Source organism: Elephas maximus, chromosome 17, assembly GCF_024166365.1.
Source record: "Elephas maximus indicus isolate mEleMax1 chromosome 17, mEleMax1 primary haplotype, whole genome shotgun sequence".
Taxonomy (NCBI): domain Eukaryota; kingdom Metazoa; phylum Chordata; class Mammalia; order Proboscidea; family Elephantidae; genus Elephas; species Elephas maximus.
In genome coordinates, this window is record NC_064835.1 from 11,348,675 (window position 1) to 11,418,302 (window position 69,628).

Sequence of the window (69,628 nt, forward strand, 5' to 3'; positions counted from 1 at the left end):
CTCATAACAAATTATAGATAACATTGCAAAGAATGGAAATTCCAGAACATTCAATTGTGCTCAAGAGGAATCTGTACGTGGGCCAAGAGGGGTTCAAATAGAACAAGGGGATACTGTGTGGTTTAAAATCAGGAGAAGTGTGTGTCAGGGTTATATCCTCTCACCATACTATATCCTCATCTATGTGCTGAGCAAATAATCCGAGAAGCTGAATTATATGAAGAAGAATATGGCATCAGGATTGGAGGGAGAATCATTAGCAACCTGCCATATGCAGATGACACAACCCTGCTTGCTGAAAGCAAAGAGGACTTGAAGCACTCAACGATGAAGATCAAAGACTACAGCCTTCAGTATGGATTACACCTCAACATAAAGAAAACAAAAATCCTCACAACTAGACCAACAAGCAACATCATGATAAAAGGAGAAAAGATTGAGGTTGTCAAGGATTTCATTTCACTTGGATCCACAATCAACACCCACGGAAGCAGCAGTCAAGCAATCGAACAACGTGTTGCATTGGCAAATCTGCTGCAAAAGGCCTCTTTAAGATGTTAAAAAGCAAAGAGGTCACTTTGAGGACTAAGATGCGCCTGACCGAAGCCATGGTATTTTCAAGTGCTTTGTACACATACGAAAAACGAGCAATGAATAAGGAAGACCAAGGAAGAGTTGATGCCTATGAACTATGGTGCTGGCGAAGAATATTGAATGTACCATGGGCTGCCAGAAAAACAAACAGGTCTATCTTGGAAGAAGTACAACCAGAATGCTCCTTAAAAGCGAGGACGGTGAGACTTCATCTCACGTACTTTGGACGTGTTATCAGGAGGGACCAGTCGCTGGAGAAGGACATCATGCTTTGTAAAGCAGGGGGTCAGAGAAAGAGAGGAAGACCCTCGACGAGATCGACTGACACCGCAACGATGGGCTCAAGCATAGCAACAATTGTGAGGTTGGTGCAGGACCGGGCACTGTTCTGTTCTGTTTGTTGTACGTAGGGTTGCTATGAGTCGGAAATGACTCTATGGCACCTAACAGCACAACAACAACATTGAGACATGGGCCTTGAAAGGAGCAAGCTTCTCACCCCTGGTGATGTTTGTCCAAAACTCGGTGACCATCTGATGAGGCTGCAGTGACAAGAGTCTTGCATTTTTGAGGGGCGGGGAGGGGTATGTGATGAGGATGGATTAGCTTGCCTTTGAAAGTCCCTTGAAATTTTACATAATTCTATATGCTACCTTCTTTCCTGCTCACTGTAGTCCCTTGCAATTCTACATAATTCTGTATACTACATTCTTTCCTGAAGCTAAATTGAATATGGCAATGAATTGGTGGCAACAGTGGGGGAGGGTATTAGAAGAGGGTTGTGAGGGTAGGCAGTTCACAGAAAGCTTGGGATTCAGGAAACCTTGGGGCAGCTTCCTCCCAGAGGTGTCAGGACTGGAAGTGCTGGAGAGGAACTCTGAGCATATGTCCTGGGATTCTTCTTCCTTGAAAGCAGTTCCTGAAGGTATCTTAATTTCTTTGTGCTGTTATAAGAAAAATACCACAAGCGAGTGGCTTTAACAAACAGGAATTTATTTTGTTACAGTTTAAGAGGCTAGAAGTTTGAATTCAGTGCTTTAGCTCTAAGGGAAGGCCTTCTCTGTCTGCTCTGGGAGAAAAATCCTTGTCTCTTTCCTTGGTTCCTCGGTGATCTCCACGTGGCATCAATTTTGCTCCATTTGTGCTTGCTTCTGTGCCTAAATTGCTCCTTTCATATCTCATAATTAATGGGCTATGGGTAGGATCCTAGAAGATGACTAGAAGGGGTAAGCTCCTAGAGAATGGCATTGTTTTGCTAAAAGGGGAGGGTGATAACAATGACTGGGGGATGGGGCAAAGAAACGACATGTCTTGTGTGGATGCCTCTGTCTTTACATTGTCTTTACACGATTGTGGGCCAAGAGAGGAAATGCCCTCTCCTTTTCGTGACACTGGCTACTACCACTGGCCACCCAGGTCCCAGACAGGGCTCTAGAAGAAACGCATAAAGAAGAGAGTTGGAGGTAAAATTGATCAATGTCTGAGAAAGAGCTTCTTAAAGGAAGCTCAGACAGGGCAGGGTTGAAGGAAAGGAAAGGGAATATGTGAGTCTGTAAGAGTGGTAGCCTGGTGCAGTAAAGAAAACACTGAACACGAGTTAGGAAGCCAGGGGTTAAGTCCCAGCTCTGCCACCGGTAGCTGTGGGATCCTGGGATCCTGTTACTGTCCCTCTCTGGGCTCAGGGTTCAGGGTTCTCCTGCATAAAAATCAGAGGTTGGACTTCATTGTCTCTAAAGTCCCCTCTAGCTGGGTAGTCCCTGATGTTAATAATCTACATGCCAACCAAGTTAATTTATATCTAGGACATCATTATTTTTGAGTCAGAAAATGATTCTGCGACTATGTTCATGTTTTTGTGCTTTCCTTGGGTAATGTCGCCTTTGCCTTCCGGTAATGTTTTAGTGTCGTTCCTTTGTAAAACCCAACCTATCGCTTCTGAACTTGAACTGGAAAGGGAAGGGATTTTGCCTCCGCATGGGCAAAAGGAAGGTGGCAAGTAGGGTGGCCAGTAGGGTGGCCAACCATTCTGGTTTGACGTCTGTAGGTCTTGAGGTGGCTTGGAGGCAAGGTCCCTGAAAGGGCTCTTCTGCTCCCTTTGCACCTGGAGTTCCCCCCGTGACCCTGCTGACTTGTGTGGTGGTTTTCTATCACAAGATGTGAGTCCCTTATTGGCAGGTTGGTGGGGGGATATGGGAGAGAAGTGAGGGGCAGCCTTTAAACTAGTCATAAGCCCCAATTGAGACAACTGTTGCCAGGAAAGAAGCTGAAATGCTTGACTAGCACTGATACTGTGGGGATTTTCCCTTTTTCTTCAAAAAAAAAAAACAGAAAAGACCCAGTGGAAAAAAAAAAGTGATGAGCTGTGAGGCAGGCGGCTGCCCTACCCCACACCAGGAGACAAGGCGCCACTCATTTGTTTAAATTTGCAGTTGGCGGCTGTCACCTCTCTATAGGCACCAGGCGGACAGCCTCTCACATCAGACAGTGACCAGTCTGGTGATGCACAGCTGCAGCCATGAACTACGCCCTAACCCTGGACATGGACCTCACAAACTACAATCTGGACGATGTGGTGAGTAGGGACAAGCAGCTCCTTGTCACCCAGCCCCTGCTTGGAATTCTAAATACCCTATGCCCAGGGCCCAAGGGAGAGGGGACAGCCTTGGAGTCCCCATTCCCTGTGGATCTGTAGAGTCTAGACAGGCCCACTGGCACCTGACTTTTAGGACCTTATTTCCCATTCCATGGAGGAAGCAGGTAGGTAGAGATGTTGCCCCTAATAGACATCCTTTAGAGGGGATTAGAAGATAAGTTTCCTATATCCTCCACTGACTTGCTGTGTGACCTGAATCAAGCCACTTTACCTCTCCATTCTTCAGTAGCGGATCCTCTTCTTATCTCTTAGGGTTAGAATAAGGGACTAGACAGGAAAGTACTTTGGAGGTTTTCTTACTCTCAGGAGGCTAGCATTGATAATAGATCAATCAGTATATATTTATTCACCTGTTTATGATTATATCATCAGGGCATTACATTCTGTGTTGGATGGAGAAGCTGAGGACTTGCCTTCAAAAAGCTCATAGTTTAGCCAAGAAGAGAAAAATATCACTCACTGGAAGCTGTTACACAATGGTTATATGCTAAATTGAAGAGCTGTGAGGCCAGGTAGCCAGCAAAGGGAGGACTCCAGAGGGCTAGAGTAGGGAGAGGGGAGTTCCAGGTTTGTGAGAGAACCTCTGACTCTGTATTAATTCTAAAAACGTCCTAGAGCATGTTGTGGCCTTATTCAATGGGCGGAAATCTCTGGAGATAAGGCCTTCTTAGAGGAGTTTGCTTGGGTGGGTTAAGAATATGGTCCCTCGCACCACTTTCTAGCATCCACCCAAGTTTCTCCAATGAAGCATGGCAGTTAGTTTGGCAGTTAGTTGCCACTGCCTTCCCAAAGGATGTGTGTAGATACAGGTCAACCATCGACTCCCAGGGCTCCTTAGGTGCGGACAGCGAAGGACTAGTTGGAAGGGTCTTTTGTAAAACTTCCTCATGGTCCTTTCTCCTGTTCCCCCCTTGCCAAGAGCACTTCTGGGAAAAGGAAGTCTCTCCGCGCTGTATTCTGGGCTAGATCATGAAGGACCCACCGTCATCTCTCCTGTACCCACCAGCTCTGCTGACCCTAAGCTTACCCTGAGATGTTCTCCGATCCCTTCAGCTCTTCTGCTAGAGTCTAATATTGTAACTCTACCAGCTGTGCTCCCAGACTTCCTTGGGAAAGCCTGCCTCCCAGGTCTCAAGGCTTGGAAGTTTAAGTAGAACATGAGGAGGAGGTAAGAAGAAGGGCTAATTACCCCCCAGTCTGATCTCTCAAATCCAACCTCCAGTTAAAGCAGAGCCAGAACCATGAGTCTAATCAGGATTGGCTACGAAATTTGAGGGATCCAATGCAAAATGAAAATCCAAGGGTCCCTCGTTCAAGAATTATTAAGAATCTCAAGACGATAGTGGTAGGGAACTAAACCCCATGGGGCCTTTCTAAGCTCAGGGCCCCGGGTGACTGCGTAGGCCCCACACCTGTGAATCCAGCCCTGAGTCTAATTACAGAGTCTGAGCAATACCCCAAATCAGACTGAAACCCCACTGTCCCAACAAAGCAGCACGTTCCGAACCTGACCTCCAAGTCTTGGCCCCTAGCCTCACCTGATTAGGTTACTGGGTGTCTTCCTGCGTCCACAGCTTTAAGGTGACCACGAACCCTGACCCAGTTGGATATCACAAGAACCAGCTTGAGATCTAGCCGGTCCTGGCTTCTGAGAAACCTCAAGGATTTCCCCTACTGCCCATCTCACTCCACTGGGTGACCTACTGGGGACCGGTGCAGGGCGGGGGGGTAGGGGGACAGCAAGCAGAACATACCCCACATCATAAAGAAAATCTACAGCCCAGGCAAGAGCCCTCGGGCTTACTTCACATCATACCTCAGATAGGTGGTCCTTAGTTGAGTATCCACGCATGCCTGGACACCTCAATCATGGTCTAGCCAGGAACCCAGGAGTCCTAGGGCCATCCGGACTCTGGAGGTCTTCGACCAGCTCCCAGTGCCTCCTCCTGCCTCTACCTGCTTCCTCCATGGTTGTTACCCCTCAGAAGCACAGATATTGTTCCTCCACTCCATCCCACTCACATCGGGGTCAGGCTCCCCCACAGTGTCTTACAGCACAGAGGCCCTGGGATGGTCTGGCTCATGAATGGCAGAGTAGGCAGAAGAGCCTTGTACATAGTAGCTTCTCAGTAAGTGTTAACTGACTTGTTATACCTTAAAGGCCTTACCTCACCATTTCTTTCTGAAGTTCTTCTAGCTTTTTCCATTCCTTTTATTTCCAGTTCCTCTCTCTATCCTTGTCCAAAACAAGTACTAGTTCATTTTTCTAGAGCACTGGGATTTACGCTCCAATGTTGGATTAAGAAATGGGAGCTCTTGGCCATAAGTCAAACATTGGTCATCCTATCTTCTCTTCCTTCTTTTGAAATCTAAGATCAACTCTAGCTGCTTTAAGGGTCCATTTTCTTTTTTTTTACATAAACTCTTTTTTTAATAATTTTTTTTGTGCTTTAAGTAAAAGTTTACAAATCAAGTCAGTCTCTCACACAAAAATAAGTGTCCATTTTCTTAAAGTGGACTGCTAAATCCCACAAATGGAGGACCCAAACACAAAAAATCTTGTACCAAGAACAAGAAAGACCCAGGTCCCTGAGGTTGGCATCCCAGGGACGCACCCTGCTGGGAGAGCAGGTCTAGGCAGACCTAGGGAGCCCCTGTCTACAGGAACCTTGAGTGGGGGTATGGAGCCTCTTCCCAGCAGAACCTGGCTGGGGCACCTACAGAAACCAGTCATAATCGACACCTCCAGCCCAACCCTGCACAACAGCCAGGAGGAAAAACTGCCCTAGGGGAAGACAAAGGCCTGGCTGCCTGGTCCAAGCCTCAGGGTACACTGGCTTCCCCTGACCTCTCCCCATTGATAATCACCACGAACCACAACTTAAGTGTGTCCAGAGCATCACAGGCTCCAATGCCTGTTCACATGCACTGTCTCATTTCATAGGGTGGTAGGGAGAAGAGGAACTAAAACCAGTTCAGGCTGGCTCTGGGCTTTACCTTGGGGTGTGGGAGGATCCCCATTACCACCACTAGGTCAAAAGTCCCAGAGGAACCCCAGTGGAGGAGGCCCCAACTGCAAGTGGTTGGCGGGGTCAGAGATGAGGGAGAGGTCCAGGGCCATCTTGGGGAGGTGCCAGTGTTGGGGCGAATCTGAGCTCAGGCACACAACTGCAGAATCTCCACAGAACTCTCACCTTCTCTGAGGATGCGAACTGCGGCTAATCCCGCTCCTTGGGCAGAGTAATATAAAGTGACCACGGGTTTGGAACTGAGAGTCAGCGTACAAGCACGAGTGTTTTCTCGGGAATGATGGGATATAATATTGAAATTAGTAGTACCTCAAGCAGTTGGCTTCAAGTGGTTGCTGTATATACCTAGGGGGTATGTCTACCTGTCCCTAGGACTGTGTGGCCCTGTCCCCAAAGTGCAAATAGATTTTAGGGTGCCAGGTGGGGAGCCCCTTAAACCTAAAGATTCAGTGCAGAGATGGGGGTAGCTTAAAGCTCCCCACTCCCCCATGCCAGAATCACATCCAGAGGAGTAGAAAAGGAAGAGGTGTCTGGAAGGTTAATTCCTGAAGGGTGGGGGTGGTGGAAGGAGGAAGAGGTGATTAATGGCAAGTGAGACTCTCAGGTGGTCTTTAGGTGTGTGGGCCCTCTGAGGGAAGCGTGGGGTAAGGGATATAGGTCTACATCCTCCCCCTTAGCCTGGTCTCATTCCTCCAACCCCCGTATCCCTCAAGCCACTGAAAGCTGGGAAGAGGGATGCCCTGGTCTGCTCTACTCACAGCGCCTGACTATTGGCTGGAAATACCCCGACAGGGGCATAAAAGGAGATGGAGCCTGTGTGCCCCCCATCATTAGAGTTGTGGCTGCATCTGTGTGCAGATGCCTCCTGCAGCCAGCATGACTCCGGCCCCTGGAGTCCTGGAGTTCAGCCTGGATGAGCCATGCTCTCAGCAAGTAGCCCTGCCTCGCTCCTCAGGGCTGAGGAGCAAGGTCAGTCTGGAGCATTCACTGGCTGTAGGACTGGCTAGAGAAGCAATTGGCTCCTGGGTGCTCAGCTAGGTGAAGATCATGCTGAGAACCAGCTCAGCCCTGGGCAGGGCGTGCCAGACAGGGAATCAGCATCTGGGAGGCTCTGAGGAAGGGGCATTTGAGGGCAGGGATCTCTTCCTACACACCTGGGCTCGAACATTCCCCTTCCTCCCAAGGTCCCAATCCCATTGTTGGACAGTTCTGCCTGTTAGAAAGTTCTCTCCTTTCACTGGAACACCCCCAACACCCAACTTGCACCCATCGCTCCTGGTCTGTCCTCTGGAAGTTCACACAATATGTCCGTTTTCTGCCCTCTTGTCCATGGAGGCTCTTTCCAATCCTTGAAAGAAGCTCTTGTAGACTAAAGCCTTCTCTTCTCAAGACTCTACACCTCCAGTAGCTGAAAACTTCCTCCTAAGGCAGGGTTTTTCAGACTCTTCAGCAAACCGGTCACCCTTACCCAGGCCATCCAAACTGGGCTGGTGCCCAGTTGCCCACCTATAGCTTTCCATTCACCTAGTATAAGGTAACATTAGCCCTTCTGGCAGCCACATCACACTGTGGACTTACCTTAAACTTGCAGTCAAAAACTCCTGGGTCTTCTTCTCATGAACTGTTGTTAAGCTAGGTCTTCCCTAACTTGTTCCTGGACAGCTGATGTTTGAAACCTGAGTTCAGGTCTCGATATTTTCCCCATGCAGTTCCACCAGGTTATTTTGGGCCCATAGCTCCAGCCTGTGGAGAATGCTGCATTTTCTGAAAGTGTGCTCAGACCTCAACCACGTCCTCGGCCAAGACAGGGCTATGAGTGCAAAGAGGAGCGGATCCAGGACAGGTTCCTGACAAATGCTCCAGAACCAACACCCCCTCCACACATACACCTGCTGACATAGAATCCCAGTCAGCAAATGTTTCCCAGCTTTGCGTGGCCCGTGCAGGGCAGTGAGGCAACATCGATATTTGGAGAAGTCAGGAGAGCTTGGAGATCTTAATTATCCAGGGAGGGACCTGGGTCCGAAAGTGGCTCCCGAGGAAAGAAAGAAGGGAGAGTCTGAGGGGGAAAGAAGACTAACATGTGTGGATCCCACCACTTAGTATCTCTTCACCATCCTCCCCATCCTGGCACCTCAATACCAGGGCACTGTGCCAGCCCCTTCTCCTGCCCCCATCCCCAGTGCTCACACAATTTCCTAACTAGGCTCCTGACTCTGTGCTCAGCTTCATTCTGGTCATTGGGTTTTCTTGCCTTCTTTGGGGCAGGTATTCTGGTTTTATTGTCCACTGGGTGCCACGTGCTGGCATTGGCCCATTTAGCACAAGTCTGCGTCTACACAGGGTGCATGTTGCTGTCAGGGTGTATATGTGTCACTCATCCCAATTGCCCGCACTGTGCTCCCCTGGGTGTGAGTCTTGGAAAGTTCCCTTTCGCACCACAGGAGTCCCTATCCGCCAATTTCCTGCCAGGTCAGAACCAACCTTGCTCTTTCCATGGTTTGGGATAGGGTGGGGGTGCCTGATCCCCTGTGTATGGGAAGTGGCTTTAACACATGCCACCCCCAAGCCCCCAAAACTTCTGTTTGACACCTCCTGCTAAGATGTGCCGCTGACTTTCAAAACCCCACCAACCAGCTTCCTGCCATCTTCCCCTCTCTACCTAAACACTTAACCAAACAAATACCTCTTGGCAAGGAGGAAGGGGCAGTAAGCTGTCCCCCCCAAACCCTCCTCTGGGTTCTCAGGAGATGGGGGCTCTAGAGCCCTAGGGAGATGTCACACCCTGCTGACTTTAAATAAGCAACAAACCAATCAGCCAGGATGCTTTGGAGGACAAGGACTTGAGGGGTTCTCACAAAGGGCCTTCTGGGCCAGCCAGGTTGGCAGGACCTAAGCCCTCCATTGGGCAGTGGGACCACCTGCTGAGGAAGGTGGAATCCAGCCCTGCTAACGGCCCCATGGCCTACATCTGTCTTCCCTCAGCCTGAATTGAGTCAGAATCAACTCAATGGCAATGGGTTTTTTAATGGGTCTTAGAGACTGCTAATCTCACTGTTTTCCCCCCTTTAACCCTTCTGAGTTCCAAGATGAGACAATATTGGGAATAGATTCCAGTATCAAGAGAGACCCCAAGGGTAGGTTCCAGGCAGTCAAGGGTATGGGAAGGAAGCAGGAATTGAAGAAGGACACGCAGGAGTGTCTGAGTCCCTCTGAGGTACAGAAAGAGTTCCAGAATATAGAGGTCCCTGGCCCTCTCACGGAAGCTCCTTCCAGAGCAGTTCCGTAAATGTGTGTTGCATGTCTGTTGTGTATAAAACACATGGTCTTGTGAGGGAGACACAAAAGGCCTGAGTCCAGGAGCTTGCCATCTAGTGAGGAAATGGGCGTTCTGGCCCTGAGTGCGGTCATAAAGGCACATTTAATATTTTGAGATGAGAGAATACCATTCCAAGTAGGAAGGGCTAGGAAGCATGTAGGAAGGCGGCATGGAGTTGGGCCTTGAGGGAAGGGTAGGGACTAGATAGGCAAACTTGGGAATAAAGGCTTGCCAGGAAAAAGGAAGAGTTTGAGCAAAGTTTTGGAGCCAGGAATGGTGGGGCGCTAGGGTTGGTAGCCGGTAGAATTATACACCTGGAGGGTAGGGTGCCTAAAGCAATTAAGTGCAAGGCTCCATTGCAGGGTTTAGACCTCACCCTGCAGGCCCATGATTTTCAAAAAATTTTTTGAGATGTAGTACCATTTTCTCAAAAGCTTATGTGTGAAACAACACATGAGACAAAAGCAGAGAGTTCTGGTTTCAAGGCAGGAGGGGTGCCTGGAGCCTCAGGCACTCTTTAAAGTCAGCGAGACCATGCTGTCTGCGATCCTCTGCAATTGGTTCCGAAATTTAGCGATATGTTTTTAACATTTTTCCCTAAGAGAACATGTCGATAAACCCTGTTTCTTTCAGAGCACTGCGTTGTATTCTGGTGCGTGAATGCACTGAGTTAGGCTTATTCCAATCTTGTGTTGATGAACTTTTATGACAAACGTGACTTTTTCCTATAATTGACTAGACAGTTAAATGTGAAATTGACTAAAATAAAATAAAAAGAAAGCCACTGTTTATGGGTGGCAGGGAGCCAGTGAAGGACTTTCAGTAGGACACTGATGGGATGAGACCTGTGTGTGGGAAAACTCACCCCGTCCTCCACATAAGAGATGGATAGAAGTGGAACAAAGTTGGCAGGAATGGAGCCCGTGGAAAGAGCATATGGAGAGTCCTGAGCATTAGGGTGAAGAAGGCAGAGGGATGCTGGGCTAGGGGAGCAGCCATTGCACGAATGGCCCCCATATACTCTTCTCACAGAGCTGCCTGCCCCAGGTACCAGAAAGGAAAAGTCCAGGTTGGGACAGGTGTGTCTTCTGGAGGGAGAACAGCGTGAGACCACCCAGAGCCAGATGGGAAAGGGTACCCCATCCCCTCCTCTGCCTCTCTGGGACTCATCATTTACAGAATGGCCTTTTTGAACCCACATCATTTGGCTAGATAATTGGTTTTGAATTGCTGTGGGGAGGGGGCTGGTTAGGGAGGAGCGGGAAGGATAGAGCTAGGGAGGAGCAGGAACAGGTGCAACGGGACAGCTGTGAGTGAAAGGTATGAAAACAACCACCATGTCTTCCTTTGTGGTTAGCTTGGTAAACAACCTGAGTGCTGGGGGGGCGGGTGCCAAGGGGACAGAGGGGGACTTCCGGAGACATAGTGGCACACCCCCTCCACTCGGAACAGGCTCCATCCTTCAGCCCTGTGCCTGGGTCTCCCTGTGTCCCCTCATTTCCTGCTGCCTTTCTCTGCCTCCCGGCTTTCTGAAGCTTTCCTTGCTGTGGGCTGAGAGCAGGAAGGGGCTTAATTAGTGATGGCAGGTAGCAGGGAGCAGTTTATCTATTGCTGTTCCCAGTAGCACAAGGGAGAAGTCAAAGTAGGGCTTCGCAGTGAGGGAAATATTGGCTCTGGAGATAGACAAATGTGGGTTCCGACAAACATGAAATTTACCAGCTCTGTGCTCTTGTGCTCCGTAAGACAGGAATAATATTACATGTCTTGAGCCTGATTTGCAGATTCAATGAAATGAGGCCCAAAAAGCACCTAGCAGGATGACTGGTGTCCTCAATACATAGGAGGGGCTATTACCACAATTGCAGTTGTAATGAACACATTCAGGAATAGGGGACAGGTCAAGAGGAAACCAGCAGGTCCCATTAGTCTCACCCCCGTAGAACCCAGGCTTCAGTGCCCACTGTACTGTTCTCTTCAGAATTAGAACAGATGGCTCCTCATCCCACCCAGATCCTTCACCAAAATCGAAGCCCTGATTCTAGACCCTAGGCCTGCAGCCTCCCGTAAACACATAAAATGACTTAGAGGTACACAGCATTTCAGAGTCTACAAAGTGCATCCACACCATGCATATATCTCCTTTCATCTTAGCATTACCTGGTGAAGAATTAGCCCCTTTTACCAATAAGAAGGAATCCCAGAGTGGTATAAACGCACTTGGCCGCTAACCGTAAGGTTGGAGGTTCGAGTCCACCCAGAGGTGCCTTGGAAGAAAGGCCTGGTGATCTACTTCTGAAAAATCAGCCATTGAAAACCCAGTGGAGCACAGTTCTACTCTGACACACATGGGCTCGCCATGAGTCGAAGTTGACTTAACAGAAACTGGTTTACCGATGAGAAAACTAAAGTTGGAAAAAGCAAAGTGATTTGTCCAAAGGCACACAAAGGAAAATTGGGATTTGGTCAGTGGCACAAATGAGGAGTGAAGGGACAAAAGCAGTTATCCTGGCAGGGGGGCGGGGAGGAGAGAGAGGAAAAAGCAATAAGGCAGTCAGGGTTCCCCTTGGAGACCAGGTCCTCAGTTCCCCGCCCTCCTGTCTCTCTTGTCCTTGCAGTACAAGGAATTCAGCAACTACAGTGACAGCACGGTGTCCCCGAAGGAAAGCTACTTCTGCTCTACAACAGAGGGGCCCCTACTGGCTTCCTTCAAGGCCACATTCATGCCCGTGGCTTACGGCCTCATCTTTCTCCTGGGCATGATGGGCAACATCCTGGTGCTGGTGATCCTGGAACGTCACCGGCAGACACGCAGCTCCACGGAGACCTTCCTATTTCACCTGGCGGTGGCCGACCTCCTCCTAGTCTTCATCCTGCCCTTTGCTGTGGCTGAGGGCTCTGTGGGCTGGGTCCTGGGCACCTTCCTCTGCAAAACTGTGATAGCTTTGCACAAGATCAACTTCTACTGCAGCAGCCTGCTCCTGGCCTGCATTGCTGTGGACCGCTACCTGGCCATCGTCCATGCTGTCCATGCCTACCGCCACCGCCGCCTCCTCTCCATCCACATCACCTGTGCCACCATCTGGCTGGCGGGCTTCCTCTTCGCCTTGCCAGAGCTTCTCTTCGCCAAGGTCAGCCAAAACCATCACAACGACTCCCTGCCACGCTGCATCTTCTCCCAAGAAAACCAAGCAGAAAGCAATGCCTGGTTCATCTCCCGCTTCCTCTACCATGTTGGTGGGTTCCTGCTGCCCATGCTGGTGATGGGTTGGTGCTACGTGGGGGTGGTGCACAGGCTGTGCCAGGCCCAGCGGCGCCCTCAACGGCAGAAGGCGGTCAGGGTGGCCATTTTGGTGACAAGTGTCTTCTTTCTCTGCTGGTCTCCCTACCACGTCATCATCTTCCTGGACACCTTGGTGAGGCTGAAGGCCATGGGCAATAGGTGTGAACTAAACAGCTATCTCTCCGTGGCCATCACGATGAGTGAGTTCCTGGGCCTGGCCCACTGCTGCCTCAACCCCGTGCTCTACACTTTCGCTGGGGTGAAGTTCCGTAGTGACCTGTCTCGGCTTCTCACCAAGCTGGGCTGTGCTGGCCCCGCCGCCCTTTGCCAGCTCTTCCCGAGTTGGCGCAAGAGCAGTCTCTCTGAGTCGGAGAATGCCACCTCCCTCACCACCTTCTAAGTCCCAGCATCCCCTTTTGTTTCTGCTTTCCTTGCATGGATACAGTGACCCTGGAACCCCTTTCAACAAGAGTTGGGTTCCTAGGAGTTCATCTTGGCCAACATCTTCATATGGGGGAGCTGGATGAGTCAACCCCTTTCTAGGTCATCCCTGCCAGCTCTTCTCTCAGCCCCATGGCTAGGCTGGAGGCCAGGGGAGGGGAAGTAGCCCAAAGGCAAAGCATAGCCTACCTATGCCCACTGCATCACTTTGGGCTGAGAGGCCACCACAAACTTGCTCTCATCCTAACCATCCCAAGCTCAGGAAACAACTTTTACATCTACCCCTGCCAATAGGGAAAGTCAATCCCCTTCCAGGACACACTATCATTTTGTGGGCCTCTGACCTCCATAGCTACCCACCACTGTTCCCATCCCACCAGCTGAATGAAGCCAAGAGAAGTTGAGCACCAGGGAATGGGTGGAGGTTGGGGCTAAGGCCAGCTGACAGTGGAGTGTAGTCTTGACACATCTCAATCCCTGATGAATACAGATATTCTGCCAGGCCCCCAGCCCTGCAGCTGTTTGACAAAGCAGGAAGCTCAGGCTGACTCCGTTCAGGTAGCGACCCCTGGCTCTGACCACACCAGTGCTAGGCCAGACTCTGGGTGACTGGCAGGACTACAGGCAGAGGTACAGATTCCAGGTGCTGTCAGCAACACAGCTGGTATTGGTGGAAGAACCAAGGTCGAGCCAGCAAGGGAGAGGCCCAATATGGGAAAGAAAAGATTTCCCTTTCCCAGCCCCAAAGAGAGACAAGGGTAGAGGGAACCTGGCTGTTTCTTCTGCCCAGAATGGAAGTGGAGGTGGAGCAGAGAGCTCCCAGGGAAGGCTGGATCCAGAAAGCTGGTGGGTTCTGGGCAGACTCGTCCTTCCCAACCGCTCCACACAAGCTAGAGAGGAAGAGGGAACTCCTAGAGCAGCAGAGGGGTCTCAGGCTACAACAGAGGGAGTACGTGGCCAAGAGGCAGAATGGGGTTGTAGACCCCTGAGGTGACAGGAGTCGAAAGAGCCAGGGGCTGGAGGGGGCCTCTGGAAGTCACCCCAGTGCCCCTGTCTGCAGGCCAAGCCCAGAGCTTGGTCCCTCTAGGCCTCACCTTAGACAGGGCAGTGTGAATGAAGATCTGGGCAGGGAAGTCCCCAGGCCCCTAAGGAAGCCCTGCCCTGAGAGGATACTACTCAGATGGAACCAGAGGAAGCTGCTCCTCGCTGTCAGGCAGTTCTGGGCAATCCCTCCCTCCTCCTCAGCGTCAGATGTAGGGTGGAGAGGGGAGTCAGGGACACATCTGGGTTGCCAAGTCCCACTCAAGCCAATCGGCCAAGACCCCTGGGAGACCCCCACTGAGGAACTCAGAGCTGGAGTCCCTGGGGCTGTGCCGTCGTGGCAGATCACTGGGAAGCCCTGGGGTCCCCCTTTCTCCTCCCAGCATCCAATACCAAGCTGGCCTGGAGGAGTTAGACACAGAAGCAAAAAGGCGAGAGGTTGGATTTTGGATTTTCTTTTTAATAAAAAGGCACCTATAAAACAGGTCAATACAGTACAGGCAGCACAGAGACCCCCGGAACAAGCCTAAAAATTGTTTCAAAATAAAAACCAGGAAGATGTCTTCACATATCGTATTTATATATTTATATTTATATATATATTTATATAATGGTACAAAATGGCTGGGGGTATGGCCGTGAATGGAGGGAGTAGGCTGGCCTGTGGAGTTCGCCTTGGAAAGCTAATCCAGTGGTGGAGGTGGTAGGAGAGGAGGGTGGGGAGGGCATGGGCCCTTGCAGTCTGACTCTTCTCCTCAGGACAGGAAACACTTAAGAGTCAGACATTTTGGGGTGTCCTGGGTCAGGAGTGGGAGGGGGCTCCTGGGCACAAGGCCCAGGCTGAGGAAGGGCGGGCAAAACGCCTGGCAGGATGAGGGCTGGTGGCCCCCAGATACAGAATGCCCAGCCCTGGGCCCCTGGGAGGTGCTGGGGAAGGCAGGAACCAGCTGACGTGGATTGAGGACAGCACCAGGCATGGGAGAAGTGGGGCAAATTCCCTTTGTGTTACAGCTGCCAGTGCGAGACCAGGCCCTGTGTGCCAAAGATGGAGGCCATAGCAGAAAACACCCTGTCTAGAAATGGCCCATGGCCCTGGAGGCGGGACGCTAGAGGCCTTAGCCAAGGAACTGCCCTGCCACCTTGCAAGGCAGGAAAGGAAGTGAGAAAAGGAGAAGTCTTTTTCTCCTGGGGCCAAAACACTCAAGTTGTGTATGTATGGCTTCAGCTCTGACCAGAAGCGGGGGAACTCTCCTGGGAAGAAAGGGGGCTGAGGGGAAGGCAGTGGCTGAGCCTGGGTGGGCAGGCAGACCCAGTATGCGCCCTGAGCCCTGGGCACAGGGACTTTGACAGGCAGAGGGATGCAGTGGAAGCTCCCCTCCCCCCCGCCAACACTTCCCCGATTCCATCCTCAGGGGTGGAGGCTGGGGGGAGAAGACTGACTCAGTCAAACCCTTTTCCTTCCTCCTTTTGTAAGAAGTAGGTGGCAGCCTCTGGCAGAGCCAGGGCCCTGGAGGTTACCTGGCCCAGGGCTACTACAGCAGGCACAAGGCCATCTTGGCCACCAGAGGCTTAGTGGCACCATGGCACCCCGTCCATGGCTCCACTCAGTGGGCCACACAGCTACTTCCTCTTCCTCCTTCCTTACATCCCAGACTGGGGACAAAAGACTTCATCTTACTGGCTAAGATGCAGCAACAGCAGGGGACACCCAGAGGCCCCCAGCTGGGAAGCCAGGGCTCCACGTCACCACGTGGGGCACACGTGTGCTCCCTGAATCATGGCTCAGCAGCAGACAGGCTGCCACCCTGGGGTCTCAGCCCTGCTGGGCTCATCCGCTGGAAGCCTAGGTGGTCTGATCTCAACTTTGGTGCAGGGCATCGATGTCATTTTACCATTTGGGCAGGGACAGGAATGGTATCCTTTACTAACCCAGAGACACTGCAAACAGTGGGTGGGTATGTAAGACAGCATGTCCCTGGGTCCAGGGGAATGGAAGGGGCTGTAGTTTGAAGACGGGGAGGGGTTGGGGAGAGGGTTTCTCTTATTCTTCTTTTTTTTTTTTTGCGACCTCTATCAAAACACAGAAATACAGCACACACACAAACCGGCACAAAAGCGCAGCGCTCTATTTACAGCTCCGGCTGGCACCTGCCCACCTGGCCAGCCGCCTGCAGGGAGGGGTGGGAGAGAGGGTCAGCCACATCAGCAGGGAGAGGAAATGAGGCAGGAAAAGACAGAAGGTAAAGCAGGTGGGGGCGGAGAAGCAAGAGGAGGAGGGAAGCGGAGCTCTAGAGCTGGAGAGAGGAGGAAGAAGAGATGGAGAGCACTCCTCTCCTCCCCTTCCTAAAGGCTGCAGGACTCTGAAAGCCTAGCTGAGGGCGGGCGGGTGCAGAAGCAGAGAGAGAAAGAGGGGAATAGAGACTCCATAGGAACTGGGATGAGTGGGAGAAGGGGCAGTCCTGGTGGCCAAAATGGAACACAACCCCAATCCAAAACCTGCCACCCCTCCCCCACCCTACTCTACCACTTCCCCTTAAGCTGCCAGCACGTCTGGTTTCCACAAATGCCACTCCCCACACAAGCCCCCTCCCACCCCCTCCACCCCACCCCTCGACCCAGGCCATCCCAACACTGGAGGAGAAGAAACTTTGTTAAGGTTCTCATATTTGCAATATTGCCCCAGCTGCAGCCTCTCGCAGGGACTGCTAGAAGGGCAGGTTGGCCATGCTGCCCGGAGCCGGGAGGTAGCCCATCTGGCTGTCCAGAGACACACTGCGCTGCCGCAGGGGGTGGGATACCATGAGGTTCTGCTGGGGTGGGGGGCCCATGAGGGAGCCCTGTGGGGAGAGCACATGAGGGGGCTGGCTGTAGACCTCACCCCCCACACCACGCTGCTTCATCAGCATGAAATTCTGCTGGGTCATGAGGCCTTGTGGTGGGGACATGACCCCCTGGTGCAGGCCATGGGGCACCATGCCCTGCTGTGGGGGCACACCTGTCCTGCCCAGCAAGGACATCTGTCCGGGGTGGCACATGGACATGTTGAGCCCCCGCTGGATGCCCTGTTGGCCTGGGAGGTTGGGGGGCCGTGAGGGGGTCTGCTCCGCCATCATGTTCTGCAAGTTCATGAGATGCAGATTGGGGGGCTGGGCCTTGGGGGGCTGGTTCTCACTCTTGGGGAAGTACTGGAGGGTGCTGCTTGGTTTCTCAGAGGGAATGATCCTCGACAAGTCGAACTCGGGGATTCCCGTCGGGGTGGGCCGGATCACCTCGCTCAGCTCTGGGTCGTTCAGCACTGACGCCACGCCGGGAAGCACGCCCGGTGGGTATGCCTCGCCCATGCGCCCAGCCATGCCTTTGCCCATCAGGTGCTGCTGAGGGGGCATGGGGCCTGGCGGCTGACTAGGCAGGTCCTCAGGGGGCAGGGGCATGCCTGAAGGGTAGTGTTGCTGCAGGCCAGGCCCCCCGCCCCCACCTCCACTGGGGGCCATGGCTCCATGAGGCTGCTGCAGCCGAGGCGGGAAGGGCAGCATCTGGGAGGAGCTCGGCACAGGGCCACAGGGAGCATTCAGGGAGTCTGGGCCCCCCGGAGCCATGATCATCGAGTTTTGGGGGGGGCCTCCTGTCCCCTGTGCATTGGGGTGCAGTGGAATGTTGGAGCCCAGAGGGGTAGGGGAGGGCAACATGGTGGGCGGGGGCTCATGGGACAAGGGCTGCTGGCCTGGCAAGTTCATGCCCATGGGGCTCTGGGCAGCAGCTGAGTTCAGGTGCATCTGATTGGGCTGGTTGTTGCTGATGCCTGTGGGGAAAGAGGAAATGAGGGTCAGGAACAGCGCATGCCCAGCTTGGGGAGGGTGCAGAACTCAGTCACAGATGTCACACCCCCACTCCTGGGGCCCTCAGAAAGTGCACAAAACCCAGCATGACCACAGGGGGCGACTACTGACCACACCCAGCTCCTCCCACTCCCAGCACCACATCAACTGGTCTCCCTGGGGCCCCCTTCCTGGCCTCGCACCTGGCCCGGAGCCCTGCGGTGGTGGTGGTGGGGGCAGCAGGGGCCGGTCAGGCAGCAGCTCGTCGTCTGAGGTGGCGATGGTCTTGATGGCATTGTGGTAGAGCGGGGTAGAGCTTGGCATGGCATATTTGGACATCTGGGACATCATCAGTGACAGGGGGTTCTGGGAAGGCGTGGGGTCTGGGGAGGAAGTGAATGGTAGGCTGGGGTTCATGAGGCCGCTGGGAGGGTTGGCGGGAGGCGCGGAAGAGCTGTTCCGGGGGCCGCTAGGCGGGAGAGCACCTACAGAAGCAGGGAGACAGAAATAGAGCTGGGGTGACTAGGGGTGGGGGGGAGATGAATTTGGCTGCTCACAGTGGGGGATTCAGGAAGAGGGCAGCTCCTCATACCTCCAGCTGACCCCTCCAGGCACACTCTATCCAGATGTCCCACTGAACACAGGCCACCCCATTATCACTATAGCCCACCCATCTTCAAGCAATCTCTGCAGCCTCGGGGCCCTGGGAAATGATCCCCTCAAATGTCTGAGAGATGGTGCTCCCTGAGAACACCCACACACAACTGCCAACAGCTGCCCCTCAGGCAGAGTCAGCCAGCTCTGACCCTGGCACAGATGGCTAAACTCACCATCCAGCCTCAGCAGGAACATACCCACCTCAGAGGTTCCCAATACCACAGAGTCCAACGCCCACTTGGCCGGCCCAGTTGACTCACCCTGTTCCATGTTGCCCAGGGTGGTAGAAGAGTTCATGTTGAGAGGCGGCTGCTTGTTCTGGGGGACCCCAGGGCTGGGCATGGCTGTCTTGGGTGAGGCAACCCAGCCTGGAGAAGGCACCGCCATGGAGGGAGACTTGAGCCTGCTGGGCGAGCCAGTGGGTGAACGGACGCTGAGGGAAGAGCTGAGGACCTGGGGTGACTTGAGAGGCCCCGGTGGGTTGGCAGAAGGCAAGGGCACCATCTGTGAGGGAGTCTGGGGTGACTTGAGGTTTGCGGAGGGTGAGGTGACCAGAGGCGAGTGCACCTGGCTAAGGGTGGGCGACTTCAGATGCCCCATGCCCGGCGAGCCCATCTGATTAATACTGATGGTGAGGTCTGAAGGCCGCCTGCCCAGCCCTCGGTTGGGGGCTGAGTGCATGGACCCAGGAGCAGGATTGGATGCAGGGGGCAGAGGCATGTGGCTGAGCCGGGTGGTGCCCACATTGCCTATGGACATTGAGCTCTGGTCAGGGCTGAACATGTCTTGGGTATTGCCCATGTCCTGGGGCATGGCTTGGTAGGGTCCCTGGCTCCCAGAGAATCCCTGCTGGCCCTGGTTGGGAAACTGCGAAGGCATAAGCATCTTCTGGGGCCCTCCCAACATGCCACTGCCATTCTGGGCCCGGACTCGGGCCATCTCCTCAGGACTGAGGCCCTGGGGCCCCATCATGTCCCCAGGACCCCGCATCTTCTGCGACATTAGCATCTGCTGCTGCGGGGTCATCTGCACATTCAGGTTCATGTTCATGTTCATATTCACATTCATGTTCATGTTGAGGTTGCCTGGCCCCATAGGGGGGTCCACTTCCCTCAGCCCAGACTGTCCCATGGGGGGACTCAGGAGGCTCCGGCCTCCACCAAACTCCATGCCCATGGGCGCGCCTGCCAGACCCTCACCACCAGCCATCTGCCCGGGGAACATGGCTGGATCCATCTGCCGGTGTGCTTGCATCATCCGTTCCATTTCCATGCCCTGCCCTATGCCACCCCCGGCCATGCCCAGGGGCCGCTGCATGCCCATCGACCGCTTCTCCAGCAGCTGGTGCCTCAGCAGCTCCTCACGAACCCGCGGTGTCATGAATCGCTCCGCGTCACCCTGCCCACCAGGGTAGGGAACGGTGTTCTGGGCAAAATTGCCAGGCCCCCCCATGGGGGGCAGGTCTTCGGTCCAGCCCATGCCTGGCCTCACAGGCCTCTGCATGGCATTCATAGGTACCTCCATGGGCATACTCTGCATGCCCCCAAACCCAGGCACCCGCTGCATCTGGTTGCCTGGGAAACGGGGGCCAGGGAAGGGATGTCCACCCCGGAGCTGCAGGGGATCTTGGACATCCATGGGCCCCCGCAGTTGTGTGCCCATTCCAGGCGGCCACTGCTCCCCAGGCTTGCTGTGGTAGGGAGGGGGTGGCCCTCTCACCATCATGCCTCCCATGCTCATCACGTCCTGCAGGGGGCGGCCTCCATGCAGCCCAATCTGCTCCTCCTTCCGCCGCTTCTCCTCATAGTACTCCTCCTGCAGCTTGCGCCAGGCCACCTGCTCAGGTGTCAGGCTGTCCTGGCCCAGCCTCTGCATCATCATGTTCATCTGCTGCCCCATGTCCCCGCCCGGGGAGTGCCCAGGCACTTCATGCTCCAGCGGGGGGCCCCCCAAGTTCTGGGTCTGTGAAATCATGGACTGCAAGGGCTCCTCATACTTCTTCAGCCCGCTGGGAGGGGCCGTGGGTGGCTGCTGGGAGGCAGGGGGAGCTTGTGCTGGTGTCCCGCCCTCGCCTGCACCTCCTGGGGGCCCCTTGAGGAAGGGCTCAGCCTCCCCGCTGCGGAGCAACAGCCGCTCAATGTCTCGCAGGGTCTGGAGGGAACGTTCTCGGTGCTCCAGCTGCTCCTTGGACAGGCCCTCAGAGCCCGCCAGGCTTCGCTGCCCAGTTCCTGTGGGGGTGGCCTCGCCCAGCAGGGCAGGGCCGGGGGCACTGCTGGGCTCTCCTCCAGGAGGCACGGGGTTGTTGGCAGTGGCAGCCGTGGGGGTGTTAGGGTGGGTGCCCCCAGTCCCACCACCGGTGCTGGCAGCTCCCACCGAGTTGGGTGTCAGGTCCTGAGTGGTGTCCTCAGGGGGTCCTTCCTGGGGCAGAGATGGGGGAGCACTGCCAGGGGGTGGTGGTGGCGGCGGCAGTGGAGGTGGCTGGGACTGTGGGGTGCCTGCTGACGGTGTGCTCAGGGGTAGTGGTTCTGGGGTGGGTGGCACCTTGGGGGCCTGTGGAAAGACAAAGGCAGAGCATGAGACAGGAAGGGGATGCGCCAGCCAATCTCGTGTTCACGGAGGCTCTGTGCTGTGCCTGCTAGGGCACCAGACCAGACAGCTCACTCACCTGGTCAAGCTTGGCCCGGGGCACATTCTGCTGGTGGTAAGCGAGGATAGAGTCCGCCCGGCCCTGGAGCACCGCCTCTGCGGCCCTGCACCAAACAGTTGGGGCACACAGCTCAGAGAGGTGGGCAGGAGGGAGCCCTGCCTCACTCAACCCTGTCCCCTGCATGCGCCCCAGGAGAGGGGTTGTGCTCACTCCTGGACCCCTGGAGGAGCCTAAAGGCTGGGGAGACGGGAGCAGACTTGGCCTCCCTGAGGCACTTACGTGTTGGCCAGGTGCGTGGTGAAGACATACACGAACTGTGAAGGCGGTTTTCCAGGGACACCCCCACCCCCGCCCCCAGAGGCATCAGGCCGAAGTCCTGGCGGGGGGCCGTGAGGGGGGCCTGGTGCGCTGCTCTCACTGAGGGGAAGTTGGGGGGCTTGGCTGGGACCCAGCTGTGGGGCCGCCATGGCTGGGTCTGCTACATTACAATCTGCGTGAAAAGAGAGGAGAGAGCAAGGTGGTAAGCAGCCAGATTCAGAAAGAACCAGCTGGGAGCCCTCGCCCCATCCCTCTGAAGGGGTACCCACTGTTTGTTAGCTGATGTTCTCAGGCTCAACTGTAGCCACATCTTGTGTTTTTATCAGTCTAACTTCCACACTTACTTGCCCTAGACTAGCCTTTTTTTTTTTAGTTCTCTAAGTTTTATTTATTTTGTTGTTGTTGTTAATACACAGAGCAAAATATACACCAATTCAGCGGTTTCTACAGGTACAATTTTGTGACACTGATGACATTCTTTGAGTTGTACAACCCTTCTCATCCTCCTTTTCTGAGTTGTTCCTCCTCCATTAACATAAACTCACTGCCCCCTGAGATTCCTATCTAATCTGTTCAGTTGCTGTTGTCAGTTTGATCCCATATAATTCTTAAAAAAGCATAATGCCCAAGGCAGACCTTTTTTACTAGTTAAGCTAAACTATTGCTCAGTTTTAAGATGACTTCGGGGGATATTTTTGGTTTACGGTTTAAAGATTATCTCAAGGCAATAGTTTCAGGAGTTCATCCAGCCTCCATGGCTCCAGAAATTCTGGAGTTCACAAGAATTTCAAATTCTGTTCTGCATTTTCCCCTTTTGATCAGGGTTCTTCTATGGACTCTTTGATCAAAATGTTCAGTAATGGTAGCCGGGCACCATCCAGTTCTTCTGGTCTCATGGCAGAGGAGGCAGTTGTACATGGGAGCAATTAGCTACACATTACATATCTTCCTCTGATTCCTGACTCTCTGTCTTCCTTTGTTGTTCCAGGTGAATAGCGACCAATTGTTGTGCCTTGGATGGCCGGCCTCAGACTGGACTTTGACTAGTGTCTTAGTTAGTGCTGCTATAACAGAAATACTGCAAGTGAATGGCTTTAACAAAGAGAAATTTATTCTCTCACAGTCTAGGCAGCTAGAAGTCCAAATTCCAGGTGCCAGCTCCAGGGGAAGGCTTTCTCTCTCTGTTGGCTCTGAGGGAAGGTCCTTACGATCAATCCTCCTCTGGACTAGAAGCTTCTCAGGACAGGAACCCCAAGTCCAAAGGATGCAATCTGCTCCCAGCACTGCTTTCTTGGTGGCATGAGGTTCCCTTGTCTCTCTGCTTGCTTCTTTTATATCCCAAAAGAGATTGACTTAAGACACAACCTAATCTTGTAGACCAAGTCTTCCCTCATTAACATCATAGAAGTAGGATTTACAACACACAGGAAAATCATAACAGAAGACAAGATGGTGGACAATCACACAATACTGAGAATCACGGCCTAGCCAAGTTGACACACATTTTTGGGGGACACGATTCAATCCATAACATTTCACCCTTTGGCCCCCCCAAAATTCATGTTCTTGCCATCATATCATAGCAAAAGTCTTAATTCAACTTCAAGTTCAAAACCCAAAAATTCCTCTTCATCTGTGAAATCTAGAATACAAGTTATTTGCTTCCAAAGTACAATTGTAGAACAGGCACAAACTAGAAATTTCCATTACAAATGAGAGGAATTGGAGGGAAAGAAGGGATAACAGGTACCAAGTAAGTTTGCAGAACACATCATATTAGCTCTCAAGGCTTGAAAATAATCCTCTGCTCTCTGAGATCATTTAGACAATGGCCCTGCCCTCCAAACTATAGGTATTGGCCACTCTCTCCAGATTTTGTATGGAGGCCCCTTGGTCCTGGGCTTGAGCTCCACCTTCCAGGCCTACTGGAACAGCAACTTCGCTCCCTCGAATCTGGGTGGCCCCATTCTCCTAGTCCATCTGAGTGGTGACTCCACCCTTTGAGACCCCAGAGGTCCTGGCCCTACCCTTTGAGACTGAAGCAGCTCTGCTTCCTGTGTTCCTCGTTTCTTCAGCCTCTGCTTCCTGGTTCCTTGACCTTCAGCCCCTCAGGCCTGGTTGCCCACCTCTGCCCTGCTGAGGCGAGTATTCCAAACCTCTGCAGGTCCACCAATAAGTACCTAGGGGTACCCCACTCTGCCAGTTAACTTCGGCCGGAAGGCACTCAACTCTCGCTCTGTAGGTGGATAAGCCTAGCTCACCGATAAGTTCTTGAAAGCACCCAACTCTGCCAGGAAGCCTGCTGCCAAAGGCACTCTCCCCTCTCGCTCTGTGGGTCGGCTCCAGTGTTGTCTCATGCTGGTCTCCTGGTTCTGCTGCTGCCATTTTTCTGCTGCTATTTCTTGCCGTCTGCGCCATCTCCAGTTTAACAGCTCTCTTCACTTCCGAGTTCTCACCAGAACTGTCTTTGACATCCATGATTCCACCAACAGTCTAGGCTTTATTAGGTCCTTTAAAACTCATCCAGCCTCTATCCATTCAGTTTCAAAACCGCTTCCACATTTTAGGTATCTGTTAGAGCAGCACCCCACTCTCTCGGTACCAAATTCTGTCTTAATTATCTAGTGCTGCTATAACAGAAATACCACAAGTGGATAGCTTTAACAAAGAGAAATTTATTCTCTCACAGTCTAAGAGGCTAGAAGTCTGAATTCAGGGTGCTGGCTCCAGGAAAAGGCTCTCTCTCTCTGTCAGCTCTGAGGGAAGGTCCTTGTCATCAATCTTCCCCTCGACTAGGAGCTTCTCAGTGCAGGAGCCCCAGGTCCAAAAGATGCACTCTGCTCCCAATGCTGCTTTCTTGGTGGCATGAGGTTCCCCTGTCTCTCTGCTTCCTTCTCTCTTTTATATCTCAAAGAGACTGACTTAAGACACAACCTAATCTTGTAGATTGAGTCTGCCTCATTAACATCATAGAGATAGGGTCTACAACACACAAGACAATTGCATCAGATGACAAAATGGTGGACAATCATACAATACTGGGAATCATGGCCTAGCAAAGTTGTTACACATTTTGGGAGGACATAATTCAATCCATAACTACCAGGATGGAAATAGTGATGATCATGTCTGTCAGTTTGCCATATTGTGGTGACTTGCCTGTTGCTATGATGCTAGAAGCTATGCCACCAGTGTTTCAAATACTAGTAGTGTCACCCATGATAGACAGATTTCAGCGAACCTTCCAGACTAAGACAGATTAGAAAGAAAGGCCTGGAGATCTATTCCAAAAATTAATCAAAGAAAACCCTATGCATCAGAACAGAACACTCTCCAATACAATGCTAGAAGATGAGCCCCCTAGGTTGGAAGGCAATCAGAATACATAGTGGCCGCAATACTCAAGCATACCAGAGATCATGAAGATGGCACAGGACTGGGCAATATTGTAGATGGGGTCACCATGAGTCAAAGCCAACTTGATGGCAGCTAACAACAACAACACGTGGAAAAGAGGGAAAGGGACAGCATGACCCTTAGTAGTAGGCTCCCATGTGCTTAGAACTCTACTGGGTACTTACATGGGTGATTTCATCTAATCAACACATCCCTGGGAAGAACAATCATAAACTCCACTTCACAGAGAAGGAAACTGAGACTCAAAGGGCTAAAGTGCCTCACCCGAGGTTATACAGCTAGTTAGTAAGGTGTCAGAATGTGAGCCCACGTGAAGACTCCAGAGCCCTGCCGAGTCTTAGACCTCATGCCCCAGTCTGTGTATGTGAGTGAACTTACACTCTCCAGTGACCAAGGTGAGGGGACAAGGAAGAGGTTGTACAAACTGAACATTCACATGAGGAATGGCTTTTAATTCTAGCCTCACTACTTACTTACTTTGTGGCCTATAACTAAGACGCCTCATCCTCTGAGCCTCAGTTTCTTCGTCTATAAAATGGAAACCCTACCCTACTCCCCGCACAGGAGCAGATCAAAGAAACATATCCTTACAGCAAGTTCAGAGCTATGTCACAAACTACAAAATCATTTGGAAAACTGAGAGTTAGAAAAGGCTGCCATACTGGGTTCAGTCCCAGGGTAGACCGGTCAGCCTCGGCACCATGAAAAATTTTGTCCCATGGCTACAAACTTTCTTCTAAGTCCTTGCCTAGAAAATACTACTCAATGGGTCTAGCTGAACGGACAGACCCATTCCCATTCCAGGAAAAACAAGTCCAAGTGCCAAGCCTGAGGACAGTAACGGCACTTTCAGTTAAGATAAAATAATGAACTGCCAGAAGTTGCCTCCCTTAAGCCAGGGCAGTGGCCACCTTCCCACAGGCCCAACATTAGGCTCCCTTCCTTGGATTAACCTCTGACAGTCCCATCCCACAGAGGCCCTGCCTCGTTCTGCACCCTGTCTCTCCAATCTTATACCAGGGAACAAACAGGGCCAAAAGTTCAAGGAAACTTGAGAGCAGACCTCACTCTGTGAAGGGGTGCCCTGAAGGACTAGGATCCTAGGTACAACTTAGAGGGGGCCAGGGGAGGCAGGTTTGATTTCAATAAGGAGCTTTCTAGTACAACAACAACAATGGAGTCCCTGGGTAGTGTAAATAGTTATCACACTTGGCTGCTAACCAAAAGGCTGGAGGTTCAAGTCTACCCTGAGGTGCCTCAGAAAAAAGGCCTGGTGATCTACCTCTGAAAAATCAGCCATTGAAAACCCTATGGAGCACAATCCTACTCTGATATATATGGGGTTGCCATGAGTCGGAATGAATTCAACAGCAACTGCTTTTCTTTTTTTTAATTGTGGTGAAAATACACACAAGAAAAGACACCAATTCAACAGACTCTACAGGCAGCTGCTTTTTAATAACAAGAAAAGCAAACACTGTTCTACCATGTTATCTCTCTTGACTCGTTTGATCCTCATCCCAACCCCATGAGATAATTGTTATTTTTATAGATGAGGAAACTGAGGCCCTCTCCCAAATGTACGCAAAGTGGAGGAGCTGAGATGTAAATGGAGGCAGCCTGACTACAAAGCCTGGGCTTCAACTTCTGCATCGCTCTGCCTTTGTATTAAGACTTCAAGAATTTGATGGCGGCACAACCTAAAATAGCAGCCGTGGTTGGCTGGGTATTGGGTATTGGGTACGAATGTTAGCAATCTCTTTTTTGTACTTCCCTGTGTCTTCCAATGCTTCTACAATGGTGCATTCAGATATTACAAAATGTGGATTGGGGGAAGTGAGTCTTTCCTGGGAGGAAGTGACCACTCCCATTTACCACCCGAGTGTGAGGGTTCAGATCAGCACATGCCTGGCGGGACTGGGCTCAGAGGGCCTCTAATGCCCCAGGTAGCTGCAGAGGCTTTGGTATTTTGATCCTGTGCACCACCTCTATAGACATGGTCCATCAATTACTTATCCACTCATTCCACCAAAGTTTGCTTAGTCTGTTTCCTCCTCCTAAGGGCATGATAATAACACCTACCTCACAGGGACTAAATAAGACAAAATAGCCAGCATACTTTTTTCTTCCTTCTCTCTATGGTCCCTGACCTCAAGAAGTCCATAACTCAACATCTTCTGGCTAGTTTCATATGCATCAGGGGCTCCCCAAGGACAGGGGCTGTGCCTGCTTCTCCCCCATCATTTGAGGAAGCTCCAAATACACACTTCGTCAATAAATGAGGCATCTATCCACACCCACTCCTCATCGCCCTGCTAGTGCACCCCAAGCACTGGTCAGGAGTCAATTACAGGTTAGGGAAGAGTGCCAAAGACCCAGCCAAGTGTCAGCTGTAACCCAGGCTTTGCAAAACGGAGCACAGCGTTGCAAAACAGAGCAACTGTCCGGCTCCCAGATATTGGTCTCGCCGCCTTCCCTCCACTGACCAGTAGGTGGCAGCACAGGCCAGGAATTCACGGGTAGAGGCTTGGTGGTGTGGCCGGGAAAGGGGGCACCTGAGATTCACACCACCTTACCTCGGTCCCTAGGAAGAGGGGGCCACTAAGTGCCTGGAAGCCTATCTCAGAGGGAAGGACGGTGTCTGAGAAGTGGGATGGGAAAGAAGGCACCCAGGCTCTGGATCCCTGCTACTCCTCTCCCAGCCTCAGCCTTCTCAAGCCCTAGGTGAGAAGAGGGAGGCTCCCTCAGGGCAGCTCTCCCCCCCACCTGCCTGGCGCCACTATCAGCCAATCATCCTGGCACAGATGGGCACTCACTGTGGGTGGCCCCAATGGGCTTGTCATCCTCCTCGCTGTCGGGTCCTGAGCACCATTCGTCCCCGCTGTATGGCTGCTTCCGCTCCAGCACGCAGCGCCGCTTACTCCGAGGTGCCACCTCTGCTCAAGCAGGACAGAAGACAGACAGGTGAAGAGGGAGTGCCCAGGGGCTCTGCCCTCCCTTGCCCAGGGTACTGGGCACCAGCCTGGGATGTTCCTCCCAGGCCCATTCCCCAAGATGCCCCACCCCAGAGGGCACTGCCCGGGCCATGGTGGGCACCCTGCCAGCCCCCGGCCCCCACCACACCACCATTTGTTTCTGATTTCACTCTGCAGCCCCGGCTGCCTGTCTCCCCTCCCCCCCACCCAGCACCAAGCACAGCATAATCCCCAACCACAACTGGTTCTAATTAGGGCTGGGGGGGGAGGGGGAAGCCGCTGCTACTCTTCCAAGGCCCAGTGCCTGCTCCCAAATGGCTCCTACCAGCCCAGGATACCAGGAGGCTCCCGGGAGGTGTGTGGGTCTGCTCCTCACCCCCACACTTCCCTCTCCCCCTCTAGAGGTTCTGGTGGCAAAGCACGAGGGGACAGGAACAAGGAACCCCTCTGCTGGAGGCTCCACCCTGGGTGCCCCTCCATGGGCAGCACCTAAGGCCAGAAAGCTCTGTCCTGGTCAACCTCAACCCTGACAGAATGGCCAGGTTTCAAGCTGGTCAGTGTGATGGGGATAAGAGAAAGCTGCCCCTGCATAAATGCCGGAAAGGCGCAGATGAGGCTTAGGCACCAGGCAGAGGATGGTCTCCAGGCAAGTTGGAGCCTTGAACTGTAGAAGACGCTGGAGCCTCAGGGATCAGGAAATGGAATACCTTTGGCCTCTGATTCCAGGGATGGGGTCCCAGCCTCTCGCTGCTCTCCAGAGTCCACAGACACGCTCCGCTCCCTCTTCACTTTGCCCTTGAGCGAGCTGAAAGGGGGAACCCCTGCCTGGGGGTTCTTCAGACTTGAATTGCTGGGTGAGATCTGGGTGGCCTTGGCCCCATGGTTCCCCGCCCCCACACCCTTCGTGCCCAGGTTGCAGGTGGGTCCTTGGTTCACATTCTGGTGCTGGGATTGGGCCCCGCCATTCCCTGTCTTGCCATGATTGGTCAATTTATTTTCTGGGTGCATTGGCTTGGCTGGGGCAGAGGGGCAGTGGCCGCGGGGGGACAGCGGCGGGCTCCCTGGAGCTTCTCTTCTCCTGGGATGGGGTAACCTGGGAGAAGGTGGGAGAGATGTGAAAATGTTAATCTTGCCAGGGGCTAGGCACCCCTGGATTTCAATCCTGCCTCCCCTAATGGTGTGGGAGCTGACCACCAACTATTCCCTATCTCCTTCCACAGCCCCTCAGAGGCCAATGCCCGTCTCTGCCTTGGGGAGTGGAAATGGGGCAACCTGTGTACGTGCATGCATGTGCCTGCACACACACACACACAGTTCAAATGAAAACCAGGGCCCTGAGTTGGCAGAATCTCTCCCCCACACCCAATGTCCATCAGACCGCAAGCTTCCATGGCAATCCCTCTCCACTAGCACCTGACCAATACTTAAGCATCCTCTCTTCTAGGGTTTGCTGTCTCCAAGCTTCTCCCAAGGTCCCAAACCTCAACTCATTCCCATATGTCTCAAAACCAGCAGGGAAGCACCATGGGACCTGAGGGTCACAGCTCATGCCCCAGTCCCATTCCCCTAGGGAGGTAGAGTGGTGCCCACTCTTCCAGACAGTTCCCAGAGCGGGAGGGGGAGGCCTCAGAGGGTAGGGGCCAGCAGGCACAGTGGCAGGCTGGCACAGGAGGAAAGGGGGAGGGGAGTGGTGAGCCCAGCGCACTGGAGTGCAGCTTGAAGCCAAGGGTTCCTGCAGCCTAGGCTGCGGGCCCTTTAAGCTCCAGCCTGCTCCCCCCCACCTCCCCCTCCCCGGAGACCTATTAATAGCTGCTGGAAAGATCACATCACGGGAGAGGATATTTATCCCCCCTCATTCCACACCAGCTCAGATTTATTTCAGCTCTGCTGTCCTGCTGCTGCCGCCTGGCCCTGTCTGCCGGCTTGTCTTGGGGAGGAGGAGGGAGGCAGGCCCTGTCCCCCAGGCCAGCTCCCACCTCCAGCTAGGCTGGGTCCAGAGAGCGCCATTGGCCCCAACAGTGGGGTGGGCAGGGGCCTGCTCAAACCACTTTAACAGGGGACGACCTAGAAGCAGCAGGTGTAGCTGGTTGCCAGTCTCCTCTGCCCCCTGGGCCCAGGCACTAGGGCTGGCTGCGAGCACCTGCCTCCGGGCAGGACCTCCCATTCTGACCCCATCTAGCCCACCTGAGGCCTGGAAGCCAAGGGCCTAGAGGGGCTCCCTCTCCAAGCCAGCACAGCTCAGCTCCACCACCACTGGGCCCTTCCCTTCCCCGCACTCCACACACACAGCCCGCCCTCCACAACACCCACACACCTTGTCTTGTTAGCCAGGATCCTCATGGCTCCCACACACAGTGGGGCTACGGCCCCTGTGTGTGCCCAGGGCCCAGCCAGGTACTCGGTACTGGAGCACGGACTGCAGCAACAAGCCCCAAAGAGAAAACTTGTAACTTGGGGAGGGGGTGCAGGCAAGGGAGGGGAGGAAGGAGGACCCAACAGCCCTGGGACTGGGGAGCTGGATGTGGTAGTGCGGGACTGGAAAGGGAGACCTACTAGGTAGGGTCTCCATCCAAGAGCCAGCCCTCCCACACCTTACCCTCAGGGAGCTTGCAGTCTCTAGCAGAATTCATAGGAGAAAAGGTGCCCGCGTGGGGCGGCAGTGTGGTACGCTCTGGCCCCCGGGGACTCCCGCTCCCTGGCGCGCCCCTCACCACGGGTGGGGAACCCCTCACGCCCCGCCCCAAGCGCGGCGCCCTGCCCCGGGGCACCCCAGGCGTTGAGGGGGCCGGGGGTGGGGGCACTGCCCCGCCCCCAGCTCGAGGCCTAGCCCGTGCCCATCCTAGCAGGCCCGGGCGGGCAGCGAGAGGCCTGGCGGGGCCTGGCGGGGCCCCGGGGCTGCAGCTGGGCTCTTCTGGAGACCAGTAACGCTGGCTCAGATTCCTCCCCGACCGCAAGAATGCAGGAGCCTCCCCTCCCCCCGCCCTGCACCCCCCCCCGCCCCCTTCGGCAGAGCGAGCGAGAGAGCCAGCGAGCCAGCGAGCGAGCAGCGGGAGACTGACAGGACTGCAGTGGCATTCTCTGGGCCCCACGCGCGCCGCACACACGAGCGCGCGCATGGACGGACACACAGACAGGTCCCGGGAGCGGCCCGCAGCTGGGCGCGCTGCGGCGGGGCCGAGAGGCGGCCTCGCCCTGGGCACAGCAAGGCAGAGGCTCAGATCCCGACCAACACGCAAACTCTGACTCACACACACTCACAGTCGCAGCTCACACGTGGACAGGGAGACAAAGACACGCACGGAGCTCAGGAAACTAGACGCACTAGTGCTCTCCCTCCAAGCACTCTGAGGTTCTCCGGAGGGCGAGGGAAGCCCTGGCCAAAGCAGAAGCGACTGAAACAGCCTGGGGCACACGCGGACAGGGCGGAGGCCAGAAGCCAGAGGGAGAGCTCGGGACTCATTTAACAGATGAAAAGACTGAGCCCCAGCAGCAAGTGAGCCCTAGAAAGCTGAGCCTGGTAGTCACAAAGAAACACAGGGCCATAGATACACCAACAAACAGACTTCTACAAACACAGAAGCATCACCCACCCGCCCCCTGCCCCGCCCCCCACCCCCACCAGCAGATCCCAGTTAAGAGCGGGGAAGGGAGGAGTCTGGGTTGGGTGGCTTTGTCCTGGTGGCAGGCCCAGCCTGAAGCTGGGTGCACAGTCCTGCTGCTCCCAGCAAAGCTGCTGGAGGCTAGACTTGGACCTCCCTGGTGAGGAGACCCAACAGACACCCTGTGGGAGTCTAACCCTAACTTAACCCCAGGGGGCACTTTAGCATTCCCTGTTAGGCTCTGTCTCTGGGGAGGAAGGAGCCTCTGGGAAAGGTTCCAAAGTCCAGGGCTTGGCTGGGAAGCAGTCTGCCTGCCCCATCTCCTGCACCACAGCCTGCCTCTGAGCTGGAAGGGCCTCCAGAAAGAGCTGAGCAGGGGTTGCTAAAGGGGGCATCTGGGTTTAGGAGCAGGCCTGTGGCTGACGTGTGTCTCAGGCTTTGTGTTTACAGTGCCTTCACATTCACCGCCTCAAAACGACCCCAAGACATGTTATTATCTCCATTTCACAATGAGGAAACTGAGGTCTGGGAAAAGGAAGTGACTCGCCCCTGCTCCCATGACCAGTAAGTGGCAGTGCTAGGACCCCCAGTCTAGGGCTTTCCCCCTACATGGCAGCGTCACCTTGGAGCCAGGACTGCTCATCTGAGCCTACACCAGACATGTGGGCTACCAACATTCCAGCCACCCGACCATGCCCAGCTCCCACAGGCAGAGAGACAGAGCAAGGGCCACCCACCACCTCATATGTTTACAAGCTCAAAAATTGGGGACCTTTAATAATTTTGGTAGGGGCTGTTAGAAAATTAGCTCTTCCCAGTGGCCCCAGTCAGGTCAAGGCTCCTCCCCTCTAGGACTCCACCCCCTCACCCCCACCCAGCCGCAGGGCAAGCTGAGTCAAGCAGGGATGAGTCAGGACTTTCCCAGTTCAGCCCCTACTCCCCCACCCCTCCAAAAGCCAGCCTAGCTCTCAGAGACCCTCCTCCTCTACACATGCCCTGTCCCTGAAGAGACCTGGACGGCCTCAGGAATGGAAGGCAGGAGGGCTGATTTCCTGGTGGGGCAGTTTTTAAACAAGCCATGAGGGAAGGTGGCTTCCCAGGACCAGGCCAGGAGCCTCTGAGATGGGCCAGAGGAAAGGGACCAGCTCTGGGAACACAGCACTGTAGCTCCCTCATAGGGGGTGGGGTGGGAGGGGCGCCAAGTGCTCACAAACAGGGAGCAGGTGCGAGTCACCTGAGTGAAAGACCAGGAGCATACCCAAGAGAACGGTGCCCCAGGAGGGGAAGCGGCTGAGGCAAAGAGCCTGAGATCACCTGCCCTCAGTGTAACTGGGGGAGTCCCTGGGTGGTGCAAATGATTAATACATGCTGGGCCACTAACCAAAAGTTTGGAGGTTCAAGTTCACCCAGAGGTGCCTCAGAAGAAAGGCCTGGCAATCTACTGAAAAATCAGCCATTGAAAGCCCTGTGGAGCACAGTTCACAGTTCTATTCTGACACACATGGGGTTGCCATGTGTTGGAATCAACTCAATGGCAGCTGGTAGTGGTGTACCTGAGGGAGCAACAGCCTAAGGGTTAAAGTAGGCCTGACCCCTGGGTGGGAGGGAGACAAGGAATGGTTCAATGCCCAGTGACATACCAACTCTACTCAGCACAGAACTGCCACAGGCATGGCAGGTATTCACACACCCAGTGGCAACCTTCTATTTCCAGGTGCCCCCACACTGGGGGCCTCTGCTTGGTCCGCTAGTCGGTCCACCAGCCTCATTGCCCAGCTCACAGCCACCACAAAGAGGTGGTGAGGAAATAGTTTGGAGGATCTATGCTCCCACCTGTAGTGGGGAGACACCTCTAGAGAAGAAATGAGCTGCTAGGACCCCCTGTGATAGGTGGACAGACAGGACACTGCTGGGAGCAATAGGGGTGGGATCCTTGGCCTCTGACTCAGAGAGATACAGCCCCAAGTCCCACATCCCCTATTTCCTGGGTGTGAGGACTCCTTGGCCCCCAAAAGCTCCCCTTTACCACCCAGGTCACTTCCTCTTCCTGAGGTTGTGACTAAGATAGATGGGGAGGTCAAAGATCCATAGCCCAGCAGGAAACCTCCTCCAGGACCAAGGTACTGCTCTGGGACCCTCTATGTGGGGACTTCCAGGCCCAGAGGGGCCTTCCCCTTGCTCTAGTTCCTAGCAGCTCTCCCCACTTCCCCCCAGTGCCTACAAGGGAGACCATGCAAATCAGCCATTTTTGCCTGGGAGTTTCCAGCCCTGCCCCACCTGCAGTCTTCCGGTAACATCAGGCAACCCCAGCCCTGTAGGACCATGGAAACTCCTGGCCCCAGACCTTTCTTGTCTGAGATCTTTGAAAAGGGTGCTTCTGGGGGATTCTACCCTTCTAGAGCTTGAAGGAACAAGTGGCATTGCCTGGGCAGGCCTGAGGTCACCTCACTTCTCTTGACTCCTTCAGCCAGTGCCAGGGTACCCAGGCCTCAGGAAGCAGTCTTGTCCTGGCAGAGGGGTACCTCTAAAGGCTGCTCCCCAATCCCTGGCTGCTCCCTCCCACAGGTGGAGGGGGGAGGAGGAGTGGGGGGCACAAGGAAACAAGACAGGGCAGGAAGCCCAGGCAGGCAGGCGGCGCGGGCACTCTGGGCCAGGCACAAACAGCCAACACAGGAAACCACAGCCCACCCCCGCCCACCCCACCCACCCACCCAAGGCTCTGGGAGAGGGGAGTGCCAAAAGCCTGGTACCCCAACAGGGGCAAGGAGCAGGGGTTAGTCCAGGGCAAGGGAGGAGGCAGAAGCCTTCCAGTCCCCTCTTTGCCCGAGACCCCACCTGGGGAGGGGGAGAGGAAGCCAGGCTGGCAGGGATGGTGCTGCCGCTTTAAATCCACCGAAATCCTGAGCTAGGCCCAACCCAGCTCTGGTTTCACAGGAAGGAAAGGCGCTCAGGAGCCAGTAGGGCAGGCGGTGGTGGCTGGAATTAGCCCCACCGGCACAAATATATCTGGTCTCCGCCCCGCCACCCCACTGGCACTTCCTGCCCCTTGGCACCTGCACCAGGGTGGGGGTGGAAGAGGGTCTAGGTGCTGTTCCCTATGCTGTGAGAGACCCAGTCTCAGAAGGTACCCAGTTGCTGGGTACACGTGGGTAGAAGGTGACTTTCCAAGCTTGGAGTCCCAAGCAGAAAGAAGAGGGATGGGCAGTGGGGTAGGGGCAGCTCCCTGTGGGCCCTCACCTGGCCTCTGTCCTCCAAGGGGTTAATCTGGCCCCTGTTTTGGGGGATGGGGGTGACCGAGGAACCTCCTCTAAACTGCCTGGCTGCTGGGAACAATGGGGCCATTGTGGGAGGAGTGGAGTGCGGGCAGACTGCTGGCAGAGCCAGTGTACCGCGGGGCGGGACCTCACCCAACGCCTGCCGCTGCTGGCTCTCTCCCCCAGGTACTGCCAGAGGCAGAGCCATCCTCCCAGCCCCCTCCCCCGCAGGCCTGGCCCAAACTCTTGGCAACAGCAGCGCCTGGAGGGCCCTTGCACTGCCCACGTTGACATGCAGACTGCCATGACCCTACAGGAAGCAGGGGCATGTGGGCCAGGACAGGGTGCCGTGGGGGTGGGGGAGATGAGACAGGATGTATGCCTGTGATCCTCCCGCAGGGAAGACAGGAAGGCCAAATGGGGTTTCTGGTGTCGGTCCTGGCACCCTCAGGCAAGAAGGGCTTAGGGGATTGTGAGAGCAGTGACAGGCAGGGTCCCTGCTTCCAGGCCTCCTTCCCCACACCCATTTCATCAACCTGTACCCTGAGGAGGTCTGGTGCCCCTGGCAGCCTCACCCTCTGGGATTGGGACACTGGCAGGTGGGCAGGGTGGCGCAGTGGAATGAGAACAGGTTTGCAGGCAGCCAGAGTGCCAACATACCCTGCCCCTTCCGAGCTAAGGAACCTTGTCCATCCCTTCATCCCTCTAAGCCTCAGTTTCCCCACTGGCAAAACGATAATTTTATAGCGTGAGATAGTATTCATGAAAGTATCTTACAGAATGCCTAAGACATACCCAGCCCTCAACAAATCACCTCTGGTCCTCAAGTCCCCTTCATTATCTCCTGCCATGGCGCCCAAATATATAGGCATTTGGCAAAAGTTGGCACTGTCTCAATAGTTGCCCTTTGAATATCCGAGTGAATGGGTCCCATGGCCATCATATCAGTGGCACCAAATAAAAAGACTTGGCCTTTCCTCTGGCCCCTCCTCTAGGTATCACTGTGCTCATCTACACACTCAAACTGAGAGCGTGGACCCAGAGTACTCATCCACCTGCTTAGCCACAGGTCTAGCTCAAATCCCCAGGAGGCAAGTGAAGGGGGTCTCCCTCCCCTGCCCTGCCTGACTCCTTGACAGTCACCCTGCAGTGTTTGGGCTGGGAGGAAGCTTCAGCCTCCTCTTTTGCCCTGGACCTCCTTCCACAATGAAGGGTCTGAGAGTGATGGAGAGAGAACTGAGCCATGGAGTTCTGCAAAGTAGGGGTCCAGGGGAAAACTTGGTCTGTTCTCAATGAGAGAGGGCTACACCTCTAATGGTGGCTCTACAAGTCCCAAAAGGGTTAACAAGGCCCTAAAAATAACCTGCTCCCAGCAGGACCCGCTGATCGGAACCCTCCAGCCATCTGTTCCCATTTTCTCCTGTTCACATTGGAACATCTGAAACCAGCCCCAGAGCCCCAGCCTTATCCCAAAAATAGCCCCAGCCTGCCCAAGGAACAGGCCCCAGGGGCCGGGCGGAGGCAGCATGGCTGGCCCAGCGCATGGCCTGGCCCAGGCAACTAGGAGCCCTCACTGGTCCCAGAAAGAGGTGGAGAGCAGGGCCAGGCGCTCCTGCCCATTCCTTTTGGTACCAGTCCGGAGAAGGCATCTGCTAGCCAAGCCAGGCCTCAGACCCAGGAACCCGGGTCTTCCAGCACTTCTGCTGCCTCTTAATTTACTGCATAGATTCAGATACTGACTCCCTAGAAGATCCCAACCACCTGTCTGCATAGCTCCCCTCATTGTGAGGCCCCTCCCCCAGAAGTTTCCTAAATCTCAGTCTCCTCCACCATCCCCATCTCATCCTAGGACCTTTAGGAGCTCTGCCCACCTAGTTTCACTCACCACTCTCCTCTGGCCTGGGGCCCTCAGGGTAAGGCAGAACTTTTTCCAGCACTGCCCACACTTACCCACTGCAGCCCAGGAAGGATTCTGGGGGTCTCCTCTGGACACTGTGGATGCTGATATGACCCCAGCCCCCTCTGGGCTTCAGGATGCCCCTTCCCTGCCCGTCTGTGGCCGGCAGGTACCAGGAGTGCCCGCTTGGTTTCTACACACACGACAGGCCTGGACACTGTCCCTCCACACTCAGGGAAGATGCCCAGGCAGGATACAGGGGATTCAGGGGAGCCTGGGCCCTGAGGCGGGCCTGATAGCTGTCATGCATGTCCAGCTCCACTCGTCTCCCCTGCCGCTTTTCTCCCCAAGGAAGGGCCTGACCCCTAGGCCAGGAGGGAGAGGAGGTGGCCATTTAAGGACCATTTAAGGACGGAATGTCTTGTTCAGGCTGGTGAAAGAACAGAGCAGCAGGGATGGGTGGTGGGAGGGGTGCTGAAGGCTGGTGTGAGCCAACAGCCCCGGGGAGTATCAGGGAGACATGTCCTAAGTTCCCTAGGCCTTTCTCCAGGCCTATAGCTGTTTGGCAAACTTGCAATCAAGACATCAGCGAGCACCAACAGTGGAGAAACTGAGGCAGCAAGCAGGTAGATCTGGAAGGATATAGACCAAAGCCAAAAACCAAACTCATTGCCGTGGAGTCGATTCCGACTCACAGCAACCCTACAGGACAGAGTAGAACTGCCCCATAGAGTTTCCAAGGAGCGGCTGGTGGTTTCAAACTGCTGACCTTTTGGTTAACAGCCATAGCACTTAACCACTGCACCACCAGGGCTCCGGAAGGGTATAGAGAGGGAGATAATTAGACTCCAGGAGTCTGAAGCCTTGCAAAGGCTGTCTCTTCCCCTGCCCCCACAGCCTCTCCTCCCTCATCAGTTCTTCCCCTGTTAAAGCCCCTGGGAGGGTCAAGAGTTCCTGTGAAGAGCTGTGACTAATAATAATGATGGCGATCTCTAACGTTTATTGAGCATTTACTCTGCAACAGGGAAGTTGGCCTAAGCACTTCACATTTATTATCTAATTCAATCCTCAGAAGAGTTCCACAAGTACTTTTATTCTCCCCACTTTACAGATAAGAAAACTGAGGCACAGGGAAGTTAAGTAACTTGCCTAAAGCACACAGTCCAGAGTGAGAAGAGCCAGTGTTTAAAATCCAGACATTCAAGCAATTGGGTTTTTAACATTTCACAATACAGATTCACCATGGTATTGTTCCTCTACGCTGTAAAGAAGGAGTTGGTAGCCAGGCCTCACTGTCTCATTCTACGCCCGTTCCCTCTATGCTAGATGTGTGCCAGGCCCTGTGCTAGAGGCCACAGTTCCTCCCCAGGGAAGAGATCAAAGGGAGAGCGCCACTCCCCACCCCCTCAACACAGGCGCCTGGCCTGGCTGGTGCTCTGAGAGCAAAGTTCTTGGGCCTCCCCCAGCCCACCCACCCCAATCTGTTACCTCCTCACCCCTCCTGGTCCCTAATGGACAGTCAGGGGAGGGATCCAGACAGGTTACCATGACAACAGCACAGGGCCCCTGCTAAGAGATGCCAATAGGCTAAAAAGGAGCCTGCTGCCCCTCCTACTGCCCAGGTAGGGGGTCAAAGGTCAAGTGGGACTCATCACTGAGGGGTGGAGTCCAACTCCTGCCCCCACCTGCCCAGCCACACCTATCACTGTCCTCACTTCCTCTACTACCAGAGCTGGAAATAAGACCACTTTGTCCCTGTCCCTGAGGGGCAGTGGCCTCCCTCCAACAGGGAGGATGGGGGATTAGTTGGATCAATTAGAAGCCCCTCGCTCCTGAGGGCAGTCCGGGGGGGGCTCCTCCTAGTCCCCAGCTTTCTCCAGCTTTCCCTAGTCAGACCAGAAGCCCACAGGAGTGTTTGTTGTGACTTCAGGGAGTTGTTGCTAACTAAGGAAGGAGGGGAGGAAGGGGAGGAGGGAGATGGCAGGAGAGAAAGATTTTGTGTGTGTGTGTGTGTGTGTGCGCGCGCACGCCTGTGTCTAGAGGGCCCAGGCAGAAACCACATTACAGTGGCTGGTAGCCACCCTGGCTTTGACTCAGCCACTTGGGGCCAAACAGCGAGGGGGGCAAGTAGTTGGATGATCAGCAAACGGTACCTAGCCCTTCAGGGTGACTGGGCCAGAGTTCCCTACCTCCCACCCCAGGAAAAGAATCAATCCCAGAGAAGGGCTGGGGCCGTCACCGGCCTGGTGCTTTAACCTTTTCTCTCCTAGCCCCGCCCCCACTCCCTACTGAGCTCTAGGTTGTAGGACTATTTTCCCACTGGGAGCCAAAGGAGGCCGCCCTGGAATGGGGGGGGGGGGAGGGGAGAAGTGGGGGCAGAGAGCCAGGAGGAGAGAGCCCAAAAGACAAAAAGCCAAGCAGGAGGCTAAGCCAGGACAATGCAGCTGGCCTGAGCAGCCAAGGACACACACAGCACACAGACCTCTCACCTCAGGAATCTATGTGGGTCAGGCTCAGGCTCAAGGGTGTGGTCTGGGATGGGGGCTCCCTGTGGAGAGAGGGTCACAGCTATGCCCCTGTTTCCTCCCCTGACCCCAGCCCCATCCCCACCACACACCGCATAAACATGTACATACATATACACAGCTTGCAGCTCCAGGAAGTCTCCAAGCTACTCAAACTACCCCCTCCCCCTCCCCCCACCCACCCCCCAGGACTTCTGTGGATTGGCTGGGAGCCAGGCCTGACCCAGCTGCCCCACCACACTTCTCCCTCCCTATCCTGCAAGCAGGGAAGGAGAAGGGACTTGGAGCTTAGGCCCACAGGGAGACAGGAGGGACAGGACAACTCCCACAGCCTGGCCTGAGGATCTAGCAGGAAGGGATGGATCGGGGTGGTGGAGGACCCCAGCTTTCACCACCAGCCACCCCCCAGGGCTCTCCCCAAGGGAAAGAAGGGCTGTGTGTCCTATGTCCCTGTGTGGTCTCCTTGGCTACACCCCTTGTTCCCTGAAGATGCAAAGTTCTAGGGACTTGGCCTGGTTGGAAGGGCCTTGGGTGAGAGAGTCAGGCTTAGCAGTTAGTAGGAGGGGGCTGGGTGAAGCTCCCACAGGCAGGCGGGAGGGAGGCTGGTGGCTGGGCTCAGTTTGTACTGGGGGTCAAAGGGGAGTTCTTTTCCGAAGAATTCTGGGAGAGAGGCCAACTAGAGCAAGCTGCTAACCACCCCTCCCTCTCTCTCACTGCACTGGAGAGGGGGGGTTTCTCTGCCAACCAGACTTAACCCTCTCCGGCCTGTGCTGCTCCTAGGCCCCAGAGGGGGAGGTTGAGGAGGAAGCCTCCAGCTGGACTCAACTTGCAGTTCTAGGGAGCAAGCACAGGGCATCTGCCAGAATAAGCATGGCTGGTTTCACATGGCCCAGTCTGGCTGCGCCCGGCCCTGCCACCACCTGGGTGACTCTTCTGGCCTCATCTCCTAAAGGTGTCTGCAGTGACGTGTGTGTGCGTGTCTCAGAGATAGAGATTGAGAAACAAACTGAAAATTCCTTGCAAAGGCCCTCCCCCTGCTGGGTCACTGAGCACTGTACCAACCTGCACCTCTACCCCTCCCTTCCTCCCATGTGTCCTGGGACCAGAGGCCATGGGGTGGGGAGTAAAAGGGGCAGTTTATGCCCACCTACTACTGCTGTCTCCATAGGCCCTTGACTTACACACACAGCCCCTGTCTCGAACCCTCGTCTTCCTCATGACTTCCTCACATGTGCTTCTAGAGGAAAGCATTCAATTAGAGCCTGAGATCCCAGGAGGGAAAGCTGAGCCATAATGAGCCATCGGGGTTCCAGTGCCTATATCCCATCCCACATAACTCTGCCATTACCACTTTTGCTTTGGGGAAGAAAAAAAAGCCCCAACTGGCAACCTCTCCTCTTACTGAACACTGCGTAACTACAGCGAGAGGGAATGAGATTAAACAGGAAGGACTTCCCACGATCTGAGCAAAGGAACACTCAAGGAAATAGTGGTAGCTGGCCCTACCCCAGAAACCTCACATTTCTGGGCTGGTACATCACCCCCTTAGGATTCCAGGACCCTCTATCTTCTGCTCAGGGTGGAAATATGAATGCCTTCTCTTGTTTTGCTGTTTGCTGGAGAAGTCAACTTTTCTGTACCTTTAATTTGCCTCCAAGCTCCCAGCTATGATATGGCTTAATATACCTTATCCCCAAATCAAGCAAGTGACCCCAGGGGTATGGGTTAACTCCTTTTCCCCAGGGCTTTCCTTTAGAGCATGCCCTGCCCCACCCCACCCCACCCCCCATAACAGCCACCAATATGTCATCATGAAAAGAAAAGGGTGGACGGTAGTAAGGGGATCCCTAAGGTACAGTGTCTGTAGGGGAGGAGTGACAGCCCAGGCCTCAGGAGCATTTTATTCAAAAGTTTCCCCTCTCCACCATGCTCTCTCCAAGGATCATGGAACTGCCAGAAGCCTTGGCTCCACTCCAGAAAACCTTCCCATCAAAGGGCAGAGGACTCCATGTCCCAGGGAGATGAGGGGGAGACCTGTGACTACACACCCCAGACATGTTCAGAGGGAGGAGGAGAGAGTCAGGAACAGTGGAGTGCTCACTCCCACGCATAAAGCATAAAGGGACACACCCCCAGGTACACAGGCTCCTCAGAGGTACCCCCAGACACGTGCAACTGAGAGACAGACAGACACAGCTCCCACAGATACACATCCAAGACACCTCCTAAAAAAAAAAAAACTCCCCAAGAACGGCCACTTAAGACCTATGGAGACTCCCAGACATACAGAGACAGCCTAGGAGCACTCAGGAAACACACCCGACATCCGGTCAGCCACACAGAACTGCTGACAGAAGATACAAACACACCAGGATACATACAAACACACACAAAGTTGGACACTGCAGCCTTGTGCTAGCACACACCCTTACACACACAACTGGTGATGCACAGTGTGAAGTGAGATTAGAGGGCAATGTTCTGCAGCCCTAGAGGGGGGTGGGGGTTGAGGGAGAGTACTCATGGATTTCAAAACAATCCTGGTTTCGAAATGCTGGATTCAGAGTCATTCCCGGCTGAGGCTAGGGGTGGAGAGTAAGGGGGAGGGGAAGAATGACCAGCTCAGGACCACCAGCCCATCGGAGGCTGAGAGGAGCTGGCAGAGGGAGCCCTAGGGAAGGGGGACTAGAAAGAGACACCAAGGTGAGGGGGACCAGCAGGCCCAGTGCCAAGCAGGGAGGGCCTGCACCGGCTGGGCTGGAGAAGAGGCAAAGGAGAGGCCTCGGCGTTAGCCACTGACAGGCAAAGTAAGAAGACGGGGGAGGATTCCCTCTCCCTCAGGACTGAGAGTAACAGGGAAACCAGCCTATAGCCCCTCCTCAGCTTTTGGGCATTGGTGACCACCTTCTCCCCTGCAGAGTGGCCCCTGGCTCCCCTTCCCCACTGGCTAGCAGAGCTGACGGGTGAGTCACACACAGTCCACCAAGGTGAGCCGCAGGCGAAGGGGCCAGAGGGGGTGGGGGGACAGCAAGGGCCTGCAGGGGTCAGGATCTTCAATGAGACCCACGACCCACGGTTCCCCACACTCAGGGCAGCGTGGGGGTACCCTGAGGGAGACTGAGGCTGTGCAGCATATCCCCACACCCAGGAAGTCACCCCTCCCACAGCAGCCAGAATGCCCTTGCAGCCCCTCCCCCCAACCTCCAGGGAAAGCCGGCAGAGCTCTCGGAGGGAGGGGAGGGACGGGAGGGACGGGAGGGACGGGAGGTCAGGCCAGGCTGGGGGTGGGGCTCTGGAGGCCTGGCCTGGCACAGGGCAGAGGAAATTCCAGGCTGTATGTAACTCCAGGCTGCGTTCAGGGCTGCCCATTTAAATGACAAGCACCTCAGCAGCGCTCATGCTTTCTTCATCTAGCCCCTCAGCTCCTAGCCCCTGGCTACTCAGCCCTCCACCTGGCCCCAGCCCTGGCACAGGTGGTTAGAGGATGGGACCTGTAGGAACTTAGCACCCCCTGGATGAGCCTCTCAGCCCCAGCAAGAGTTCCCCCATCCCCAGCCCCATCCTGGCTCCTCAGGCCAATCAGAGTTTCCTTTCCTCAAACTCCTGGGGGCAGCCCCCATAATGTGGCTATGGGTGGGCAGCTGTCAGGGCTGGCAGGCAGGGGCACAGATGCCAAGCTAGAGCAGCCAGGCGCACAACAGGTTGAGCCAGTCCCTGAACAGCCAGCCCCACCCCAGGGAAAGCGAGCCTGGCAGAGGCTTCCTGCCTGCGGCACCCAGCCTGTACCTGCTTGGCTCCCACGGCTGCCCACTTTCCCACGGTGCCACCCCCCTTCAGCCCCCTCCCCCCAGGTCAGCACCCAGGCAGTACCCAGGGCTCCTGGCACAAGGAACGGAGGGATGCCATTTCGCTGTGACTCCCGGGTGCCTAGGTGCCCTGCCATCAACAACCAGGAAGCTCCAGGAGAGTAAGGTACAGCATCAGCGCCATAAGAACTGCAAAGTGCCCAGCACCTCCTTGCAGGCTTCTTTCCATCTTGGGAAGCCTGGACACTCAGACACCCTGGCTCCTCGGAGCTATCCCAGGGTCCTGGGACAGAACTTCAGCCTGTGGCGCCAGAGGCAGTGTGGAGGGTGCCCCCAGCTCCTCCTCTTAGGAGGACTAGCTGCGGGGCTGGGTAATTGGTGGCTCCCTCTACTCCTGCCAGAGCTGCTACAGCCTGCAACCTTGGGCCTTTCCTCCCACCTACTCCTGGGCTCAGCTCCATCTAACCACTGCCCCCACAGCAGGTAGGCCCCCTTTGCACAGCATCTCCTTTAATCTAAAGCAGGTGCCAGGCATTCCAGCCCTTGCTGAGTTGACACTGCCACCTGCTAGACTTCTGCCCAGAAGTCTACTGCCCTGCCCAGTCATGGAAGTTGAGCCCCCAGCCCAGGGGGCTTAACCTAGATACCCGGAGGTGAGAGGCAGGAACTAGCCAAACGGAGTCATAGGTGCCCAACAAAGATTCAATAAGCAAGATCACTAGGTCCAAAATTACTACCATTGTGCTAGCCCCAGATTTCCATGGGCCACTGATCTTTCTAGAAGAAGACCCTGTAATCTCCTCCTTCTACCCCCAGTAATTAGTGACTGACTCATTCAGTCTCTATATGGACCTCCAGAATCCATCTCTAACCAGGGGGCCACTGCTACCCCAAGACAAGAGTAACTCTGGATCCAAAAATATAGATATCCTACCCCTCACCAGCACCCCTCCCAATGTTAACCCTTGTCCCTCCCCAGTTAAGGACAATACGGGTAAGCAGAACCCCTAGGGGGAGTTGGCCAGAGGGCTGGCCTTCCAGGGCTGGTTCTCCAAGGACAAGGAGCCAGATCACCTGGAGGAGGCAGAGCCTTCCTTCCTGGCACCAGACTTCCTGTCTCACTCACTGCCCCTCAGCCACTCTCACCCTGTCCTGAGGCTTCCCCCAGTCTCCGTGCCCTCACCACCCCTAGCAGGCAACTAGGAGGGAGCTGATACCACCAAGAGAGGCCCTGAGCATGCTCTTCCCCTGGGGCCATGAAATCGTGATCCTGACCCAGAGAAGGCAGCCAAAAGAGCCAAGCAATTCTTCCTGGAAGAAGTGGCTGCTCCTTGAAGAGTCTGAGGAGTGGGGGGATAACAAGTGGAGTGGAAGCCCACCCACCCTGGAGGTCTCATTCACAGGCATGAGTAGCATTAGAGCAGATACATTGCAAAGATAGCTTTCCTAGGTAAAACAAGAAAACCAAGGCTAGGAGAGAGGGCAGGAGATCAAGCGGGGCTCAGTCACATGCCCCAGCCTACCTCTCCCACAGCAACAGTACAGGTCCCCCAAAGACACAGATACAGACACATACCCCAAACAGCAGACAGAAGGAGGAGGGAGGAAGGGGTGTCAGAAGAACCCGGAAGGAAGGAAGCTGGACAGACAGACAGAAGCTCATCCTGGTTTCACTGCTCCAGAGAGACACCCTCCAGACTCCCAGACTGTGAGGGACACTCTCCTTAATTCCCAAGAAGGAGAAAAGGAGGGTAGACCTGGTGTCTCTTGAAACCAAATTCCAGTAGTCCCAGGAGAAGATACACCTCAGTCAAGCAAGAAGCCCTAGCTGCACTTCTCCCCCGAAACCCCACATTTATCTCCCAGGAGCCTTCAGAGCAAGGCAGTGGCCACCTCCCCACAGCAGTGCAGGGCCACCTTGAAGGGACTGTGGATGAGCCCCACCCCCAGCCATGCCCACATCACTAAGAATCCTTGGCAGGAGAGACTCCTCCAGTCACAGCCCTTGCTTGCTGGCAGTGCCTGGGGGCAGAGGGTGACCTCCCCCCAGGTCTCTCCAATACTAACCCATCTCCCTCTGGAGCCTCTCCTCAGCCAGGGGAAGAGTGCTAGGGTGTTGAGACCCAAGGGGTTGGTGAGCCTGGGAGGGGGACTACAATTCCCAGAAACCCCCAGGGCAAGGTTCGCAGCTCCAGCTGGCCCAAGGCCGGCCTTGTTCTCTGCACTAGGGCAGCAGGGTCCCCTGGCTGCCCCTAGGCCCTTCCCCCTGTGCTCTAGGGTTGCCAACTGGATTGGGAGGTTAAGAGTGGCCTCCACTGGCCCTGGGGTTGTCCCCCACCCTCTAACAGCCTAGCGGTGCGTGCCAGAGGGCAAGAGACAATCAGGCTGTTCCTCCCCCCCCCCCCCATTCCCAATTCAAACTGGATCTCCCTCCTTTCCCCTCTGCTAGCTTGGCATGGCTTTCACCCTCACCTCCAGCCCACCCCTCACCTCGCGCGGGTCGGGGGTCCTCACGCCAGGCCGGAGCTGGACGCCATGACCAGGTCAGGGTCGGTGGATGGATTGGGGTCCTCCTGCTCCCCAGTTGGAGGTGCGGAGGAGGGCGGGCAGGCGGTGGTCTTTTGATCCTGGGCGCCTTGATCTCAATACCAGCCTGGCCCGGGAGAGGGTATCCGGGGATCGCTGGGCGCCTGGGTTCCTGCCTCCCAACCGGGGAGCATGGTTGTGGGCGCCGGGCAGCGGCGGGGCAGCGCGCACACCCGCCCGGCCAGGGGCTGGGGTCTCGGCCCCAAACCTTACGGCTTCGGCTCCAGCTCCTCCTCCCTTCCTTCCTTCCTTCCTTCCTTCTTTCCTTCCTTCCTTCCTTCCTTCCTTCCTTCCTCCCTTCCTTCCTTCCTTCCTTCCTTCCTTCGCCTCCTCCTTTCACTTTCCCCGAGGCCCGCGGGAACGGCGGGCGCTGGGCGGGGAGGGAGCTGTCTGGGCGCTTATTGTTGGTCGGACGCCGAGGGTCCCGGTCGCAGACCCCGGGCGGCGCAGCGCCAGGGGACCCAGGCGTGCGGGCGTCCGGCCGGCTGGCTCCGGGCGGCGGCGGTGGAGCAGCGGCCCCGGGTCTGGGGCATGTCCGGCCACTCGCTCCGCCGTGCGCCGCCGCCTCCCCCAGTTCCCTCGCGCTGCCGGAGCCTAGCTCGCCCCTCCACTCGGCTCCTCTCCCCAGCCTGAATAAGCATCGGGGCTCTCTGGCTGCCTCCTTCTGCCTTCATACCAGAGCCCGGAGAGGCCCCTGTCAAAATAAGAGCTCCCCCATCTCGCTCGCCTCGTCGCCCAACCCGGCTCCCCCAGCCTCCCAGTGGTCTGACTCGGTAAGGCGCCGGATCGGCTAGCGGGAGGCAGGTTGGCCCGGGGGTGGGGAGAGGGGTTCTTTTTCTGCCTTCTCTCCTCCCCATTCCTGAGGGCTGGGGAGGGGACGCGCCAACAACATCCCAGGCTGGGGAGAGATCTGACAGATTTACCCTACTATCTGCACGACTGGGAAGAGAGTAAGTTACCCAGATTCCCCGTCTCCCCACCAACCCCAAACAAGCACACATAGAGCACTGGGTCCCCTCTTCGTTGTACCCCATCCACATTCATTATGCACTGAGCATCTCTTTATTTATCTGTCTCTCCTAGGAGATCAGGAGGTCCTTGAGGACACGGACTGAATTTTTTCAGCTCAGTCCTCAGCAAGGCAAAGTGGATGCTAACAAAACAAAATGTTTGTGGAAGTGAAACCTTTGTCTTCTCAAAAGAACTCTCTCCTAACCTCAAGTAGTTCACACACACACAAACCCCAAAGACCCTATAGGAGGGTAAATGCAATGAAAAAAAAAAGTTATTTCAGTGTTCACCACAAACCTGCACAGGTGAGGAAACTGAGGCTCACATTTGTAAAGTGACTCAGTCGGAGTTAGGTAGCTAGAAAGATGTAAATCCAGGACTAGAATTAGCATCTCCTAATCCCTGGATAAGTACTTCCCCTCTATCCTACTGCCCGCACCCACCCAAATTAAACCCACAATAATTAATACCAAAATATAATACTAAATTGATACCAACAAGTGACAAGTTTTGACTGCTTCAGAAAGAAGGACATCAGCACGCTTGTTTGCCCTTGCCACGTGGTTTCTCTGCCCTCTTCTCACAGGTCTACCCCTCACTGGCCTCCTCCTCTTCTGACCACCTATGACGTCCATCCCACCCAACTGAGGACTTCATTATGTTTTATCTTGTTTCTTCCGTATGTACGTCTGGTTTCTCTAAAAGATTCTCAAGGGCGCTTAGCATGTCTTCTATGTCTCTATATATCATAGTAGGGCTTCAGTAAATCCTGACTTGATGGAGTGATGGTGCCAGCAGCTGGGCACTGGGCAAAGTTATTAGCCCCACCTGGGGAGACACAAGTGTGGGGGGGACAAGCCCTGAGAGAAGATAACATAATAGCCCCTGTATGTGCCTAATACATCACAGTTTACAAGGCATTTTCATACACATTATCTCTCATAATTTCATGATTTGATTGGATCAAAAAATCAACAAAAACGTCTTAAGGGCCTAATGCTATGCCAAGCACACTGTTAAGAGCAGAATCATCACAGTCCTATGAGGTACGCATTATCCCCATTTGATAAAAAGAAAATTGAAGCCCAGAGAGGCTGAGCTCTGATGTGAAAGATCCCAGCACCTAAGATAGACCCAGAGAAGTAGAGTCTAATTTCCTCTCTCCTCACCAGCGTTTTGCCGGTAAAATACGGGTCACAAGGCTGAAGCACACAATTCCCTGTTCATACAGGTCCAGAAAACAATGTTTGTAGGGGTGAAGTGACGCTGTGTTGCAAGGGGTCTATTATGTGTATGGTAGATAGTAAATTCAAGAGTGTTCAGCGTGTCCTGTGCAGCAGCCATTTGGTGCGTTCCTCGGGGTGGGGCTGTGACTCATTCCCCCAACGTAGGTTCCAGGTTGGGATGCGAGCTGAGCTCCGGGTAGCCACGAGTTCTGGGTGGAACCCTGGAGTGAGCGAGTATGAGAGGAGCGGAGGCAGGCGGGTCTCCTCATTGCTGGAATCGAGCGGCTCCCTCTACTGGCGAACTAGGGGAACCACCATGTGTTTCCGTGTATCCGCGTATCTGTGTGTCAGTGTGTCAGGAGGAGTGTCACAGGTGTGTCAATGAGTGTCCGTGTCGGCGTTTGTCAGTGGAAGTGCAGCATGGGTATGGGCTTGTGAGGGTGCCTGTTTGTGGTGCAGTGAGTGTGCCAGCCCCACGCGGGGCTGTTTCTGAAAACAGTGTACACACGCAACCACACTTTGTAATACAATTTACTTTTGGGCTGGGGGCGGGGTCTAGGACTGCTGGTTTTCTGAGATTAGGGGTCCTGTTTCTGGGTGACTAGGACGAAATGATCCTCCAGCTGGTACTTCTCACAGACCTAAAGCACAACCAGAAAAGGTGGGAGGGGTCTAGGCCAGGCAAACAGTTCCCAAGAAAGGGTTAAATTTGAGCCCCCCACAGTGAGCTCAATCATTGGCTCAGGGGGCTGTCGGTCAGGGTGTCGGGGGCGGGGTTTACGGGGCCGCCTTCAGACTGCCCAGCGCCCCTCACTTGCCCCTCGACCCCTACATCGTTTCTCTTCAGGGCTGCACCCACACCCCCACCTTCCTTGGTGGAGACACCTTCCTGAGCCCTGGAGGAGAAGCGGATCCGGGCGCCCTGGCTTCCCCCCTCACTCCAGCTGTCTGGCTTCCTGATAGATGGTGATTATTATATAATAGACTTGCTGGACGGGACCGTGCCAGCGCTCGGAACGTTTTGCCTTCTCCTCGAAGCCTTCACCAGGGCCTAGCATCAGCCTTCCAGAGCCTGCGGCCCAGCCCCGCCGGCGCCCCCAGTACCGCCTCCATCCCGGGGCGGGAGACCCGGGAGCCACCTTCCCTGGTGGCCCTGGGATGGGCTGGGCGCTAGGCTGGGAGTCCGGCCGGTGCCCAGCAGGTCTCAGGGTCTGCCTGCGGAGTGTGGCTTTTTTTACTAGGGTTTCTCCAGGATTGTGGAACCCACCTGGCACCCTCCAAATCTGAACTTGGAACTTGGGACCCAGTAGAGGTGGGGATGGGGCGGGGGGGCTGCAGAGGTCAGAATCGGAAAGGGAAAGGAGTTTGGAAAAGGTGCGGGGGCGAAATGGGAGACTGGGCGAGGGGGCTGGCTGGGGCAGGGGTGGGAGGGACTTTTATCCTGACAAGGCTCCCGCCTTCCCCGACTGGAGGGTTTGGAAAAACTGAGCAGGCAGCCAAGGCTTGGCTGGAAATCCTGCAGCCCACCCTCCTGGGGACACAAAGCTGGAGGGCGGGAGCAGGGCGGTGGAAGGGAGCACGACCCCGGGGAGGGCAGGGCCTCTTTTGGGGCTGGGGGCCCAGGGGCCAGGTCCCTGGGGAGGGGGTTCCTGGCGCTGTCTCCCTGCAGTCTGCTTCCCCCGTCTCCCTCTCTACCCCCGCCTCCTTCCCCTCCTCCTCCTCCTCCTCCTCCTCCTCCTCCCGGGCTCCAGACTTGCAGATTGCGGGCAGACTTAACTCCTTGAGCGCCAGCCTAGTGGACTCCCGGAGGAAAGGAAAGAGGGAGGGACTCCAGCACTCCACTCCCACTCACAGCTTAACACCTTGTGTCCCGGGACGCAATCCCGGAACTTGGGCTGGTCAGAGCCGTGGAAGGCTGCCTGATAATCGAGGAGTGAAGCACAAAACCGGGCACCTGACAACTGTATAATCCAGTCTGCTCCCTTGGAAAATCTGAACTGTCTCGCCTCTTCTCCCTCACTCTCTGGACCTCTCCCTCCCTTCTTTGGTCATCCTTCTCCCACCCGCTCCATCCCCTGGTTGTTTCAAAGGCCCCTGACGGTAGAAGGCTGCAGGGAGCCCGAAGTCTGGGTTCTGCTATGGCTGCCTCAGCATTCCTCCTTTATATCCCCCCTCTGAGGCCCCACGCAGGTGACATGCCGCTTTTGCCCCCAAGGAGAGTCCTGCACCCATCTGAGTTCCCGAGAAGGTAGCTACCCAACTGAGGCAGAAGACGCTAGCCTTCCCAGCTCCGCCTAGGACAAGGGTCTGTGTAACTGGAAACTCGAACTTCACCTCTACTCTAGCCCCTCCCCTAGACAACGTCCCAACCCCAACAGTTTTGCCCCAAATTCAGCTACGAAAGCCTTGCCTGAGATTGGTATCTCAGCCTGGGCAAGAAGGGGTTAACGGAACTACTAGGCCCTAGTAGAGAACCAGGTGAGGCACCGCCCCCGTTGGCCTTCAGGTGAGCAAGGTGGGGAAAAGAAGGGACACCGGCCTAAGGGCTGCTTTTTTTCTGCCCCCTGGTGGCTAGATCTGGCTTAGCAGCCGCTGGCTAAAACCATACTTAGCTGGGATTAGTGGAAGAAAGGCATTGGAAACATCCAGAGGACTCCTAAGGGAACAGCACCTTCTGAAGGAAAAATATCCCTCTGGGAAGGCTGGTGGAACCTTCGAGCTCCCACAATCCCTGCCATGCCACTCCCATTCAGAAGGCTGCCTCGGTCACTTCCGGATCCTGGCCCTAGAGACACTAGTTTGTAGATCCCAAGCGTCCAGACACCTGGAGAAGGACAGGAAAAAAACGGAAGACATAGGCCCTGTCCTTTAGGGTCCTCAATCTAATAGAGGGGTCAGTAGGAGGAAGCTGCCCCTCACAGTCTTTTCTCTCTCTGCTCCAGGCCTTCCCAGTGCTCCCCATTCCCTCCAGACCCCAGTATCAAATACAAATCTTAAGCGAGATTTCTAAGCCCCTGTCCCACTTCAGCTTGCCTCCCCTCCAGCCAAGCTGCCTTCTAGGCATCTCCCCATAAAAAGGCACTTCTTGAGGGATTCTAGGTGTCCACAACCACTTCCTCTCATCCCCAGTATGGCTGAGACCTTCCCGGCAATGTTGAAGCTCTCCCAGGTTAGCAAAGCCCGTGATCATGAAGGACTCCTTTTTTCTTTTTTTAATGCCTCACTTCCTTCTCTCTCTCCATTTCCCGTTACCCTCTATCTTAAGACTTCTCATTGCATCTACAGTTCCCTCAACCAAGGACAATTCTGTCTTCCTCAGGGGCTGTGATACCTGGTTGAACATTTGCCTTTTCCTCCAAGAATCCTCTGACCAATGCCACCTATTTATTCCTTCAACAAATATTTATTGAGGACCTACTACATGCCAGACTCTGGGTATATGTTAATGGCAAGACAGATGTGGTCCCTGCCCTCAGAGCCTACAGTCTAGTTGAGAGAAGATGACAAGCAAACTGGTGATTTCAATTCACTGTGCTAAATGCTAATGATGAGGACTCTGAGAGCATTGGGAGAGACACCTATGCTGGACTTGAGAGTCTTGGGAGGTTTCCTTGCAGGTAGAAACATCTGAGCTGAAACTTCTCCAGCCTAAAGTGTGGTACTGTCCAGGCAGGTAGTCCATTTCACTGGGGCTCTAAAGATAGAACAGGACCCCAACAAGGATCTCTCGGCAAGTGTGAGAGATCTCTAAGGCTGCATTCCCAAACAACTCATTTCTAATAAATTCTCTAAGTCCCAAAAGAAAGAAAGAAGACTGGCCTGAGAGTCAAGAGTATGTGACCTTGTCTGACTGAGAATGGAGGAACCCCAGAAGCCATGGCCCCCAGACTGTTAGCCCAAACCTAAAACCATTCCCAAAGCCACCTCTTCAGATAAAGACTAGACTGGACTATAAGACGTAAAATGATACTCATGAAGAGTGTGCTTCTTAGCTCAAGTAGATACAGGAGACTAAGTGGCCAGCTCCTGTCTGGAGGCGAGATGAGAAGGCAAAAAGGGACAGGACGTGGCTGAACGGACACAGGAAACCCAGGGTGGAAAGGGAGAATGTGCTGCCACATTGTAGGGACTGCAACTAGGGTCACATAACAATCTGTGTATACATTTTTGTATGAGAAACTAACTTGAGCAGTGAACTTTCACCTAAAGCACAAATTAGAAAAAAAAAAAGTATGTGGCCTTGGCTTGGTCATTCCCTAGTCTCTGGGCCTGAGTTTCTTCAACAAGAGGGTTGGATGAATTTATCTCCAAGATCTTTTCTCTACCTAAAGGCAGTAATTAAAGAGCAGGCTCCCTTTGTTGGGAACAAAACCCTCACTTAGCTCTGGTCTGCATGGGGACAACAGAGTTCACAAGCCCAGGAGAGGATGTCAGAGGCCAGGCCCAGGAGACAGCCGCAGCCATCCACTAGCTCCTTCTCGTCAATCCCCAGTTAGCCTGGAAGTTCTGAGTCCCAGGGACATTTCATTCTTGTCATTAACTGAAGATAGGAGTCCTTTCTGGAATCATACTAGGAGGAGGGAGCACTGGGAGACAGCCCTCACAGAATTTAATCACTGTGTTGATTTGCTATTGTCTGAAGAAATATAGAACTTTCATTTTTAAGAGATGGAATGTTCACAGGTAAGGAAACAGGCTCAGAGGGGTGAAGGGACTAGTCTAAAATCACAGGCTGGTGAGTGATAGCTGGAAGAGCTACCTAGGTCTCCTAATTCCTGGTCCAGACTCTTTCCAAGATACCACTGTGGCCCTTGCTTCCAATTTTCCATTGGACTTCTTCCTGCATCTGGCTTACCTCCCTGTGAGGCCATAAGAGCTGGGAAGCCAGGCGTGGCGTCCTTATCTGGACATCCCCCAGAACCTGGCACAGGGCTTTGAACAGAGGGAGGGGGCGCTCAGAACTCCCAGGCCCCCACTTCATCATCATGACCCTAGTTATGTACAGGTAGCTCTTTGGGCCAGTCCAAAGAGGCAGCCCTGGACTGGGGACAATGCCCTGGAATAGGAATATCCCCAGACCCAGCCAGATTTAAAACCTGCTCCATGACTTTAAGCAGCTGTTTGACCTCCCTGGGCCTCAATTTCTCCATCTGTCAAAACCTGTAACCCATTCAAACTCCTAGGGCACTTGTTACTTGAAATTTCAGATTAGGAAGTGTTTTTAAAAAGACACAGCTCTGAGGTAAAGGACTAAACCTGATGTTTTCCGTCTCTGTAGGATCCCAGTCTTAGGATCATACCTGCTCATCGCAGCAGCAGACAGCGCTGGAGTGCTGCTGCGCATGCGTAGGCTAGAACCTCCTGTGTCCTGTGAAAGTTACAGGGGCCAGCAGCCCAAATACCAAAAGGAATTTCAAAAAGGAATTCCAATTCTTTCTTGTATCTCTTGAAGGTGATCCAGTTCATAACCTACAGTCCCACCCAGTTCCATAAAATCCCTGTTTCTCTCCTTTTCTGCTACACCTCACAGCAGTTGGAGTCAGCCCTCCAAGTCAGCCCCTATCCCTGACTCTCTCTCTCTCCTGCAGCCAACATAGCCTTTCTGTCTTTCTTTACCCACTGTCATCTCCTCATGATGTGGCTTGGCTTTGCCTCTTGGGTTTTATTTGTTTCCCTTCTTTTTCACTCATCACCCAGATTCTCCCCCAACGTATGAGAAAGTTACCCTTCCCCTGCCTTTCTAGTGCTCTCTCTCACCTCCTATTCTCCCAGTTCTGTATTACAAAAGCCCTGGAACTGAGCAGGCCGAGACAAGATTTCCAACAACAGGTGAGGGATAAAATTATCTTAGGAGCGAGAGAAGCAAGGGGAGAGGAAGGCTGGAAACAGTCAAAGATTAATAAGTTTTTATCTTGCAACAGATAATACAGGAATCTGCCCTCAAGGGGCTTATAAGGTGGGGACAATTAAAGAACAACAATGCAAATAAAGATGCTAAATAAGTAAAGGGCGTGGGGTTTATGCAATCAGTGTAGTCTGGCTCCTTAGGTAGACTTGGTGGAGAAAGAGGCAACTGATCTGGACCTGAAAGGAGGGGTACAGGGGAATGCAGAGGGCTGGGTGAGGGCACAGAAAAAACAAAAGCAATCAGAGAAGGGAATGGTCTGTAGGTCTAATTGCCTCCATAAACTACTAACCCCTTGGCCATGACGTCAGAAGAAATGGATGGTGCCCAGCTACCGTTACTGAATGTTTTGATCAAGGATCCAATAGTTGGATCTTGATCAAAAGGAGAAAAAATGTGGAACAGAACTTCAAACCCTTATTGGAAACCAAACTTCCTGGATACATTGAGACTAGAGTAACCCCTAATCTATTGCCTGGAAACAACTTTTATGCCTTGAACTGAGAAACTATCCCAGGAAGTCACCTTTAAACTGAAAAATTTAGCTCATTTAATAAGGAATGTTCACCTCGAGCATTGTGCTCTTTTAAAGAATTATTTACATGAGGTTAAAGGGACAACAGTAACTCCACAGCGGAGGAGAACTTCAAGGGGCAGAGAGGCTAAGTTAATCCTGGTGAAACAATATGGGCAGAGATAGCGAGAATGGTGACACAACATGAAGTATGTAACCATTGTCAATAAACTGCACATGTAAAAGTGTTGAATGGCTATACATATTGTTGTGTATATTTTTACCCCTCCCCCCCCCAAAAAAAACAAAAGCAGGAGGATTCACAAAGCTCGATGTGAAGTAATCTCAAAGAGCAACTACCTAGTTCAAATTCTTTCCAATGCTCAACTCCCTGCCAAACAGTATTTCAGCATCTTCTTGAACACCTCCAAAAACAGGGAGCTTCCCAAGGCAATCCATTCCATTTATGAACATCTGTTTTTTCTTGCTTTGAGTTGAGCTCTATCTTCTGGTTGTCACCACTTATTAGTCCATTAGACACCTCCTAGGTTCACACATGTAAGTTTAATTCTTCTTCATGACAGCTCCTCACATATTTGAGCTTTAATGACTCCTGCCTCTTCACTTTTCTACTCAAAACATTTCCAGTTCACTAAACAGTTACTCCCATGATAACACCTGACCAACTTAGAGTTACGCAGGTCTACCAATCTTCTCCTTTATTTGAGATACTATAGCTCTACTAATATAGCTTAAAATTAAATTCACTTTTGGCAACCAAATCATGCTGATGACTCACACTAAACTGACTCAAATACCAAATTATTTTTCACCTGAACTGCTTCTCAGCCCTGTCTGGTCCATTGTACTTTGCTTTTTTTGGACCCTAGGCTGAGGCCTTGCACGGGTCTCTGATTATTTCATCTTGTTACGTTTGCCTTCCATTCTACACATGGAGATGATTTTTGGATTCTAATATTTGCAAACCCTGGCAGCATAGTAGTTAAGTGCTACAGCTGCTAACCAAAAGGTCAGCAGTTCGAATTCACCAGGGGCTCCCTGGAAACCCTATGGGGGCAGTACTACTCTATAAGGGTGCTATGAGTCGAAATTGACTCTATACCAACAGGTTTGGTTTGGTTTTTTGGTATCCTGTCTTTCAGTGTTTACTATCCCTTTATCCCTCTAGGCTTATATCTGTGAAAACAAGATACTTCATACTAGCTGTTCATAAGAATATATAACAGGATAGAGATGAAGGCAAAGCCCTAAAGCACACAAAAGTTCTGGCTGACACCAGCCCATGTCACACTGACAAGTACAAGATACATGACTTGGTAGGTCTGGGGGCAGTGCTGGTTCAGTGCTAGAATTCCCTCGCCTACCAAGCGGGAGGCCCGAGTTCAATTCCCACCCAAGGCACCGCACGTGCAGCCACCACCGGTGTCACTAGAGGCTTGTGGGTTGCTGTGCTTTTGAACAAGTTTCACCAGAGCTTTCAGACTAAAGACTGACTAGGAAGAAAGGCCTGGCAATCTATGTCTAAAATCAGTCAGTGAAAACCCTATGGATCACAACAGTCCAAGCTGCAACTGATCGTGATGACGGTACAGGACCTGGCAGCATCTTATTCAGTTGCGCATGGGACCACCATGAGTAGGGGGCCAACTCGACAGCAGCTAACAACAACAAAGGTCAGATTAGGGTCAGATCGTTACAAGCTTCAAAAAGTTTGCAGAAGAATAAGAACGTAGGAGGAATCAGAAGATTTTTAAGTAGAAAAGTCATATGAGGAAGCTGTCTGGTACAGCAAAAAACAAAGCAAAACAAAACACTAACTTTGGAATCACACAGACATGGATTCACACTCTGGCTCTACGATTTGTTGGCTGTAGAACTCTGATCAAATTAACCACTCCGAGCATCTATTTCTAAAATGAGATTATAATTACTTTATAGATTATTGGGAAGATTAAATGAGATGACATATATGAAATGCCTAGTACCTAATAGGTGCTCAATAAAATGAAGAAGAAAAAGGAGAAAGGAAAAGGAGGAGAAAAAAGCCATGTTTAAGATAGGGCCAGTTTCTGACAGCAGCTTACATTTATAGGCACTAGTAAGAAGTTCACAGGAGGCTGTAGTGAGGGCCTAGAGTAGCTTGCTGGGCCTTAGTCTAGGGTGAAATATATGGAATGGCATAGGGGCAGAGGAAGATATGAATTTCCAACAGGAAAACTGATACACCTTGGACTCTGGCTGGTTGTGGAGGCTAACAGAGAGAGAGAGAGGGGAACTACAGATAATGCCAAGGTTTTTAGACTGGGTAGTGACTGGGAAGTACAAACAGGGGTATAGTTTGGGGAGGAGGTTGGGTTCATGTTTAGGGTTGTTGAATAGGGGTGGTAATAGGGCACCCCAGCGGCTGTGACCATTGAGTAGATGAAGATATTTGGAACTTTGGGGAAAGAGAAGTCAGAGCCAAAGGTAGGTGTTTGGCAAGCACCTAATGCTAGTAGTAGCTATAGGCATTTGGGTGAGATCTCTGAGGGTGAGTTGGGAGAAGGATTAAAAATAGTGCCTTGTGGGACACCCCCAGTGCCATACTGATTCTGACTGAGGGCTGGATTCCCCTCCTTCCCCCTCCCCACCCCCTGGTCACAGTTGAACGGATCAGCCTGGCCTTACACCCATCTTTGCATCACCCATGGGCTGATTTATGTTCAGGGTGCGGTGCACTGGGACCCAAATCCTGTCCCTCCAAGACTCTCCACTTCTGTCCTGATATCACCAGGAGTACAAGTTCTTATCCAGTCCACAGACCCCTGCTTATGGCTACAACCCTGGACTTGAAAAGGGAGAGACAGGGCTGAAGCCATAGAAAGACAGATTTGGACAGAAGCAGGCAGGGACAAATGGAGAGAAAGAGAAGGCACCAAGAGATAAAGAGAAGAGTGAGCACCAAGAGTATGTAGAAATGCAGACTGAAAGAGGAGGAAAAAAGAGAGAGATTGAAGGAGGGGCAGAAGAAAAGATTTGCCTAGAAACTGATGAAGTGCAACTGAGAAAACTGTTGCCATGGTGATGGGTCCAGAGGAGGGAGTAGGAATATAAATCGGATTATGAGTAAGGGGAGTGCGAGGAGAGTGTTCTAGACCCAGAGGCAATCCCTCCGCCAGACCCTCCTCACCAAACCTCCTTCCACCCGCGAGGAAAACCTTTCCCAGAGGTCTTCCCAGGGTGGATCTGGGAGTGCAGTTAGCAGAGGTAGAGGGGGTGGGGAGGCGATATCCAGGTTCTGGCACACTCTCCTCTCCCCACCACCCTAGGGTGAAACAGAACAGATCTGGACCCACGCGACCACCAAGGTGCCTCATGATCTGGGAAAGCTCCCTCTACTAACCCTAGTTATTCTCATTCTGCCTCTTCATCACAGCCCCAAATCTGAGAGAGGAGAGGGGAGAGAACTACCAGCCAAGCACTGAACTAGGCGCTTTACACCTTGCTTCATTTAGTCTGTTGCCCTGGACCAGTTGCCATCAAGTCGATTCCAACTCATAAGGACCCTATAGGACAGAGTAGAACTGCCCCGTAGAGTTTCCAAGGAGCACCTGGTGGATTCAAACTGCCGACCTTTTCATTAGTAGCTGTAGCAGTTAAACACTACACCACCAGGGTTTCCTGTTACCGTGAAGTTGATTCTAACTCATGGCGACCACATGTGTGTCACACTAGACCTGTGCTCCTCAGGGCCTTCAATGGCTGATTTTTTGGAAGTAGATTGCCAGGCCTTTCTTCTGAGACACCTCTGGCTAGACTGGAGCCTCCAGCTTTTTGGTAAGCAGCAGAGTACTACCTGCTTGCACCACCCAGGGACTCTGAGGTAGGCAATGGTAGTGGTGGTGGTTCCCTTCAAATTGATTCTGACTCATGGTGACCCCATGTGTGCAGAGTGGAACTGCTCCATAAGGTGTTCAAGGCTGTGATCTTTCAGAAGCAGATCTCCAGGCCTTATTTCCTAGGTGAGTTTGAACTGTCAACCTTTCCCTTAGTAGTCCAACGCTTAATTGTTTGCTCCACCCAGGGGCTCCTGAGGTAGATATTATAACTTCCACTTTACAGACACGAAACTGAGATCAGAGAAGTAATTTTCTCCAGGTCACAAGCTGGAAAGCAGCAGACAGCTGAGTTGTAGCCCTGGCCCATCTGCTCCAAAGCCCCTTCTCCTTCTAGTGCCTTCAAAGAGCCTGCTTCCCATTCCCAGACTTTTCCTGTGCTGGGGCGGGGGAGGGGGTGCTTAGGGCAGGATCTGAGCTGTTCAGGGGATCGACTAGTTTGAGGCTTTTACTCCATTTTGGGGGATAAAGAGAGTTGGGGTGGCTGGAGGCAAACATGCCACAGTCAGCAAGACTCTAGACTAGTTGGTTGCACAGTGGTTAAGCACTCAGCTGCTAACCAAAAAGGTCAGCAGTTCAAATCTACCAGCCGCTCCTTGCTCCTTGGAAACCCTATGGAGCAGTTCTACTCTGTCCTACAGGGTCACTATGAGTCAAAATCAACTGGAGGGCAGCAGGTTTAGGGTGTTCTGAGCTCAGGGCTGGGGGTGGGGAGAAAGGGCTGAGGTTGAGACGATGGGGGTGGGAGGGTGGGAGGCTCAGAGGCTGGGCCATTTCCTGTACAGCTGAGGAGCCGCTTCCAGCACTGGGGCCACGTGAGGAGCTGGGGAGCATCAGCACTCACATTTGCAGGTCTCAGAGCTAGTGGGTGAGAATGACTCGGGCTGAGGGCTGATGTTTGGCTGCAGGTCCCTGCAAGTGGAAGTAGCTGGAGGAAGGAAAGAGGAGGAGGGAGCAGCCTCCCTCTGTCTCCCTCCCTGGAGCCTTTAAACAAATAACAGTTTTGTAAAGGGCACTGATACCAGCCATGCATATCAAACGGGGCCTGGGGAGGTAGGAGGGGGCAGAGGTCAGGGCTGTGGCCTGGACAGCTGTATCAAGACCACCCCTCCCCACCAGGAGAATGGAATGGGATCTGAAAAGATTACCCTGCTGTTTCTCCTGGCAGCTACCTGGAAACATCTCCCTCTTCTCTCTGGAAACTGGTTTCAGCGACATCCTAACCTGGAAGTTGGGGGCGGAGGGGGGGGGGGAGGGGGTGAATTGGACGCCAAGAGGGGCTAAAGGTCATAATTTTATTGAGTCCTTTGGTCCCTAGGCTGGGGATCCCAGGTTCAGGCTCTCCCAGGGGTGAGGGACCAGGGCCCTGCTCCACAGCCCTATAGAGAACAGAGTTCCTGCCTCCGCAGAGCTGGACAGTAGGCTCATCCAGGCCCAGCTCACTTCTTTTACTGCAGTTCACACATCCACCTCCGAGCCCACCAGTCTCCCAGGAAACCCCTCCTGACCCTCCTTCCCTATATACATCATAGGTTCCAACAGAAACTCAGAAGGGGCCCAGCAGGAGCCAAAGGAGACTAAGGAACTGTATGTATGTTGTGGGGGGGGTGGGGCGGTGAGAGGTGTTGGGGAGAAGACTCTTTTCCATTCTTCTTCGAACCTGCCCTCCCCAGGCTGTCTTGTCTCTTAGCCTTCACTGAGGTCTAGACCCAACTCCACTCAGCCAATTAGTCCTTCAGGCTCCTCTTCCCCAGCCCAGTCCCTCTCATTCACACACAAACACACCCATCTGCACTCCAGTCAGTTGGTCTCCAGGCTTGAGGAGCATACAAGTGAGTTCCTTCAAGTACCTGGGGCACCATTCCATCCTGGTTCCTTTCTTTTTCCTTTAGGGAACCTTGTTCCTCTACGAGGGTTTCCAAGGATGTAAGCTTTACAGAAGCAGACTGCTACATCTTTCTCCCACAGAGCAGCTGGTGGGTTCAAACCACTGACATTTTGGTTAGCAGCCAAGCGAGTGGAATGCTTACCTACTGTGCCACCAGGGCTCCCAAACCACCACCAGGTCTGTCGATGGTACCCCCTTATCTCCTCTTCCTGTCGTCATCTTTTGCCTCAAATCTTGTCTCCACAGCCTCTAAAACATCTGTCAGCGTTCTACCCCACACAGCCTCTATCCACACTGCAGCAAAAGTCATCTTTATAAGATGCAAATTTGATCATGATACTCTCCAGTTTAAAACGCTTCAAGGATAAAAATAAAAATTCCTTACAGGAATTTACATTCCTTACAGGAATTTACATCTGGCCCCAGCTACTTCTCCAGGGACTTCCCCATATTCCACTCTAAACTTCCAAAGGGCTAGTTCTCTAATCTTAGGGCCTTTGGCTTTCTCTCAGCCCAGAACAGAACACCCCCTTTCTACCTCCTCCCCACCCCCTACTCCACTACCTCCTGCTCAACTTTCAGGTTTCAGTTTCTTCACCACTTCCTCCAGGAAGCCCTTCTGGACTACACAGGGGGGCAATCCATTTAAGTTGCTCCTTCAGTGCAGAGTCTCTTGGGCAAGTTATTTAACTTGTATGTGCCTTAGTTTCCTCATTAATAAAATGAGGATGCCAACAATACCCACCCCACATAAGGTGTTATGAGAATTCTAAAAAAAAAAACAAACCAAACCCATTGCTGTTGAATGGATTCTGACTTAGAGTGACCCTATAGGACAGAGTAGAACTGCCCCCCATACAATTTCCAAGGAGCAGCTGGTGGATTTGAACTGCTAACCTTTTGGTTAGCAGCCACAGCTCTGAACCACGTGCCACCAGGGCTCGTTATGAGGATTAAGCAAGAAAATATATGTAAAGGGCTTAGCACGGTGCCTGGGATGTTGTAATAGCCATTATTGTTCTTTCCCACCTCTGGTCTGTCAGTGTGTTGTACTGTGGTGGCTTATGTGTCTCTATGACTCTGGAAGCGATGCCACCAGTATTTCAAATATCATCAGGGTCATTCATGGTGAACGGGTTTCAGTGGAGCTTCCAGACTAAGACCGGCTACAAAGAAAGGCCTAGTGGTCTATTTCTGAATATTAGCCAATGAAAACCCTATGGATCACAACAGAATATTGTGAGATATGACAAAATGAGCCCCCTAGTTGAAAGGCATTCAAAACACACAATGGCTGCACAATGGACTCAAGCATACCAGTGATCATGACGATGGTGCAGGGCTTTGTTTTCATGAAATGGCTCTGAGCTTCGTTTCATTCTGTTGTATGTGGGGTCACCATAAGCAACTAATAACATCATTATTACCTCTACAAAAGTCCTGATGCAGTGTAGAAGCCAATTTTTTTAATATCTCCCACTAGACCAGAATTTCAGTGAGAGCAATGTCTTAGTCACCTAAGAATATCCAACACTTAGCACATTTTACTGGCACGAAGGCATTGAATAAACATTTATTAAATAATTAATGTTGACTAGGGCCACCATTATTTCTTGCATGTATTAGCTCTCTTTCAGGCCTGAGGAGAAGCTGTATTGCCCCACAGTCAAGCTTTCACCTACTCTCAGAATAATCTTTCTAAGTCAAACCTAATTATGTCACTTCCCTGCTTAAACGCTGTCAGAGGCTCCTCCTGTCTGCAGAAAACGAGGTAGGCCAGGCTTTTCCAGGGAAGCTGCTCCCTCACCTTCTCCACCCTTACTCCCACCCATTGCCCATTGCCATGGAGTCAATTCTGACTCATAGTGACCCTACAGAACAGAGTAGAACTGCCTCATAGGGTTTCGTAATCTTTACGGAAGCAGGCTGCCACATCTTTCTCCCACAGAATGGCTGGTAGGTTTGAATGGCCAACCTTTCAGTGAGCAGCCAAGCACTTAACCACGGCACCACCAGGGGTCCTTATCCTTACTCTCCATCCTTACTCTACCCAGGCATCTGTTGCATTTCCACCTTCCCAAAGCTCTGCCCTCTGGCTACGCTGAATCCCATGCTGCTTCTGGAACCCTCCAGCCACTCTCCCCTCAGCTCCCAACACCCTTCCTCCTTGCTCATCTAGCAAAAATTCCTACTCCCCCTCCAATACCCTGTCCCAAGTGGCACAACCTGGGGGACCAATGGTAAAGGCAGCCTTGAAGATACATATTGTTTGACTCACAAAGTGCATTTTTATAATGTATATTAGTTAAAAATTTGAAAATAAGGACATTTTGCTCAAAATTTGGATTTCTGGCTTCTCTTGAAAAAAAATCAGGAGGTGTAGCTATATTAGGTTCCCCTTTCCACAAGGCAACTTGCAGAACTGCATGGGGGTGGCCCTTTTAAGCAGAGCTCATGCTGCTATGCTCTCTACAGTTGGCCTCAGTTCCACCCACCCCATTTTACTACTTTTTTTTTTTTTTTTATCTGCCTGGCCTCTGGAAGCAAATGAGTCTTCAGTTCCTGCCCTGGCCTCACAATATTTTGATCCCCTCAACTGCAGTGCCAGCTTGGCTTCCTCTCCTTGGTAGCTAGCTGGGTGGCCACTACTCCCTGTCCCTCCCTGCTGTTCCACTTCTCTCACACCTTCCTTATTCTTTGACCTCACTGACACTCCCATCCCTCAGTGCTCCTTTCCCTCACATCTTCCACCCCTTTCCATAACAGCCTAGATCTTATTATCCATCCCTTCACTCTTGCCAACACCCTCAACTTTTCATGCCTTGAAAACGCCAACCTTGAGTCAATACAACTTGACAATTTGATCAATTCTACACTCAAGCTGCTGGGCAATTTGAACAACTCCACAAATGTCAATGTCAGTGCCCTTGAAAGACCAATGGTCCCCAAGCTCAGCGGGACCGTCACCACCAAGCACAGCCTTCCTCAGGGCCCTTTTCAGCTGGCTCCCCCTTCCCACAACAGCTATTTCCAACTCTTACCCCTCTATAGTCCCCAAACCCTTGTCTTCACTGTTTCCTACTTCTGAGAGAAAGCAGAGGCTCCCTTAACTCATTTCTTCCATCTCCCTGCCTTCCCCACCTCAAATCTCCAAAAAGCATAGCATTTTTCTGTATCATTACCCCCATTCTTCTCTCTGATGGAAAGTGTCACACCTAAGGTCAAAGGCCAATGCCTCCACCTCTGACCTGAACCCCATCTTCTCCCTCTTCCAGAAGCTTCTCCATCAGTTACACGGTGCTCTCTCCTGTATCTTTAACTTTAAAAATGAAACAGATGAGCCTTTCCTATACCCCAAACTCCCCTCCAGTTAGCTCACTGTCTCCTCCACCTCATAGCTGTCTTAGTTATCTAATGCTGCTATAACAGAAATACCACCAGTGGATGGCTTTAACAAATAGAATTTATTTTCTCACAGTTTAGGAGACTAGAAGTCCAAGTTCAGGGTGCCAGCTCCAGGGGAAGGCTTTCTTTCTCTGTCAGCACTGGGAGACAAGAAGGCCCTTGTCTCTTCTGAGATTCTGCTCCTGGGTGATCTTCATGTGGCTTGGCATCAATCTTCCCCCATTGCTTCTTTAATCTCTTCTATATCTCAAAAGAGGTTGACTCAAGGCACACCCTACACTAATCCTGACTCATTAACATAACAAAGACTCCAAATGGGATTATAACCATAAGCATAAACCAAAAAAAAAAAAACCCACTGCCATCACATAGATTCCCACTCATAGTGATTCCCACACTCACAGCAACCCTATCGGACAAAGTAGAACTGCCCTATAGGGTTTCCAAGGAGCAGCTGGCAGATTTGAACTGTCAGCCCTTTTGTTAACAGACAAACACTTAATCAGCTGCACCACCAGGGCTCCACAGGCATAAGCCAGTTGCCATTGAGTTGATTTGGACTCGTAGTGATCCTAAAGGACAGAGTAGAACTGCCCCATAGGGTTTCCAAAGAGCGCCTAGTGGATTCAAACAGCTGACCGTTTGATTACCAGCCATAGCTCTTAACCACTATGCCACCAGGGTTTCCAAAAAACCAAACCTGTTGTCGTTGAGTCAGTTGATCCTAACACACAGTTACCCTATAGGACAGGGTAGAATTGCCCCATAGAGTTATCAAGGAGCAACTGGTGGATTTGAACTGCCAACCATTTAGTTGGCAGCCGAGCTCTTAACCACTACATCATCAAGGCTCCTCCATTGGCATAGAGGTTAGGAATTACAACACGTATTTTGGGGGGACACAATTCAATCCATAACGATAGTCAAGCTTCTTCAAAGAGCTGCCTACACAGCTCTAAGTCTACTTTCTCACCTCCCAGTTACCTCTGGATGCTTACAGTCTGGCTTCTGCCTTCCTCACCTACAGAAAGCTGCTCTCACCAAGGATATGTGTAACCTCCAAGATGCTAAGCCCACAATGCACACTTTTCAGCCCTTACTTTGCTCCTGACCTCCATACCATTTGACACTTCCTTCTTGAAACTCTCCATCCACTCTCTCCTGGTTTTCCTCCTAATTCTCATTCCTGCTTCATCAGCTCCTCTTCCTCCAAACCAAAAAAAACTGCCCTTTAAATGCTGTGCCCTGTCCTTGACCACCTTCCCTTTGCCTTTTACTAGTCTCTTCAAGGACTATCTTCCACATTTGTGGTTTTAGCCATTGCTCACCTTCTCTCTCTTTATCCCACACCTCTCCTCTGTGTTCTAGATTCATATACTTAATTATCCCCTGGACATTTTCACCTGAACTTCTCAAGATAGCTGTATTAGTTATCTACTGCATAAAAAATTCCTTCAAAACTTATGGCTTATAAAAGCAACCATTTATTCTGAAAGTCAGGAATCATGGAGATGCTTCACTGGGTGGTTCTTGCTCAGGATCCCTCATGAGGTTACAGTCAAGATGTCAACCTGAGCTGCAGTCATCTGAGGCTTGACTGGGGCTGAAAGATCTGCTTCTGAGTTTGCTCATTCATATAGCTATGGCAGGGAGGTGTCAGATCCTCCCTGGATATTGGCTAGAGGACTTAGTCCCTTGCCACATGTGCCTCCCCCATAGAGATGTTCCTGTGTCCTCCAGAGTGAGAAATCCAAGAGAAGGTAAGGAGAAAGGTGCAATGCCTTTTATGACTTAGCCTTGGAAGTGACATACCATCTTTATCTGCTGTATTCTATTGACCTCACAGACCAGCCTTGACACAATATGGGAGGGGACTATACAGGGACACAAATACGAGGAAACAGGGATTATTGAAGGCCAACTTGGAGGTTGGCTTCCACAACACCTCAAACTTAACAGATCCACAGTTAACTTCCTTCTCTCCTTCTCTCAAAGTCTCTTCTACTTCAAGTCACAAATCTGTAAATAATTTTTGATTCTTCCTTCCTTAAACTTGTTCTACAATCTGCCACTGATTCTAGTCAATCTCTGTTCCCTAACATCTGTGCAATCTACCCACTATTCCAATATTTAGTGTTTGGCCACATCAGTCTTTTCCTGGATCATTCTGCTTTTCACCCAGTCTCCCTGCCTCCTTGTCTTACCTGCTGCCAATCTATTCACGACACTGTTGCCAGAATGATATGTGCAAAATTGAAACTCCTCCAAGGCTTTCTGTTGTCTTCAGAGTAAAAACCAAGCTCTTTAGCAGGGGACACTGAGGACCCAGCTGGTTACAGTTCTTACCACACCCATCTTTGAATGCTTCCTTCTGGCTAAGATGCACCATTTGCAGTTCTCAGAAAAACCCATTGCCTTCGAGCCAAGTCTGACTCATAGGGACCCTACAGCACAGAGCAGAACTGCCCTATAGGGTTTCCAAGGTTGTGTGTAATCTTTACAGAAGTAGACTGCCACATCTTTCTCCCGTGGAGTGGCTGGTGGGTTCGAACCGCTGACCTTTCAGTTACCAGCCCAGCCCTTGACTACAGCACCATCAGGACTCCTAGCTCTCAGAAGTTACCAGGATAATTCACATCTCTGAGTCTTTTCATATGCTGTCCCCTCTTTTTTGGACTACTCCCTCCCACTCCTTTTACCAGGTTAACTCTGATTCATTTTTTTTTAATTAAGCAGCTAGAGAGTAGGAATTATCATCTCTGTACCTCATCACCTGGCATGGTACCCACCACAAAGAAGTTACTCCAGGAATGTTTACTGAGTGAATAAATGAGTGCATAGGCGGTTCCTGTGTGCCTGCCTGGTGCCCCTGTGCAACACTCCGCGTACAAGGCACAGCTGGCCCACAGCTCAGTCACTTCTCCCCCTTGGACTGCCTTTCCCTGTCCAAACCTCTCCCTTTGCATCAATGACACAGCTGGAAAAAGAAATGCTAACTTCTAGCCTACCTTGTTCCCTACTAGCTCCGTGACCTTGGGAAAGTCATGTATTCCCTCTGAGCCTCTAGTCTTCATCTGCAATAAGGGTTAATAAAAAGGAGTGAGTAAGAGGAATTACTTAAATTAATACTGTGCCAGGCACTCTTAAATAAATTAGCTTGAGTGATAGTCACAATATCCCTGTGAGACAGATTTTATACCCTTTCTACAGAAGAGGAAACTGCAGCTCAGAGCAGTTAAGTAGGTAACTTGGCCAAGGTCATATAGCTGGAAGATCTGGGATGAGTTGTTGTACCATATCAAACCAAACCAAACCCATTGCCGTTCTGTCGGTTCTGACTCCTAGCCACTGTATAGGACAGAGGAGAACTGCCCCAAAGGGTTTCCAAGGCTGCATGTAATCTTTATGGAGCGGCTGGTGGTTTCAAATCACCATTTTGGTTAGCAGCTGACTGCTTTAACCACGGCACCACTAGGGCTCCTTTTGGTTGTATCACAGGCTACATTAAAAAAAAAAAAAGGAGCATCCAGGTCTCTTCCAATCCTGAAAGACTGGATTGTTCTGATTCTCACAGTGTTTTTTAAGCCTCAGATGTCAAGGATAGAGGTTCTGCCATCTCCCATCAGACCAACATTTGGTGACCTCTGCCCAAGTCCCTAGGTTCCCCCCATTCAGCCTCTACAGATTATAACAATGATTTCCTGAGTTCCTTCTGCACCTTTATTTTAAAGCTTCTTTACAGCTGTCATATCTTTCTAGATCTTCTGAGTAAGGAAGTAACGAGTCTTCCCATTTTATAGGTGAGAAAACTGAGGCTCAAAGTGACTCACCAACAGGAAGACCCTGGTCCCCATCAGGGGTTGACATGCCCATGGAGCTAAGTGGGTATGTTTTCCAATTGGCTGGAGGCAAAGAGTGGCACTGTGGAAGGAGAACCATCGGTGGAGTCAGACAGACCTGGGTTCTGATCCCAGCTCTTTTATTTGCAAAACTTTACCATCAAAAAAAAAAAAAGGTAGCATAGTTCAGAAAGACTAGGTCTGTTCTAGGAGCTGATCTTCTGGTCTAGGCAGAATAGAGACATTAGGGGCTCCTTGAGGGCAGAAACCTTGTCTTGCCTTTATGTTCCCGATGCCTAGCACAGTGCCAGGGACATACCTGGTGCTTGATAAATGTTTATTGACTCAAAAAGGGGGTTGGGGAGGAAGGAGGCAGGGGAGGAAACTTGAGGGAGTTTAGAATTGAGCATCCAAGGGGAGACAGCCTAGAAAGAGTGAGACAGAGACTCCAGGCACTTGAAGTCCTGGTTCCCTTACTCCAAGCCATCTGGAAAATGCTCCAGACAAACAGGGTGCTGTGACTTTAAATGACTTCACGTCGTCAATGAATGTGCTCTGCTAAAAGAGTTATCCTCTTGCTCCTGTACTTGGCCTCCCCCTCCTCTCAGCTCCCCAAACCCTTCTCAGCCGCTGTGATGGGATAATTAGATGCGAGAGCTCAGCACAGATGATGCTCCCGTTGCTTAGCAACTAATGGTTTCCATGGAGACCGCAAAGCACAGCCTCCAGAGCAGCCAGTGAGCAGCTCGGCAGGGCAGGGAGAAGACGCAACTCTCCGCTCCTCCAGAAAGCTGGGGAGGGGCAGATTGGGGAGGGGGGAGGGCTGGAGGGAGAAGGGAGAGCTTAAAGGCACAGGGCCCTCTTAAAAAAAAAAATTAGCCCATTAAAATCTGATCAGAGCTCTGCCCTCCTCTCCCCTACTCTATCCCTCTCAGAATTTCAGGCCAGAATAAGGGCTCAAGAGTAGACCCAACACAACCTGCCCTGCAATAAACTCTTCTCCTGTCTGCTTCCTGGTTTGTGACTGAAGTGGAGAATACACCCCCCCAGCCAGCTCAAGTGTAAACACCCTTCTTGGTTAGTGGTGGGATTTGAGGCGCATCAGGAAGATTCCTCCACCCCTGGAATTCCATCTTTCGTGTTTAAGTTCCCTTTAGTGTGCAAAAGGTCCTTTTTCAGTTTGTAGAGTGAGTGGTAGGATCTTATCTGAACGGGAAGAAAAGGTGCAGAAACACAGAATTAAATTCTTCACCGAAAGGCAGCCTGTCCTGAGAGACTGAGGAGAAGCAGCTGCCCCTGAGCACTGTCAGAAAGGACCCAGAGTGTGGGGCGGGGGGGGGGAGGGGCGGGGGCGGTGGGGGGCAATACAAAGCATCGGGTAACTTAGCCGGGTCCTCCAGACCAGCGCCATCAGCTACCCAGCAGCTCCTTAGAAATGCAGAATTTCAGGCTTCACCTAGGAGCCACTGAATCGGAAGCTGCGTTTTAACAAGACCCCTCGTGATTTTATGCACATTAAAGTTGGAGAGGCACTGGTCTAACACCCTCCTACCCTCTCTCTGCCTGGACCTGGGTTCTGTCTTTACTGTTGTCCCTGCTTACATCCCATGCTTTAAGCTTATCCTTTCCACCACCGGGGTGAGGTTACAACCCCACCAGCCCCTCACTTCCCACGAGGACCCAGCCCTTCGGGGGTCCGGGAAGACAGAACGGCTCATGGAGCAAAGAGGCAGTACATCCAGTCTCTAGAGCTCTCAGACTTCTCCCCACAAAGTACCCAAATTTTCACAAGCGTCCCCACCTCTCAGTCTCAGTTTCTACATCTACAAGAAGGAGCACTAACATCCACATCTCAGGCTGGCTGTGAGGACTAAGTGTGTGGGAGCAGACAAAGCCCCCACCCAGGCCCAGAGTAGGTGCTTCCTGCTGGCCTAGCCTCTCCCTGTGGTCACACTCCTCCCTCACTTCTATGGCACACAGGGGCGGGGATGCAGTCAGACAAGTTGTGGTTCTTTTTCATTTTCTCTTACCAGGTCTCTTCCTCTTCTTTACTCTCAATCGGTTCAACAAATGGTTGGTGATCAAGGCTCC

At 52.8% G+C, this 69,628-nt stretch overlaps 2 protein-coding genes across 8 annotated transcripts; one reads left to right on the top strand and one right to left on the bottom strand.

Moving 5' to 3' along the window:
* The first annotated feature begins 2,946 nt into the window (after positions 1-2,946).
* On the top strand, positions 2,947-13,348 carry CXCR5 (C-X-C motif chemokine receptor 5). Its single transcript, XM_049857386.1, has 2 exons — positions 2,947-3,166; positions 12,211-13,348. Exons 1-2 carry the CDS (start codon positions 3,110-3,112, stop codon positions 13,273-13,275), a joined length of 1,122 nt encoding a protein of 373 aa, XP_049713343.1. The 5' UTR covers positions 2,947-3,109; the 3' UTR covers positions 13,276-13,348.
* A 3,629-nt stretch (positions 13,349-16,977) lies between these two features.
* On the bottom strand, positions 16,978-46,093 carry BCL9L (BCL9 like). 7 transcript variants are annotated; one of them, XM_049856786.1, is made up of 10 exons: positions 45,758-46,093; positions 39,426-39,484; positions 30,501-30,602; positions 28,894-29,279; positions 28,028-28,147; positions 21,756-21,966; positions 21,495-21,579; positions 19,090-21,379; positions 18,376-18,657; positions 16,978-18,156 (listed from the first exon to the last, which is right to left on the bottom strand). In XM_049856786.1, exons 3-10 carry the CDS (start codon positions 30,524-30,526, stop codon positions 17,063-17,065), a joined length of 4,494 nt encoding a protein of 1,497 aa, XP_049712743.1. In that variant the 5' UTR covers positions 30,527-30,602; positions 39,426-39,484; positions 45,758-46,093; the 3' UTR covers positions 16,978-17,062. The 7 variants fall into 7 exon arrangements, with proteins under 7 accessions (XP_049712743.1, XP_049712744.1, XP_049712746.1 ...); XM_049856787.1 differs by lacking the exon at positions 45,758-46,093 and adding an exon at positions 40,643-43,296; XM_049856789.1 differs by lacking the exon at positions 39,426-39,484.
* Between the last annotated feature and the right edge of the window lie 23,535 nt (positions 46,094-69,628).

Excerpts from the sequence above, each read along its gene's own strand:
- CXCR5 (XM_049857386.1), top strand. The coding sequence starts at position 3,110 with ATGAACTACGCCCTAACCCTGGACATGGACCTCACAAACTACAATCTG. Across the intron at positions 3,167-12,210 it reads ACTACAATCTGGACGATGTG|TACAAGGAATTCAGCAACTA; the intron begins GTGAGTAGGGAC and ends TTGTCCTTGCAG.
- BCL9L (XM_049856789.1), bottom strand. The coding sequence starts at position 30,526 with ATGAGGATCCTGGCTAACAAGACAAG. Across the intron at positions 21,380-21,494 it reads CCCGGGCCAAGCTTGACCAG|GCCCCCAAGGTGCCACCCAC; the intron begins GTGAGTGAGCTG and ends GTCTTTCCACAG. Across the intron at positions 18,157-18,375 it reads ACCGCAGGGCTCCGGGCCAG|GCATCAGCAACAACCAGCCC; the intron begins GTGCGAGGCCAG and ends CTTTCCCCACAG.